Source organism: Pinus tabuliformis, chromosome 2_1, assembly GCF_031772625.1.
Source record: "Pinus tabuliformis cultivar Carrire ecotype Pingquan chromosome 2_1, CPIR1, whole genome shotgun sequence".
Taxonomy (NCBI): domain Eukaryota; kingdom Viridiplantae; phylum Streptophyta; class Pinopsida; order Pinales; family Pinaceae; genus Pinus; species Pinus tabuliformis.
Window position 1 is genome coordinate 543663231 of NC_142299.1, and position 72089 is coordinate 543735319.

Here is a 72089-nt window from a genome sequence, read left to right on the forward strand (position 1 = left end):
ATGTCCTTCTTCTTGCCTCCATGATAAGAATCTAATTTGGAATGGGATGCCCTCCTCATCCCTCTCTTTTCCTTACCCTATAAGTTGCTATGAGAATAGAGATTCGATTTAATTCATAATTTAATTCAAAGAAAAACTTAAATTGGAATTTCTTCTTGTTATTTTTAACATTTTTGTCTTAAAATTTAAGAAAATTTAATTGATATTAGATTTTAATGAAAAATATCTAAAATGAAAAGTGACTTTTTAAGAAAAAAATTTATTTTTGTTTTTTAAATGTGCCCTTTGTGTAGTAGTGACACATCAATGATTAATTATTAACAAAAAAAAAGGTTAATAGCTATAGTATTATAATAGTTTATCGTGTAAAATAATTATCAAAAGAAAGCATTAATGATAGAGAATTAATAACTATAATCCAACATACAATAGTCTACTAAAAGTCAAGTTAATGGTAATTAAATATAATATATATTGCAGTGTGGAGTTTAAGTCATTAATTATTAACTATTAATGAATATAGTTAATCACTATAGTATTATATGTTAGTAGGTTTCCTTTTAATAGCTATATTATTATAAAAATGTAATAGCTTCACGATATTGTTGTTGTTGTTCAATTATTACATTTTTTAATATCTATAGTTTATTTTTATATTACTATTGTGCTTCTATCATTTATAGCTGCATAATTAACTCTGGAAAACTAATTAATTAATTATTAACTACTTTTTATTCTTTCATTTATAATTTTATTGAGATTTTTGGTTTCATTTTCATTGGGAGATTGAAATGCTAAAACAATTGAAATCGAAATAACCAATTTAATCAGTAGAATGGCTGAAGAGTGTTTGTTGGCATTGAAAATGGGCTTAGAGTTAGCAGTGTGCAAAGCATTGCTTGTGCAAATCTTCTCAATCTCCATATAAGCAAAGCTCCCCACAATAGACACAAGAGGTAGTTTGTCACCACTTTATAAAAAACAAAAAACAATAATGTGGGAGAATTAATAGCCATAATTAAATGTACAATAGCCTATTAATAGTCAAGTTAATAATAGTTAAATGTAATAACTATTGTAGTGAGTATTTTAACCCATTAATTATTAACTATTAATGGAAGTGTTAACATATTTGTTTAATAGTAACATTTGTGTTTTAGTTGTGCCAAAAGTTATCCATGCAAAATAATTATCAAAAAAAGAAAGCATTAATGTGAGATAATTAATAATAATAATTAAAGGCACAATAGTCTATTAATATATCAAATATGATTGCTATTGCAGTATAAAGTTTAACTCATTAATTATTAACTATTAATGAAAATAGTTAATCATTATAGTATTATAGGTTAGTAGGTTTCCTTGTAATAGCTATAGTATTATAAAAATGTAGTAGTTTCAACAAATTATTTATAGTTCATTTTTCTATTCATATTTCTATTACTATTGTGTTAATATTATTTATAACTTCATAATTAACTCTGAGCATCTAATTAACTAATAACTATTAGCTATTTTTTATGCTTTGATTTATATTTTTATCATTAATATTTTATTGCAAGATTTTATTAATGAAAATAGTTAATCACTATACTATTATAGGTTAGTAGGTTTCCTTGTAATAGCTATAGTATTATAAAAATGTAATAGTTTCAACAAACTATTTATATTCTTTAATTATTATAATTATTAATAGTAATAGTTCATTTTTCTATTCATATTTCTATTACTATTGTGCTACTATCATTTATAACTTCATAATTAACTCTAACAACTATTAGCTATTTTTAATGCTTTGATTCATATCTTTATCATTAATGCTTTGTTGCCGGATCTTTTTTTTCATTTTCATTGTGCGGAGGCACTGCTAAAATGATTGAAATCTTAATAAACAATTAAAAAATTCAAGCTGGCATTGAAAAGGGGTGTAGAGTTAGTAGTGTGTAGACCTTTCCTTTGTGCAAAAATTTCACACGAAAAACTCTCCACTCCACAATAAAATATCGGCACAAGAGATAGTTTGTCGCTACTTTATAAAAAGTCGAAAGCATTGATGCAAGATAATTATTAGCTATAATTAAATGTACAATAAAATATTAATTAATAATTAAATGTAATAACTATTTCAGTGCAGAGTTTAAATCATTAATTATTAACTATTGATGAAATAGTTAATCACTATAATATTATAGGTTAATAAGTTTACCTATAATAACTATACTATTATATAAATGTAATACCGTAAGGATAATTATTAATAATTATAGTTCATTTTTCTATTACTATTGTGTTACTATCACTTATAGCTTCATAATCAACTATGTAGAGATAATTAATTAGTAGCTATTAACAGTTAACTATTCTTGACATGAGAAATCATTTACTTATGATATTTTTAATATAAAAAATATGAATAAAACTATATATTCAAATTATTAAAAATATAATTGTACATTTAAATTATTCAAAAAGTAAATATAACTCAATCCAACTTTAAGCTATATATTCAAATTATTAAAAAACTTAATTGTAACACAATCTAGCTTTAAACTTTATATTCATATTATTAAAAACTTAGTTACACAACAAGAGTGAATGGTTGTGTCGGAGTGAGGAGAAAACACATTTTCTCTGTATAATCACTTCTCTGCATTTCTACTCTATAATCACTTTTGTGCATTAACTATCACAATCCCTCATAGAAAATTTTATAGAACATTTCATGTCAATTAAACTATTGTTGAAGTTTTTGCAGAAAACTTTCACCACATAGAGAGGTTTGTGTGGAAAGATTTCACTGTGTAGACAGATGTCTATGCTTGATGTAAGAATTTGTTTATTTATGATGTTTTTTAGTTTCTAAAACATAAATAAAATTATATGTTCAAATTATTAAAACTTAATTGTTTTTTAATTTCAAAAATAAATATAAAACCATATATTCAAATGATTAGAAACTTAATTGTAACTCAATCCAACTTTAAATTATATATTCATATTATTAAGAATTAACAAGTAAATGGTTATAGGGAGTGCAAAGAAAAAACAAATTTTCACGCAATCAACTCTGTGCACTGCTACTGCAAATCTCTAAGACTATAAAAGTTGCTAAAAGCATGCTCCTTTTCTAAAATTTCATAGAAAATTTCATGTCAATTAAACTATTGTTGAAGCTTATGAGGGAACTTTGTGTTAAAAGCTTTCAATGTGTAGAAAATTTTGAGTAGAGATATTTTTAGTTTCAATCTAGAGAGTTCTCTCTGCAGTTCACTTTTACTCTTTGAAATTTTTTATGAAAAAACAATTAAATAAAAATCTCAACCTTTGATATGTGACTATTAGAAATATTTTAAAATAATTATTATATTTCTATTATTTATTTAATAATTAAATGAAAATTTTGAAAATCAATTTCTAATATAAACATACTTATTTTATAACTAATTTATAATTTATAAATAATATTAAAAATATATTAAAATACTTATTTAAATACTATTAAAAATATATTAAAATATTTTTAATCCATTTAATTTGTAATTAAATTAAAATTTTAGAAAATTATTCTCACATAAAATTTAATTATTCACAATACAGGCATATCTCCCATTCAATCTCTTAATTGGAAGGAAAAATAAACAAAAACAACAAAACACAGACAACGTTAAGAAAGCTGAAATCAGTGACGAACATGACCAAAATAATTTTATTTGTTATGCTGCAGTGGCTAAACAACCGACCACATACAACGTTAAGAAAGCTGAAATCAGTGATGAAGATGACCAAAGTTTTTGAATTGTCATGTGGCGTGACATGGGAACAATAGAAAAAGAAAAAAACATAACCAAAGTATTTTAAGTGTCATGTCGCACTCGCGATACTGGTGATGAATTTTGCCATCTCATTCATGTTAGAAATCTGCAGTTTCTAAATCTTAATGTGACTCGGTTAAAAGCATTAAAGCATTAAAGCGTTAAAAGCATTAAAGCATTAAAGCACTACAGCAGTTTCTAATCTAAAGTATTAGATCTTAAGCGTTGAATTGGTATATGATGGACGTACCAGATTAGAGTTAAATAATATATAAAGGATTGGGTCCTCTCTCTCCCACACACAAGAGTTGCATTCTTCTCCATCAAGAAGCACATAAAGGAAGTGAGGGCAAGAGGAGAGAAACCGAATTCTGAAGAAGAGGAACAGTCAGGAGTCAGATCAAAGTAGATGGCAGCCATTACATCTTCCGCTGTTAATCAAGGTATGTCATCTATCATATTAAGTTTTGTTTGTGAAATATTCGGTATTGATGATCTTTGGGCTGTTAATGGAAATTTTACATTTGGTATCAGAGCCACAATCAATAACTGAATATTTCCTATGATTGTAATTGATCTGTTCTGTGCTTTACTCATGATGTTAATCAAATCCTGAAATTGTGATTGAGCCTTCGGGAAATTGTGGGGGTTTCATGAAATGATCACGAAACAAATCCTGCGCATGCTTCACAATGCCCATCGTGGGTTAAGAGTGATTGCCCTTTGCTTATACTCTGTTTTTGAGATTAAATCCCTCTTGCTGGCTATATAGTCATGCTTTGTTGATTTGTTTTCTATTGATCGAGATTAATCTTTTTTCAAGAGCTCATATTGAGCTCATATTTCTCATCTACGACATTCCCTTTTGGCATCATCTGTACCACTGTCTCTTATCATGTCACTAAGGTGGTCAGGGACCATTGCCTTGAGCTTCTCCATTGTAATACGTTTGATAGCCCGGAGCACGCTCAATTTAATTCGACAATCATCGCCTCGAAGGAAAACTCATCCTTGGAAATGTATCATTGTTCGGTTGTCACAACCATATTGCGTGTCGCATAACCATACCGTCGGAGCCTTTAGCTTCCATACATTGCGTAAATTCTTGCTTGAACTAGAACTCTGAATTATGCTCCGCGGTGATCCTTGGGTTTCGATGCTCTTTGTATTTTCGAAAGAAAATTAAAATTTCATAGTTTCGATGCTCTTTGTATTTTCGAAAGAAAATTGAAATTTCGTATGGCTTTTTATTGTTGGGCCTTATCATGCGTAGAGAACAGTAATGTTATTGTTGGGCCTTATCATGCGTAGAGAACAATAATGTAATTATTAGTGTCAAAAGTGGACGAGACGTCAATGTAGAAGAATGCCAAAAGTAATTCAAGATTAGCATATGGCCTTGTTTACTCTATTGAGTGTAGAGTTCATGTTTTATATGATATAATGATACATTGATGATCCGGATTCTGAAAATTTTGAGGTTGCATGTCAACCATGGTGTATATTACCGTCGGATATAAAGTTTTCAACCTTTCTTTACAATTTCAGAGTTTTTAGGGTCTTTTCGTGCATCATTTACTGTTTTGGCTTTGCACGATTAAAGTTTACTGGTACAAAATAATTGTTTGAAATTTGGGCATAAAAGTAATTGCTCTATGAATGATTGTTTTGCATACATTAATGATTGTTTATGCACTTGAGATTTATGATTTTGTTAATCACCAAAGTGGTCAAAATCAGAATGTTGTTTTGCATAAGGTATGTGTTATAAGTTATTTGTGCACATGAGATTTATGATTTTGTTAATCACCAAAGTGGTCAAAATCAGAATAATCATTTAGTGCATAAGTGACATAATGATTAATGATAGAAATTGCCAGTTATAATAATACCAATTAACATTGGCGTCACTAATGATAGAACCTGAGAGCTTACCCAAAGGAAAGTCTTGTTCTATAACTAGTTGACATGATGAGGTTTAATAGATATTTTGATTAAATAAATATTGATCATCCAAAGATGTCAGTTCTATTTAATTGAACATATTTGTTACCTACTTATGTTTTGGTATTTAATTATGTTAAGTATAAGATAGTATCTACCCAAAGGAGTGCTATATTATACTATTATGTCTACATCTGAATCGCGTTAGTTATGAGCTTATAGTTATTTCATTTTTGATTTGCAGATGATCTATCTTTCGTATGTTTTGAATCAAATTTAGTTGAAGTTCCCATTAATACATGGTGGCTTGATACTGGTGCTACAACTCATGTTTCCAATAATATGCAGGGATTTCTTACGATCCGAACCATAAATCCAAATGAAGATCGTTTTCTCTTTATGGGAAACGGAATGAAATCTTCAATTGAAGGCATTGGGACTTATCGTCTAATTCTAGAAAGTGAATATGTATTAGACTTATACAGTACCCTTTATGTACCTTCATTATCTAGAAACCTTATTTTCGTAAGTAAGTTGGATAATTCTGGTTTTAGATGTATGATTGGATCTGGCTGTTTTGATTTATATAAGAATACCGATAATGTTGGTTCTGGTATTCTAATTGATGGTTTATATAAATTGAAATTGAATGACACTTATGCGAATTCCTTGTTGAATGTAGTAAATAATGTTGGATGTAAACGTAGCAGGTTGAATGAAAATTCTGCTTTCTTGTGGCATAAACGACTAGGTCATATATCCAAAGAAAGAATGATGAGATTAGTAAGTAATGAAATTTTGTCAAATTTGGACTTTAGTGATCTAGAATTATGTGTGGATTGTATTAAAGGTAAAAAAACCAAACATAATAAGAAAGGAGCCACCAGAAGCAGCCAACTTCTTGAAATAATACACACTGATATTTGCGGACCTATGGACACTCCAGCCTTTAATGGAGAAAAGTATTTCATCACTTTCATTGACGATTTTTCCCGTTATGGTTATGTCTATTTGCTTCATGAAAAATCTCAATCTGTGAATGTCCTTGAGACGCTTGTAAAGGAAGTTGAGAGGCAATTAGATAAAAAGGTGAAAATCATAAGGTCTGATAGAGGTGGTGAATATTATGGAAAATATAATGAGTCAGGCCAGTGTCCAGGTCCATTTGCAAAATTCCTCGAAAGTCATGGCATATGTGCGCAATACACAATGCCAGGTACACCACAGCAAAATGGTGTAGCAGAAAGGCGCAATAGGACGTTAATGGATATGATTAGGAGTATGATGTCAGATTCTACACTACCTAAGAATTTGTGGTCGTATGCTCTCAAAACCGCTAATTATTTGTTGAATAGGGTTCCTAGTAAAGCTGTTCAAAAGACTCCTTTTGAGTTATGGACTAACAGGAAACCTAGCTTAAGACACCTGCATGTTTGGGGTTGTCCAGCGGAAGCGAGAATTTATAATCCACATGAAAAGAAATTAGATTCTCGAACGATCAGTGGGTATTTTTTAGGATACCCTGAGAAATCTAAAGGGTACGTGTTTTACTGTCCTAATCATAGTCCAAGAATTATAGAAACTGGTAATGCAAGATTCATTGAGAATGGTGAAGTCAGTGGGAGTACTAGAAGAGAAATAGTAGAAATAAAGGAAACAAGGGTAAATGTTACATTTCCTAGAATAGCTCCTCCATCTACTATTACTCCAAATGTTGTTCCAGCTGTTGTAGAACAACATGAGGATAATGAACAACATATAAATGAAGAAGTAATTCCTGAAGGAAATGACTTACATAATACTGATATGCATGAACCACAACAAGTAGCATTAAGAAGACCTCAAAGAAATCGAAGGTCAGCTATTTCTGATGATTATGTGGTTTATATGCAAGAATCAGATTATGATATTGGAATCAATAAGGATCCAGTTTCGTTTTCACATGCTGTAGAAAGTAAAGAGTCAAAGGAATGGATTAATGCCATGAAAGAAGAAATGAAATCCATGCAACATAATGAAGTTTGGGATCTCGTTGAGTTACCACATGGCTGTAAAAGAGTCGGATGCAAATGGGTTTTTAAAACCAAACACGACTCTAGTGGTAATATCGAACGGTATAAAGCTAGACTTGTTGCTAAGGGTTACACTCAGAAAGATGGTGTTGATTACAAGGAGACATTTTCTCCTGTTTCGAAAAAGGACTCACTAAGAATAATAATGGCATTAGTAGCTCATTATGATTTGGAGTTACATCAAATGGATGTGAAAACAACCTTTCTAAATGGAGATCTTGATGAGGATGTTTATATGGATCAACCTGAGGGTTTTTCTGTAGAAGGTAAAGAACAATTGGTGTGTAAACTTAAGAAGTCAATATATGGGCTTAAACAAGCATCCCGGCAATGGTATATTAAGTTCAATACCATTATTACATCTTTTGGTTTTAAGGAAAATACGGTTGATCATTGTATATACCTAAAGATCAGTGGGAGCAAGTTTATTTTTCTGGTCCTTTATGTTGATGACATCTTTCTTGCTGCAAATAATTTAAGTATATTGCATGAGACTAAGGAATTTCTCTCAACGAACTTTGAAATGAAAGATATGGGAGAGGCATCCTATGTGATTGGAATAGAAATATTCCGTGATCGATCACAAGGAATATTGGGATTGTCTCAAAAAGGATATGTCGAAAGGATTCTAGAGAGATTTGGAATGAGTAAGTGTTCACCTGGAATAGTTCCTGTACAGAAAGGTGATAAATTCAATCTCATGCAATTTCCTAAGAATGATGTTGAACGAAAGGAAATGGAATCAATTCCATATGCATCTGTTGTAGGTAGCCTAATGTATGCTCAAACCTGTACTAGACCGGATATCAGCTTTGCGGTCGGTATGTTAGGGAGGTATCAAAGTAATCCAGGAAGGGAACATTGGCAAGCTGCAAAGAAAGTTTTGAGGTACTTACAAGGCACGAAAGATTACATGCTCATGTATAGAAGATCCAATGAATCAGAGGTGATTGGATATAGCGATTCAGATTTTGCTGGATGCATCGATACTAGAAAATCGACTTTTGGTTACCTGTTTATGTTTGCTCAAGGTGCCATATCATGGAAAAGTGCGAAACAGACTATCGTTGCTTCATCTACTATGGAGGCAGAATTTGTGGCATGTTTTGAAGCCACAATTCATGCATTATGGTTACGGAACTTTATTTCAGGACTTGCGGTTGTCGACACCATTAGCAAGCCGCTGAAAATTTATTGTGATAACTCTGCAGCAGTATTTTTCTCAAAGAACGACAAGAACTCTAAAGGGGCCAAACACATAGATCTAAAGTATCTTGTTGTGAAAGATGAGGTTCAGAAACAAAGAGTGTCAATCATGCACATCAGGACAGAACTTATGATTGCAGACCCTTTGACGAAAGGGTTACAACCAAAACAATTTAAGGAACATGTTCAAAGAATGGGTCTTGGTTGTATTAATAATAATTGATGTGTGACATTCTGAGCTCTTTGATGTGTTTCTGATATATAATTATGTGTCTCTTGTTTTAATGAAGTAGTACGTATTTTATGTAATTTTAAACAAGAAAGAGTCTTATAAAGATATTATGTTTAATCATTATGATATAAGACATTATGTGGACCATTATGCTATTTTATATAAATTATGAGTATGAATTGATGGATTGTTGGTATTGTAGTATATGGAAGGGAATGCATTGAATTAATAGTGCACAACCGCCATAACTCTCAGCAATTTATCATAGTATGATGTTCAACACTTAATATTATGAATAATCGGGTCAAGTGGGAGAATGTTAGAAATCTGCAGTTTCTAAATCTTAATGTGACCCGGTTAAAAGCATTAAAGCATTAAAGCGTTAAAAGCATTAAAGCATTAAAGCACTAAAGCAGTTTCTAATCTAAAGTATTAGATCTTAAGCGTTGAATTGGTATATGATGGACGTACCAGATTAGAGTTAAATAATATATAAAGGATTGGGTCCTCTCTCTCCCACACACAAAAGTTGCATTCTTCTCCATCAAGAAGCACATAAAGGAAGTGAGGGAAAGAGGAGAGAAACCGAATTCTGAAGAAGAGGAACAGTCAGGAGTCAGATCAAAGTAGATGGCAGCCATTACATCTTCCGCTGTTAATCAAGGTATGTCATCTATCATATTAAGTTCTGTTTGTGAAATATTCGGTATTGATGATTTTTGGGCTGTTAATGGAAATTTTACAATTCATTCCTTGGCCCTATTGGAATACCTGCAACCCTAATATTCTGCTCGATCCTGTTGACTTTGCTCTTCTCGTACTGTAATAATAATAATCTACTATGAACTATGGATTTTGCTGGACAATTATTTCTCATTGGAATTTAGAAATTTTTTATTTGTATAAATTTTTGAATTTTTGTAGGGGTGGAAATGAATTTAATACTATTAATTTTTTTTAGATAGATTATTTAAAAAATTTAAGCACTTAAAATCTTGACGGTGTTAGAACATTAATCACGATGGCGTCAATGTTGTCGCCCATTGTTTCCATGTCATTAAGTTTAATGTGAGTCGACACGAGTTAGTAAGACATCAGTTCAAGTCGGTGGAGATGATTATTGATTCTACTGCGTATGTATCTATAAATAATGATATATAGTAATGAAATAAGAAGCTCTTTCATAGAGTCTTCAGAGTTTTTGTCATGGTATCAGAGCTCAGGTTAGTTGTTGTGAGGTCGCTAAAGGTGAGCTAGGGGCATGTGAGCTCAGAGAGTTGTGGGCTCTGTGGGGTGGGCAATATTGAGGGCTCACACAAGTGGCGTGAAGAGCATGTGTTAAGGGTTGTATGAGTGTTTCAAAATTGTGATTACTTGAGATAACACCTCCTATGAGCCAAAGTTGTGGGCTCATGGATCTCTAAGCGTTATTTGAAGTGTGATAACGCCAGAGCATGGAGGATCCTAGAAGGCTGAGGGGAGCCATGGAAGAGTGTCAAGGAGCACATAACACTGTGTTGTGAAGACCTGAGGGCATGGTAGTGACTTCCAAAAGAGCTCTGAATTGTGTGGAATTGTTGAGCAATGTTCAGTTGATGTTTAGATGCTTTCCGAGTGGAAGATTATGGGTGGCCTGTCGCTGCCATAATGGCTGAGGGATTTTTTTGTGGTTCAGTCATTCTAGATTTTCCTTAGAGATTTGGTTCTGTTTAAGTAGTAGTATGAGGAGTGTGGAAAATTGAGATTGAGACAGTGTGGACATTGTGCGCGAGAGTGTGGAGGTCAAGGAAGTGAGTGGCAAGATTTGAGTGTCGACTGTCTGAGGAGGAGCCAATTGGAGATGGTGTAGATGTTGAATAAGTTTGTGTAGATTGTTACCTGTGTGGAATAGATCTATGGGCAATGCGAATGAGTCGAGTGTATTCGCATATGTGGAGTGTTCTTGAGGAGAATTGAACTGTTGGTCGAGGTAATAGGTGTAAAAGTGATCGATCTCAGCTGATCTACTGAGCATGGAGGTGCGTGGAGTTTGCAAGCTGGATCTGGAGTCTAACTTCAGTGTGTGTGGTGTGACACAGAGCTTGTGTGCATATCGCAGATGGACTAGCATGTGGGAGTTTTCCATCATGTTGATTCTGCATTCGAGACAAGGCTGAAGCTTGTGAAGAACAAGTGATCATTTATATAACCGATGAGGGTGTTGATTACAGCTTTGAGTGTGTCGTTAATGTAAGTTTAATGTGAGCTTCCCTCGAGTGTTGTCATAAGATTGGGGGACACCTATCATTATGGATGCTGCAATTCTGGAACAAGAGGAGTGTTGTCATAAGATTGGGGGACACCTATCATTGTTGATGCTGCAACTCCTGGACAAGAGATATCTATTAGGTCATTTCAGCTGATTAGAGGATGTGTGTTGCAAGGTTCAATAAGCTACTAGAGTTGGTCTTGTGCTAGTGACATGAAGAGTCGGTTTTTGATAAAAGGGAAACCAATTTATCATTTCATAGGAAATTTAAAATTTAGTCAATACATTATGGTACATGATCTAAGTGTTGCCAAGGTGAAGGAACAAGCTCCATTGGAGAAGATATGTTTAGTAGGCTATGGTGTTTCTATGGGTCTAGGAGTTGCCACAAACACAGCAAAAGGAGAAGCTGCAGAAGAATATGCATTGGATCCAGTCAGAGAGTCCATGAATAATGAAGATCTGAGTCACCCTAAAGAATTTGAATACACTAATGCAATATTAAAGCGATTAATCTTAGTTCTTCCATAGTTCTAGGTAAACATTTTAAGCTTTGGGCAATGATAATGGAAGGATTACATGGTTCAATAGATTTATGACAATTTTTTTAAGAAACATCCATAAATCCCCAAGATAAGTATAGAAGAGCAGTATCAATACTTCTCATTATATCAACTTTAGATGAAAACATTTTTCCTAATATTTTGAATGAATTTGGTGAAATACATAATGCAAAAATATTTTGGGATGTTCTTGAAATGAAGTACAGTATGGAGGGGAGTGAGAAAGCTGAAGTTGATGAAGGTGTTGTTGCTAAAGGTGATTGTGTTGAAAGCATCATAACTGGGATTAAGGATGAAAATATGTTTGTAGCTGATAATAGAGTAGCATGTGATATTAAGGAAACTCCCTATGATGCAGAGACTTATGAAGTCAAATTTGATGAGAATTATGTATCCTATAAATAGTTGTTCAATATGATGCATGAACATCTTATTGATGTGTTGTTGTTTGGTCAGAAGAGTTGCCTACCTCCATACACAAATCAAATGTAGGACAACATGTTTGTAGCAACAGAATTGACTAAAGAGGTTGAAGACATGAATCAACCAACTAAGTCAGCAAAAAAAAATGAAGGAAGCAAAGCTCTCTTTAAAGAGCATGATGACAAGAATTAGTATGGTTCTTTTTATGAATCCATTTTTGAGTGTATAGATATTGACAATCATGAAATAACAACAAAACTTGAAGAAATTGCAAGCATTAAGGACAAGTATAAGTCCCTAGAACCTGCAACAATGTTAAATACAAATAATGTTAACTTGCAATCAAGAAAGGAGAAGCTCCATCACTATCTTATGACAAGAAAGGTGAAGATGAAACTACATCAGCAACAATGTTAAATATAAAGAATGTTAAATGACAATCAAGAAAGGAGAAGCTCCATCACTATCTTATGACAAAAAATGTGAAGATGAAACTGCATCAGCAAACGAACAATCATGGACCCTTTAGCAAGAAGGAAAACATTAAATTTTTGTTGTAAGCTTAGCTGAGACTTAAGTTTTCATGATTAAGGGAAGGTGTTAGAATATTAATTAGGTTGGCGCTGCCCACTGTTCCCACGTCATCAAGTTTAATGTGAGTCAATAAGACATGAGTTCAAATCTGGCCAGGACCATTATTGATTCTGGTTGACATGCATCTTTAAATAATAATAATAATATTTATTAATGAAATAAGAAGCTCTTGCATAAAGTCTTCATAATACTTAAATTCTATTGTTTTCCAAAAACACCTTTACCCTAAGTATTAAAATCTCATACACCAATTCAGTACCTAAATAAAATTAAAATTAAAATTAATAATAAAAATAAAATTAAGTAGTAAAATATCACTCTCGTTAAAACTACGCATATTGTTAAAACTACGCATATTATTATAACAAAGTCTTTGTGCACTGTCCGCGTGCGTGAGCTGTTTGCAATGAGCGTAGTGGCGTTTTTATAAGCCCGGTGAGATTCTGTAATTTTACGCATGCGCCCGCCAGCTCCAATTTTCTACTTTTGCAAAACGTCCAAAATATTTTGCGGTTCCTTTGAGAAGAAGAAACACCCAAAATGGGTGGAAATATTTGGTCGTCGTTTGATCTACACGTGGTATGATAATCGAGTCCTTATCAACTATGGGTGTGCATTAATTATCTGTACGAGCGAACCAGGTTTTTATAACTCGTCTGTGAAACCTAAAAGTCTACGGCAGTACCTATGAGATTCCATTTTCTGTCTTTGCAAAAGGATTGCGAACCAGGTTTTTATAACTCGTCTGTGAAACCTAAAAGTCTACGGCAGTACCTATGAGATTCCATTTTCTGTCTTTGCAAAAGGATTAAAATATTTTCTCGAATTTTGCGATGAAGTATTCTCCAAACAGGGTCGTTAGGGTTGTCTAACGAGGTGGAAAAATTGTCTGGATGGTCAATAGTAGCGGGAATTCAAACAGGGTTGTCTGGATGGTCAATAGTAGCTGGAATCCAAACAAGGTTGTTTGAATTGTGTTTTTGAGAGTGAAAATGGATTCAACACCATAAAAAACGTATAGTACACCTAAAATTTTGAAATTTAAGAACTATAACTTGCATTTACAAAAATCCTCGGTGGATTTTCTTTAAATATAACCCAAATTTCCAGAACTTTCGAGACAACTCTTCGTCCACTAGGGGTTGTTGGAACTGGTCGGGAAAATATCATTTTTGTATTCTATATGGGAACCAGGTAGTCATTTTGGGTGAGTCATATTAATCTTTTTGGATTAGTTTAATTTTTATGTATTTTATATTTTGGGTGGAAATGTTTCTTTTATAATTTAGTGGGAAGGTTATTTGTAAGTATGTGCTTTTCTTAAGTCAAAGTAAAATATTTTTTAAATAAAAAATAATGTAAGTTATGATTAAAACTATATATATATATATATATGCTATGTATATTTAATTAATTATTGATATGATTTAATATAATTTCATGTAATGTAATATAATGTAATGAGAAGTAAAAAGAATATGTGCATAAGATATTTAAATTTTATTTTTTCAAAATATTCTAATACTTAATAAAATATTCAATGTAAGTTATGAATAAAATATTTTAGTATGAATTAATATATACATATATTTAAAAATATATTAATAACAAAAAACAATTTAATGTAAGTTGATAAAATGACATAATATACATGCAATATAATCTCTATAACATTCCAAAATGTAATTTAAACAATAAAAAATTACATATTGGTTTTTGCAATCTAAAATAAGTCTGCACCTAAAGAAACTTAATCCATCTAGGCTCAAGTTAAATTTGTGTTTAAGATAGGTGTATATTGGTTGAGACGTTCATTGTTCATCCGTCATAAAAGTTGAAATTTTACTTATCTCGGTCAAAAAAAATCTAAAAGTTAAAAATAAAAATTAAGTAACTATACAAAATATTTAAATAATGTCTATTCATAACAAAAATTGCACTTGAAGAAATTGGATTCTTCTAGGCTCATGTTAAATTTGTATTTAATATGGATCTATGTTGGTTTAAAGAAATTAGATCCTTTTAGGGTCATGTTAAATTCATATTTAACATGGATCTAAGTTGGTTTAATGAAATTGAGAATTTGATTAGTTTTAAAAATGGCTAAAATTATTAATATAAATTTAAACTATTGACTAATTATTATTATAAATAATTTTTTATAATTATTATTATATATTTTTGGAAATTTTTTAATTAAAATCAGTCAAAAACAATTTTTTTTTTTTATTAATTAAAATAATTTTTTAGTTTAAAATATATAAATGTCTTAATATATAAATTCGATACTCTAAAAATTTAAAAATCCAACTCAAATTTATAATTCTAAAAAATCCTCACTCGAAGATCACTCAGAATCCCTAGATGAAGCTTCCCTCCAAAAAATAAAACAGATTTCTAACCTGAATCTAATAAAATTTAAATCTAAAAATTATTTTTCAAAGGAATTGTTTTTATTGGGATTTTTTGGAAGCTTTTTTGAAGGGTTTTTCATGACAATTTTTTCTAAAATCCGGCAACAATTTATTGAAATCACAAGTTTGATGGGTAATCCTTGGGCAATCAAAGCGTCTTAGGGGTTTTTTAGGGTATTGAATCCAAATATGCAGTTAATAACCCATTTTAAATAACACAAATCAAGATTTAAGCTCAACTTTTTTCAGGGTATTGAATCCAAATATGCAGTTAAAAAACCATTTTAAATAACAAAAATCAAAATTTAACCTCAACTTTTTCTGGCAAGTTCTAGCGCCTGAAAGTCCAAAAAATCGCACTAAAAAACAACTCTGAAACAAAATCTCTAAATCCTATGAATCCCACATCCCACGCTGGCGAATATTTTCTTAAATATGAGCGTGCGTCAACTATTTGTTAGGGAATCTGAAAGTCTATTGTGCTCCTGACGAGGTTACATTAACGTCTAAAATATTTTTGGGTTCCTTTAACACGAAGTATTATCCAAAATGGTTGGGAAAACATCATTTTCGTTGAACCTACACAATATTATTATAATCAAGAATTTATTAAGTAAGCCTTATTAATTAAGTATTGGTGTGCAAGGAGTGAACTAGGTTCTCTACAGACTAATGACAGATTAACAATTAATAAATGCTTGGCTGCTACTGACCAGACAATAATTAGGTGGTTTGCCTCTGCTAACGTGAACATAACAATTTGGATTGCAAAACATAACGAATATCTGGAACAGTGTTTTCTGAACGTGGGGTTCACATCGGTAATGGGCTTTCCCGTTCCTTTCTTAACTATTTGGATTTGTTTGGACTTAATTAAATATTAGCCCACGAATTTTATCTGAACTTACAAATTTTAAATTAGAATTTGAAATCCCCTGCGACACTCATCCCTGCCATTTGTATCTTTATCATTGTGTGGGAGGGCATTGCGCCTTTCATGCGCAGATGGATGATCCGGAAAAAAAGTTCGCACTTTCCAAGGTTTCCAATTTTCATGGGATTTTCTACTTTTCCAACAGTTATGTTATTATAAGGGAGAGTTTCCAAATGGTTTGCCCCATCTAAAAAGAGATCTTGATTTGAGGCGATAGAATTTCAATTTTTTGGGGTTTGTTTCTGGTTTTTTCTTTTCCTTGTTACTGTGTTTTTTCTCCTCAGTGGATTTATTCTTTTGGTGTGGTTGTTTTGATCTCCTTAATTTATTAATTAGGGTTAGGTCCATAGTGCTGTGCATATTATTTTTATGTTTTATTTTTTTAATTTTAATTTATTATTAATTATTAATTATTAATTATTAATTATTAATTATTAAGTGAATAGTAAGAATTTTTTTTTAAATATTATAATTTTCTTAATAATATTTATAAACTAAAGAATAAAATTTATCTTTAAAATAATTATGTTTTTTTTAACTTTTTAATATAATTGATTAATTAAAAAAATGTAAGATGAATTTTATACGAAATGAGTTGATTTTCTCAATATATGATATTGATAACTCATAATATTATTGATCCATGGTATTGTTGAGCATATGGCTTGAAAGTGAAGGTAAGCGGACTAAAGGCTAAGAGAGTTTTAGAAGGCAACACTCAACAAGGGACCAACTCGTTACACTTAGGATCATTGTGGAGGAATGCCGCAATGATAAATCCAATCTCTTTTGTTGCTTTGTGGACTTTAGAAAGGCTTTTGATACGGTCCCTAGAAACAACCTATGGAATAGATTATAACAGCGAAAGGTTCCTTTCGAGTTAAGAGCTGATGCTATAAGGTTATACGAGAATGTAATTGCCAAGTTAAAGAGCAACGAGGGGTGGTCTAAAGATATTAGATGTAATATCGAAGTTAAACAAGGTTTCTCCCTCTCCCTTACCCTATTTGACATTTACATCGACAAGCTAGAAGGTTGTTTAGACGAAGCAGGTTGTGTTGGCACTATCTTAGCTGGGAAAGTCATCATCCTTCTTCTCTATGCTAACGATATTGTTCTTATCACAAGGTGCCCATTTGATCTTAATAAGCAACATAGACTTCTTAAGGATTTATGCTCTACCATGGGTATGACTGTTAACACTGACAAAACAAAAGTTATGATAATCAAATCCAAGAAGGACACTTACGCTAATTTTATGTATGACAATACTAACTTGGAGGAAGTGTCTTCTTACAAGTACCTAGGAATTGATATTCACCACAAGCTCAATTGAAACTATGGCATTGAGAAAATGATTAATGGGGGTTGGAAAACTTATTTTGGTCTTGAGAATAATTGTAAAACGACAAACCTCGTAATGTGGGATAGAAAGAAGTTCCTCTTTGAAACTTTAGTCACTCATGTTATCTTATATAGATGTGAGGTTTGGGGTTGCAACATCTCTAGAGAATCCTGGAGAAAGATTGAGCAAATCCAGAAGCGTTTTATTACGCATACCCTGAAAATTAAAAGCAATACACCCTATCCTATTCTCCTTATAGAAGTGGGTTTTCCCCTATGGAGAGCCAAACTATGACTAGGCTTTTGTTGTATAAGCACAAACTCAATAACACATGAGACCATAGACTTCCTAAACTAGCTTTAAATTCTAGCCAAAGCCACCTAAGGCTCAAACGAGGATGGTATAAAGACACCAGGGCCTGGTTTAATAACATTAAAAATATTGTTACTTCTAAGTTCAAAGAAAAAATTTGGTGTGAGTAAGATTTAGCAGCTAAAAGAAAATTAAGATATTATAAGGAGGTCATCACAGATCAAAAGTATCTTTGTTTTAACTAGCTCAAAGAAGAAAATTAATATAGCCAAGATTAGAACGAACTCTCATGAGCCCCATAGTGAAAAGGTAGTTGGGCAGTTCCTAAAACACCATGGATGGAAAGGCTCTGCCATCACTCTGAGAATATGAACATCGAGGATGAAAATGACTTCCTCTTAGAGTGCCCTGCGTACAACCACATTAGATCTCAGTTTCATAATCTTTGTTGCAATACTGACCTTCCTAGCCTTTTAGGATGTCAAAATTAGTGAGCTTGGGAGGCTTCTCTCCAAGATTTTTGAGCATAAGAATAAAATCTTAAATCAAACTAAATAATTCATTTCTTTAAGTTTGAGTGAGGAAAGTTTGGTCTGAGTGGGCATTAACCATCATCATCACCAACAAAATCTATTTATAGATTAAAAATCTTAATATTAAAGTGAAAGTGAATATCCCTCGTTTTTTAAATTATATATGTTTGAGTTATATATTAATTTTTTTTTATAGTTAATAATATTTATTTAAAATAAAATTATAATTTGATTGGCTTTTTATGTTTTATAAATTTTAATAATACGATATGTAAAATAAAATAAATTAATATTTATATATATTTTCCAATTATTAAATCTATATAACCCTAATAATTTGATAACATCATTACATTATCGCATTATTATTATAGAAAAAAATAAATAGCAAAATTATCTCAAATATCATTATTTATAAGTCTATCATATATGATTATTAAATTAGTTTTTTATAATTAATTTTAAAAATAAAACAAATTTTTTAATATATATTTTAACAAAGGTACGGTTATAATTAATGTTATTTTGTTCTTATATGAATACGGAATCATCTATTATAATATTTTTTAATAGAAATCGTTGAAAATGTTATTTTATTTTTAAACAAAATCATTCATACTGACAAATTTCTTTTAAAACTCCATGATTTGAATTTTAATAATAATGAGAGGAAACTTGAGCGCTTGTTATTGTGTTTTAATATATATTTTAAATGTTATGAAAATTAGTTGGAGTTTTATGGGATGATTATTATAATATTTTTTAATAGAAAATCGTTAAAAATGTTATTGTATTTTTAAACAAAATTATTCATACTCACCAATTTCTTTTAAAACTCCATGATTTGAATTTTAATAACTATGACAGGAAACTTGAGCGCTTGTTATTGTGTTTTAATATATTTTTTAAATGTAATGAAAATTAGTTGGTCTTTTATGGGATGAGTAATGGAATTAATGTGTTCAATGAAAATTAGTTTATTTATAATTATTTATAATTTGTTAGATGAATTTTTATGAGTTTCATAGTGAAATGGATAGTTGGGAAGTTCATGAAATATTATAGATGGAAAGGTTCTGCTATCTCTGTGAGAATACAAACATTGAGGATGAAAATCACTTCCTCTTAGAGTGCCTCACGTACAATCACATTAGATCTCAATTTCAAAATCTTTGTTGCAATACTAACCTTCCTAGCCTTTCAGGATGTGAAAATTACAGTGAGCTCGTGTGGCTTCTCTCCAAGCTTTTTGAGCATAGGAATAAAATTTTAAGTCAAACTAAATAATTCATTTCTTTAGGTTCGATAGACCAAAGTTTGGTCTCAGTGGACATTAACTACCATCAGCATCATCATCATCATTATAAATTATGGTAAATTTATGTTAATCCAAAATAATTAAGTGTAATGAGGGATGAAATTTTTTGAACTATAAAAGTTTTTGCAAGTCAAGAAATTTGATCAAGAAGAAACATATATATACACACCAAGTATCAAGTCTATTTTTAATATGGAATATATAGAGAAATATAGATATTGATGAAGTTGATATTTAAATTTGTTAGTTAAATTTGATATCTAATGATTGTATATCAAATTTTAAAAAGTTAAGGAATTATATATTTTTATTTCGCCCAAAAGTAAAATTATAAGATTTTTTTAATTACTCTACAATTTGATATAAAATTACACATGCACAACCATATAAATTAAATGGCTATTAAAAGTTTCTGGCCATCAATTCATAATAAGAATCAAAACACTTATGCCCAATTTACCATGGGGATTCTTAATTTTCAAATAAGGTTTATTATAAATGAAAAGGCTCATGAACATATCAAAACACTTACCTCATGATACATTTCTCATTGCAAAAATTAAATGAAAACTTAACTAAATTATAATTTTATTTTAAATTATTATTATTGCTTTTATTAATAAAAAAATAACATATATGCATTCTCAAAAAATATGTAACAAGATTCTTAGCCATGAAAATTTACTCCACTTTATCATGGAGATGCTTAAAATATAAATACGCTTGGTTACATTACCATGGAATAATATCATGGCTTACTAATACCACATGTCCAAAGAACCATTATTCATATGGCAAATGTTCATATATTTTATATCTAATTGATTGTGAAAATATTTATTTTGTTATTAATATTTTTTACTATGATATACAAAACAAAGTGAGTAGAGTGAGATTATTAACAACTTATATCACATTTAATTAAAACTAATTAAATATTTATATATTTAATTATAGTAGATCTTTATTTAGTAAATATTTTATTTTTATTTTAAAAAATACATGTACCAATTCTAGATTAATTGATAAGGAATTACTTATCTCCCTTATACTAAAATGCAAAATATTCCTCTTAAAAAAAAGAAAAAATAAGAGTAAAATTTTCAAAAATACTATCTCTTTAAAATTAATTAAAACCTATTGCTGCGGCTAACATAAAGTTATTATATTATTTAATAGACACAATTGAACAAATAACATGAAATGGTGGATTGAAAGAATGTTAAATATGTAAATATATATTAATTTAATGTTCACATATATGTAAAGAATTTAAATTTTTTTTATTTTCTAAAAGTTTAACAATTTTATCTATAATATTTTTAATTTTTATTAATGTGGTTTTTTTTGTTTTCTAAATTATGTGTGTTTTGAAATGATTGCAGGTTTAATCTTTGTCAAAATTATAATCCAAACATATCTAAGCCATCAAAATCACTAAAACAAGTTATCTTCACATCAAATAATACCTTAAAAATACAATCCATCACCATCGATTCCACTTCCAATAAACAATTTTATTTAAAAATAATAATTTATTTTTTTAAATATACGAAATTTATGATAATAATATATATTTTTTAAAATAAATCCTACATCACTGTTTTAGAGTGTGCCTATACCGAAAACCATATTCACAACAATGAGCTATAATATAATTAGAGAACACTATTTTACATCAATATTTTCAAGTGTATAATTATAATTAGACTACGTACGTTGAAAGGTGTTTTCTTGATGCCAATACCGAAAACTATATTTACGATAATATGTTATAATGTAGGTAATCGTGTTATATTCCATTGACATAAAATTATTTCACCAATTTAATGTTTGTGATTGAATACTATAAGATGAAGTCTAAGTTATTCATAATGCTATTATAATATATTTAATTTGCATTTCATGTATATTTATTATACGATTTATATAGAAAAATAACTATGATATAAAATTTTGTTTATAAGAGTTTTATGATTACGGGTAGTTATTATTTAATTAATAGTAATTGATATTTTATAAAATAAAATAAATGATAAAAGTTTCTTTTCTTACACGATAGTAATAATTAAAAAAATAATAAAGGTTATTTTTTATTATGAGTTGGTGATGAAAAATGGAAAGGGAAAAAAATATATTGAATCATTTTTATTATGAGTTAGTAAGGGCAAAATAGGGAAAAAATGAATATTTAATATCTTTATATTAAGAAAAAGTAAATAAAGTGAATATTGGTATATTTGAGAGTGAAGATTTTATTCGATATATATAGAAAGATATCGTTTTGAAGAGGAGTGAGATGAGTATGAGAAGTAATTTAGGGTTTGTTTTTTTCCACATTGTTTTGGTGATGCCATCATAGGCCTGGAGATCATTATGATCAAAGTAGGTAGGCTAGGATTATGTTTTCTTAGGAATAAGATATGTTGTTTACAATTTTGTCAACAATTCAAAATGGTAGTGTACAAGGAAGTGGTGAAAAAAATTCAGAGATCAAAGTCATTTGTTAGAATGAAGTTATTATTGTAAATTCAATTTCTGCAAGTTCTATTGTAAACAATGTTAGTATGACCATTTAATTATATGAAAACACCTAGGTAAGCCTGTGATTTTGGAAAAGGATTTCATCCTAGGAAGTTTTTTAACATCCTTGAATTATGTGTATTTGTAAACATGCCTAATTAGCATATCTTTTGTTCCATTTTGAACACCAAAGATAGGGTGGAATTCATTAACAAGGTTTTAGGTGAGTTCTAGTGTTTATCGAGTTTCATGTAAAAGTTTGTTTAGGAATAATTTTAATGCACGGTCCCTCGCAATCAGAACACATTGGATAACTTATATTATCATAAACACACCTAGTATCATACTAGATCATATTGTGTCGTAGAATTGTGTAATGTTTTGAGGGTTAGTCTAAATATGTATTTCCGCTTCTAAGGGTTGATTTAATTGTAATACTTTGATGTAAAAATATTTTAGTACATAGTCTCTTGCAATCAGAATCCATGGCTAATATATTTTAAGGTGAAAAAATTATTAATCGCCTCTAGAGTCAAAATATATTTTAGGGTGAAAAAATTATTAAATGCCTCTAGAGTCAAATAATAAATTTTTATGGTAAAATTAAATAAGACCCCTAACCTAGAAATTTAATTAATTTTGGGTAAAAAATAATTATAGAGAAATTAATTTCTCTTCAAGTGGAAAGTAATAAAAAAAATTGTGGGTAAAAAAAAAAAAGTCAATTTTTGGAAGTCCTCCACCAAGGGAAAAATGGATATTTTAAGAAAATTTGAGCCTTTGAACCTTGGTGGTTAAGTCAAAGTCAACTATGAGGAAATTAATCCAAAATATTAATTTTTGGTAAAAATGGTTTTTAAGAGGAATTCAAATTTTCCCTCAAAATAAAAATTTGACTTTGGAGATTAAAACATGATCAAGTTATTTTCAATGGTTGAGATTATTTTGACGAGGATCAAGCCAACTAGCCATTATTTTCCACATGGAGGGCTTTTCGCTATATAAGGAATTCGTTTAGCTTCTATTTCCCATATTTGGATGTGGTGATTTTGTAATGATGTACTAAGCTACTGCTCTCCTGGAAACATTTTTTTATCATAATAGAAAGATTTTGTGGTTTAGTTTATGGTGTTCTTCTATCTGTTGATATGTGGTATGTGTTAGATATGTGTTTATCATATAATGTGTTGAATATATTTTAACTATTATTTCATTTGTTAGTTATAAGAACATTCTATTGGCACTAGTTATTGTAGGTGATTTGATTCAGTATATGATATGACATTTTATCTTTAGAGTTTATAGAGATTTACAGGTACACAACCCCTTGGGCTCCAAGTTCGTAGATTTTGGGGAAGAGATGACATTGTTTGGGCTCTAAGTTTTCATTACGGTGAATTATTTTGTAGAAGGGTTTTGGTTGATCTATTTTTCGAAATTATTCATTCATAATTTTTATTCAAAATTTCTCAAAAAAAATTTATTCGATCTTGGGCTAAAAATATTTAACATGCTAATGAGAGCTAAGAATTTTATTTTGTAAATATTGTACAGTTTTAAATATCTATAAATTATTTCTAACCCTTGTTTTAATTTTGTAGCACTTGGTGTTTTTGGGGTTTTAAAATTTTTGTATATATTTGGGTTCCTGAATTCTTTCATTCATTTTTACAGGTGAATCTTCAAATTCTCAAGGAAAAGCGTTGGAGTTTTTAGGTAGATCTAGGCCTTGGAAGGCAAGATCTAGCTTACGATCTTCATCTATGGTCAATGTCCAGCTAGGAAAGGAAGATGTTGGCCATAATGAAGCAAATTTTGGGGTTTTTGTGGATATTTATTTGTTTCCAAGGGTTAGAGATTTTTTTTTAAGGATTCTAAGGCCTAAGCATCCCCTCTTCCAGCTTATTTATGGCCTTTTCTCCTCATATAGTTAAGTCACTAGCCATTTTAGGGTTTGTCGTGAGCCTTAGAGGCTCGTTTCTTTGAGTCACAGGCCTAACTAGGCCTTAATCCCTAGTCATTTCCCTTGATTTTCCTTACCTTGGCCTTCAAAGGGTCTCTAGACCTCTTGGTTCCTTTCAAGTAGCCTCCTTTCATTCTTGTCATCCCTTGAAGGACCTTCTTACCCCTATTGTAGGCCTTCCTATGCCTTAACACTTAGCCGCAACCGGTTTTCTTCACTGTCGTGAGCTTCATATGGGTCCATCCCCTGGTGGATGCCTCTACTAGGCTCATCCCTAGGTGTCACAAGCCCTAGAGGCCTCTCTCCCTCAATTGTATAATTTTTTTTCTTATTGTTAACCTTCTTCTAGCCCTGGCCTTCCCTTCTAGCCCTCATTTCAAAAATTCTTCAGTCATTGAGTTAGTCTGCATTAATGTCATTTTGTCTCTAACATCTTGTTTTGCAACGATTTTGAAGCTAAATTGTTGGTTGCAAGTAGTCAAGTTCATTGGAAGCCAAGCTAGTCATCTACAAGGCCATTAAGCCTAGTGATTTTCCCTCTAATCCCTCATTTTCATCACTATTTTCATCTTGAATTCCGAAGCATTTTATAAGAACAATGTATTCAAAGTATAAACAAATATAAATCAAGCCAAATTTCACTAATAATTCACTTAAGGCATTAAGGTATTAAGAATTAAACTTGAGGTGAAATTAATTGGATATAAGTGAAGTTCTTTGAACTGAGGGTACAATTCTAGATTTGATATGTTTTCTTCAACCATCTAAAATCACTTACCACAGTGGTAAAATAACATAACAATGGTATAAGGGCAAGCTAATAGTCATATTTTATCATTGATTCATCATTTACACCCATTGGGCTTCCATTTATTGGCATATTTTATCATTTCTTGAAGGTTGTTGGCCAATATTAAAGTTTGATATATGTTGCATAAGGTCTGATATATTCATAGCATTAGTGTCAAAAGCGGTTTACAGTCATCTAATTTCAATTGACATTTGTTCCTAGCATATTTGGCATCTTAAGAAAGTGTTATCTAGTGAAATTGTGTATTTTGCTTGGTGCCACAATCATTATCTCTTGGCTGCTCCATCTTGCATCTCATTTCATCTTTCATCTCTTGCATCCATTGCACATTACATACATTACCTTCTTGCACTAAAGCATATCATTATTTTCATTCTCATTGATAAACGTAAGTGCTATAAAAGACTAAATTGAATTGGTGGTTGTTAGATAAGATTGGCTTATTGATCTAAAGAGCATAATTGTGGATTAATGTTGTATTTCTCTCATTGATAGCTAATATTGTTATTTGCAGAAAACTTTTACTTTTCATTGTTATCATATTTTTCTAAAGAGGTGGATAATTGGTTACATTGTTTCTTATGGATCTATTTTGGTGATAAACATAGTAACATTTTATATTGCAAGTAAGCTTCACATCTAAGTTTATAGTCTTGCAAATCTAATCACTCTTAAATCACTTAATTTGTCATCATAATCGTGATAAGAGTAATCTTAAATTAATTTTGAGAATTTGTTAATTGTGTTTACATATCATCATCTAATTGGCATCAATATTGAAAGAAGCATTAAATTTATTGGATCATTTCATGAAAAATTGTCTTTTGAAATCTTAGAAACATTTTAGCGCCATCTATCCTATTCATTGAGCCCTTTCTTGTGGTGAAGGTTTTTCATTATAAATTTGTAGGTACTTCATTCTTTTAGATTGAATATCATAGTGATTTATCTGTAAGTACTTAAGGCACTTAACAAGCTCGCGTAAGGATAATCACTCATATTTTTCATTTCCACTCTAGGATTAGCGTTGCACTAATTAACTTACCTCCAACCATAACCTTGGTTGATCGAAATATAAGACCACCTTTCTCATCTAGATTGTGAAGCCTAGCCCCTATTTTATGGTTAACATAGTGACCTTGTAGTCATTAGGGCCAAAGTTAGAACTTCAGGGGAGGTATCATTAATATAGCATTTTCTATCTTCCAATGCTAGAGGCATCGGGTTGTTAGAATGATAGGGGAGGCATCGGTAATATATAATTTTATACCTTCCCCTCGGTTTCTCTCTCACAACCTACAATAGAGACTAGATTCAAAATATTTGAGACGAAGGATTCACATAGTTAGGCATTTAATTTAAAATAAACCAAGTTCTTTCATTTCGCTTGGTCTTTTAGGTGCTGCATTTTCATATAGGATAGTGAAGCATCCTTAAGAAACAACTATTCATCTGGTGACTTCGTAGATAATTCATATTAAGAAAGTATTTTCACTCCATTAAGTCACTGGTCTTTCAATGTAATCTAATAAAATCATTAAACTTTCTAAATTAACTAAGTTTCTAGGCCATTAAGTTGTGTCTCCCGGACTTATCGGTCGTTGACGAGCCTCTCATCTTCACATCTCATAGTTAATAACCCCCATAGCCTATTGTTGGGATATAGATAGAATGGAGAGGGTGTTATGAAACCAGCCCAAGAAAAGATAGAAAAGATAGATCAACGCCTTAGAATTCAGCCTCTTCGAGGGGGCAACCTCCTTTACATTACATAAATGAACAATTCTTGGATTATTGAAATGACAAAACCTCCTTTCTATGTATAGGAGTCTAAGGAGTCACAATATAACCTAGTTGACCTAACAATAATAATATAAAGCCACAAAAATAACAATAGAGGGATTCTATGGGGTACAGTAATAACAATATGGGGATAATAGGGGCACAACAATATTAATAAGGGATGAAACTACAATAGTAATGGGGTAATCACTAGTATTATAGGGACCCAACATGCCCCTCTCCTTCAAAAAAGTGTTGTCCTCAACACTTGAGTAGTTCTGGATGCTTCTGTATAAAATTCTCATCCTCCCATGTGGAATCTTCTGCAGATAAGTTCTTCCACTTTATAAGATACTCCGAAATTGATTGATTTCGTAGCTGTCGAGTTCTTGTTTCTGTGACTGCTTGTGGTTCCAATATAATTTTTCCTTCCTCATCAAGTTCTAGAAATATTGTTTGAAGTGGGAGCTTGTCACCTATAACCTTCTTTAAACATGAAACATGGAAAACTGGGTGCAATCGAGAAGCTACAGGAAGCTCTAACTTGTATGCCATAGTAACAATCTTTTGCAACACCTTGTATGGACCATAATTTACTTTGGTGATAATTTATTATCCTTCTTAGCTTTCTTGAGGGACATTTGCTTATATGGTTGTAGCCGTAGGAACACCCAATAACCTACATCAAAACTTCTTTCGCTGTGATGTTGATCTGCCTCTTGTTTCATTCTATTCTGTGCCAACATGAGGTTATCCTTTAAGAGTTGGAGGACTTGTTGTTGATGTTCTATGTGATCTTCCACAGCTTGAACCTTAGAATTTTCTCTTAAATATGATGTGATGGATGATGGCTGATATCCATAAAGTGCCATAAATGGGGTCATTTTTGTTGTTGTATGGAAGGAAGTGTTATACCACCATTCAACCAGAGGCAACCATTTGACCCATTGTGTCTGTTTATCAGATACAAAGCAACAAAGATATCCATCCAAACATTTGTTTACTATCCCAGTTTTCCCATTAGATTGAGGATGATAAGATGATCTATGAGCTAAAAAAGTACCAAGACAAGAAAATAATTCCGTCCAAAAATTTCCAGTGAAAATGGGATCTCTGTCACTTATAATAATCTTTTGGTTTCCATGTAGCTTTTGAATTGTTTCCATAAATGCAATAGAAACTGTACTGGTTTTAAATGGATGTGATAATGCACAAAAGTGTGCATAGTTGGTAAGTTTGTCAACTACCACCATGATGACACTCTTTCCCTCATACTTGGGTAAACCTGTGATAAAATCCATTGAAACCTCCTCCCAATGTTGGCTTGGAATGGATAAAGGTTGTAATAGACCCGATGTCTTAATTGTTTGAACTTTATTTTGTTGGCAAACCAAACATTTTGCCACAAATTTTTGAATATCCGATTTAAGGCCATCCCGGAAAAATTCCTTCTTAACCCTGTGGTAAGTTTTTAAAAATCCTGAGTGCCCTCCTAAGCCCGGAGAAGTATGAAATTCCATAAGAATATTTTGTTTTAGTTGGGAATTCTTATAGAGGTATAAGCGATCTTTGTACCATAAAGAATTATTTTTCCGACAAAATGTATCAGACGCACTGGAATCTTGTTGTAACTTTCGAATAAGTGCCCACACTTCTTCATCATTCTTCCATTCTTCCCTTGATTCGTTTATCCAATCTGGTTGGATAATAGAAATGGCACACAACAATGCTTCCACATCATCATCCTTCCTTGAGAGTGCATCTGCCACCACATTTTGCTTCCCTTTTTTGTAGATTATTTCAAAGTCATAACCCAACATCTTTATGACCCACTTTTGTTGCTCTTCAAAGGAAAATCTTTGTTCTAAAAAGTATTTAAGGCTATCATGATCCATTTTTACCTTGAAGTGTCTTCCCATTAGGTAGGCTCGCCATTTCTTAAGTGCATGGAGTATTGCCAACATTTCCTTCTCATAAATAGCTTTGTGTAAAAACTTTCCCCTGATTCGACGACTTTCAAAAGCAATGGGTCTTTCATCTTGCATTAAAACAACACCAATTCCATTTCCTGAAGCATCATATTCCATAATAAAGTTTTTTGTGAAGTTCGGTGTAGCTAAGACCGGTGTTTGGCACATTGCCTCTTTAAGATGTTTGAAGGCCTTTGTTGCTTCTGGAGTCCATGAAAATGCCTCTTTCTTCAATAATGTTGTTGGAGGTGCTGCTATTCTCCCATAATTCTTAACAAACTTGCGATAATACCCTGTCAACCCAAGATATCCTGCAGATGCTTTATGGATGTGGGCATTTTCCATTCGTTAATGGCTTTAATTTTTCTAGGGTCTAACTTAACTCCTTCATGAGATGCAATATGATCCAGATATTCCACCTCTTGTACTCCAAAGAAACATTTGGATCTTTTTGCATATAATTGATTCTCCTCCAATAATTGTAGCACCCTGTCAACATGTTCAACATGGTCCTTCGAAGACTTGTTGTAGATTAGTATATCATCAAAATATACTAACACAAATTTTCTAAGGAATGGTTTGAAAATGGAATTCATCAAACCTTGAAATGTTGAAGGTGCATTGTAAGGCCAACAGGCATCACCAAAAATTCATAATGACTCTCATGAGTTCTAAATGTTGTTTTTAGAATGTCTTTAGTCTTCATTCTGATTTGATGATATCCTGAACGAAGATCCAACTTGGTGAATTAAAGTGATCCATGCAATTCTTACAATAATTCATCAATGACGGGAATGGGAAACTTATCTTTAATAGTGGGCTTGTTGAGTTCCCTATAATCTGGACACATGCACCATGATCCATCCTTCTAGTGCACTAATACTATTGGAGCAGAGAAAGAACTTTGACTCGGTTGAATTATACCAGCCTCTAGCATTTCTGCAACCATACGTTTAATTTCACTCTTTTGGGCATAGGGATATCTATATAGCCTGATGTTTGGAGGAACACTTCCTGGAATCAAATGAATAGCATGACCATGATCACGAATAGGTGGGAGACCTTTGGGAGTCTCAAATACCTTGGAATTATTGTCCAAGACTTTTTGGAGATATGGAGAAATAGATGATTGCAATGTGGAAACATCTAGTGAACATAATTGTGCAATTACACCCCTTTGTTCCTTTTTTAGAAGCTTTGTCATACCATTAGAGCTAATTACCTTTCCTGGTTTCCCTACAATACCCCTTAATTCCACTTCCTTTCATTCCATGGAAAATTTCATGAAAAGTTCTTGAAAATTAAAAGCTATCGTACCTAAGGATTGTAGCCATTGGACTCCTAGTACAACATCAGCACCTCCCATTGGAATGGAAAGCATTGGGCTAGTCAATACATATTCTCTCATTGATAACTTGATATTATGGCACTTTCCAGAGAAATTTATTGTTCCTCCATTGCAACCATCACTTGACACTCTGGTGTTGGATATAAGAAGCAATTCAATTCTTTTGCTACCTTACAATGAGTAAAATTGTGGGTAATTCTTGAATCAATCAACACTATTACCTTTTTCTAATTGATTTGTCCTTCTATCTTGATGGTTTGAGGAGTGGTAATTCCCGCCAATGCATTACAATATATGGTCGGATTCATTTCTTCTTTATCTAGGCTTTGTTCCTAGAGTATATCCTCTTCTTTTGACCTTTCTTGCTCCTTTTATTCCTCTTCTTTTCAATCTATGTAGAATAATTTCTTCTCAACACACTTATGACCTTTAGTGTATTTGCTCTCACAACTGTAACAAAGCCCTTTTGCTATTTTTTCTTCCAATTGTTGTGGTGTCAAACTTATAGGTTGTGGAAGACTAGGGGCAACAACACTTCCATCTTTATAGTTGTGAGTGGTATGCATCCTGGTTGCCATAATTTCGCTTTCATTTTTCTTGATAACCTGAATTCCTTCTCTAATGTATCAGGTTCCCAAAGGTGAACATCATGTTGGATATTATCCTTTAAAGTTCCTATGAACACATCAATCCTATGCTCCTCTAGAATTTTTTACCCTTATGTTCAATTTTTGGAACTCCTCAATGTGCTCCATTATTGAACCCTTTTGTTTGAGACTTATCAATTGGCTAAAAGAAGTGTTGTTTTTTTTATCCTCATAATGTGCTATCAATTCTTCCATAAAAATTGCCCAAGTGATAATTTGTTTATGAGAGAAAAGCCATTGATATCATACAAACTAATTTGGTTGCAAATATAAAGTTGCAATACGTACCTTTTGTGTGTTTTGCACATTATTGAGATCGAAAAATTGCTTCATTTGTAATATCCATGTTGCGGGATCCTTGCCATGAAACTTCCTCATATCGATTTTTGGAATATGGTGGGTCTTCAATCCCAAATTAGAGTCTAAGAAATCATGATTAACATTTCTTTTGTTCGCATCATGAGTTCCCTTTACTACCTTTTCACCATTAGTAATTATTTGTTGTAGAAAATTTGTCAAATTTGTCTTCAAATCTGGCATGTCTGTCTTCAAATCCGCCATGTCTCTCTTCAAATCTATGTTCAAGTCATCCATCTTAGCTTCCACGCCCTTCATCTTAGGTTCCACGCAATTTATCTTAACTTCTGTTAGATTTTGTGAGAGTGACATTTGTTGCACTTGTTCTTGTAATTTTGATATATCGTGTAGCATTTCTTCCTCTTCTTCATGATTCATGCTAGAGCTTTAAGGTTTCTTACTAGGTGTTTGCATTTTCTTTCCTCGGGGCATCGGTTTCCGATAATAATGCTCTACTATGGCCTTCGAATTCCTTCAAAATAAATTTTCAAACCAATATTAAGCAAAAATTTTAAAAAATCTACACGCCTTTTTTCACTTTGTAGGAGCTCGATAGTGTCTCTGATGTATCTTTGTACTTTCCTATCATCCAGTTATGAAATTGCGACCTGCAGTAGCCCTTTGTGTCCTCCTTCCAATTCCACCAGTTTGATCAAAATTGGATTCTCCAAGTAAGAGTTATGCGAAATCTCCCATAGTGACTTGATTATAGACTAGTTCAGTAGAGCGAACTTGTACGATGTGCCACGAGCCACTGTTTCGACCTTTGGCTCTGAAAAATATCTACAATAAACTAAAATCTGTCCTCTTTCTGTAACGTCTTACGAAATTTCAATCTGATGCTCAGAGTGAAAGTTATGATGATTTTCCCCAGGTCACCTGTTTGGAATGTAATTAAGGAGTCTACAAAAAGATCAACTTCCTCAAATCATATCTCCGCAAATATAGCACGAAAAACTCCAAAATTTAGACCCGAGGTTTAGCACGATGTCTTCTCAAGTGGGGTTTTTTTTTTAGCTTCTGAAACATCGCAAAAAAAAATTATAGTGAAAATTCCATGATGACCTATTTGGAGCAGCGAAACCATAGAATCTAAAGTTCTGATACCAAATGTTATGAAACCAGCTTAGGAAAAGATAGAAAAGATAGATCAATGCCTTATAATTCACCTCTTTGAGGGGGAAACCTCCTTTACATTACATAAATGAACAATTCTTGGATGATTCAAATGACAAAACCTCCTTTCTATATATAGGAGTCTAAGGAGTCACAATATAACCCACCCGAACTAACAATAATAATATAAAGCCACAAAAATAACAATAGAGGGATTCTATGGGGCACAGCAATAACAATAAGGGGATAATAGGGGCACAAAAATATTAATAAGGGCTGCAACTACAATAGTAATGGGGTAATCACTAGTATTATAGGGACCCAATAGAGGGTGGGAATTATAGTTACATAACCCGCCTTGATCACTGTCACATATTTCGTGTATAATTTGAGCGAAAACAATTTGGCGTCATTGAAGGGACAATTTTATTCAATGCCACATTTTTTGGTCTTGTGACATCTTAATAATCTCCTCATCACCTTATTCACCATCTATATTTTTATCCACATCTGTAGCACCTGGAATTTTGGGTTAGTTTCTTGTTTGGGTGGCGATTCCACTGATTCATCCTCTTACAAGAGCTTATACTAGAATAACTCATATCAGTTGGTTATCCCTACTCTCAGAGCTTGGTTAAACAAATTAAATTCTAGTAAGAATTTAATTTTTCTCAAACAAGAATCCATCCCTGATATCTACATGATTTTCCCTAACCTAGGGATGGAGCTTTTCTCTTCCTAGTTCTTGAATAATTTTTTGTTTTTTTTTTTTTCCTTTTGGATTTTAGAGTTAGATTCATGTTCAAGTGATGATTCCACTTCTTTCATTTTTCGCAAGAATTTCTTCTAGAATATCCCTTCTTGTAAACTTCTTATTTTTCTTGAACAAGGATATCTCACTAACATCCATTAGTTCAGTTTTCCCTTAATAAATTCATAATGAATGACTTGTTTTCCCCCTATTTTTATTAACATTCAAGGCTATCCTCATGATATTCCATATTGAGTCGTTGATAATCTGGCTTCTTTCAATGGTAATAATGAAATTTCTACTAGAGATCATCTCATAAAGTTTACTTAGTGTATGACAATGTTTTATGGTTTTGCATATAATCATGAAGACATCAAGGTGTGAATTTTGGTCCTTTCTTTGGACGGTGATGCTAAAAATTGGTTTTATAATTTTCCTAACTATTCTTTTGATTCTATACAAGCAATCGTCAATGATTTTAAAAACAGATATGGAGATAAAAAATATTCACCTTTTTCTAATTACCATATAAAGAAATATGAAAGTGGTGTTGTAAAAGGCCCAACTATCGTATAAAGGTTTCAAGAGAATGTGCCACGTTAATCTTTGTCATATTTCAGACCTTGTGAGCATTTTCATAATGAATCCACTTATGTTGTTGCATGAAGAATCCTTGATAGTGGAAAAGAAAGGAAAAAGGATCAAGTTAATATTGATGATGAAAAGGAAAATGATAAGAATCTTATAAAGGAATTAACTCAAATGATTAAAGACATGTAATTTAGTGAAGCATAGTTGATGAAAACCATGGAAGTTAATCAGGAGAGATTAATAATAGATCACGCCAAGGAAATGAAATCTATGCACACCAAATTGTTATTCATAGAATAGAATGATGATGAGCTAAAAATCATGGAAATTAATCACTCCAATCATATGGCCACCATGAAAAATCATTTGATCACCATAGAAACAAATAATAAGAAAGAAATTATCTCTATTCAAGAGAGTCATAATCGAGTGATAAAGGACATGGAATTTGTTCTTGAGAACAAGTTATTAGTCATAGAAAAACTAAATGCTAAAGAAATAAAATTCATGATGACCACCATCGAGGAAAGTCATGTCAAATTAATAAATGATATGGAAGATGGTCATATATGTCTTCAAGATAAGTTGTTGACCATGGAGGATAACCATTCCAAGGAAATCAATGCCATAACAATTGAATAGATCATTCTTCAAAGTAAACTGCAAAGATGGAAAAATCACAGGTTTATGAACTCCGGCTCAGATGGAGGATCTAGGGGACAAGCATAAATAACTCTCATTGGAACAAAAGACTACTTGACCACTAAAGAAATTCCCATCTCATTGTAGGGAGGTCACTTGCCCCATTGAAAGGGGGTTAGTTGGCAACAACATAGCTGGAAAGAAGACTGAGGAAAATCAATCTATTGAGGTCAATCATAGTACTTGATAGACTTATGTGTCACCTTTAACAAAATAGATTTAGAATAATATTTAGCATACCTCACATTCTTCAAATTTTTGACGTGAGTATTTTCAAGATCGAGACAGAAAATCTACATTAGTCACATTATTAGCATCACAGTATGTCACTAGAAAAAAATTAAAAGAAGAAGATATGAAGTAAGAGGTATGATGCATCTGATGTTTGAGAGAATCTCGATATTTAGATAAGTCAAATTCCTATTATTTTCATAATTCAGCATGGCACATCATAAAATCAACCCATGGATCTGCCCAAAAGTCGACAGATGCTCAGTATGCACTTGGTTGAAGACATGTCATGCCATAGGGTATCTTTGTATAGTATCTCTAACCCCGCTCTCTTATATTTAAATTTCATTTTTTTCATTAGTTAGCTTTCTTTCATGCATTTAAGTTATGTCTTTATATTTCATATGTTTGAATAGTTTTTGATGTTCCAACAGATGTTCTATATTTTCATTATGTATATATGATGATTTTGATTTTGAGCGGATATCTATTTGATGCACTTTTGTTTTATTTGATACATGATTTTGGATTCTCACATTCCTTCAGTGAATAAATTTGTCCCCATGTGGAGCCAAATGTTGTCCGTAATTTTGTAACGGTCTGAGAAAGCAATGTACAAGGAAGTGGAGAAAAGATTTCAGAGATCAAAGTCATCTCCCCACATGAAGTTATCATTTTAAACCCAATTTATGCAAGGTCTATTGTAAGGGATGTTAGTATGACCATTTTTTAGCTTTTATTTCCCATATTTGGAGGTGGTCATTTTGTAATGATGCACTGATCTACTGCTATGATGGAAATTTTTTTAATCATAATAATAAGACTTTGGGGTTTAGTTCATGGAATTCTTCTATCTTCTGATCTATGGTATGTGTGAGCTATGTGTTTATCCTATATTGTGTTGAATATATTTTAACTATTATTTTATTTGTCACTGATAAGAACATTCTATTGCTACAAGTTATCCTAGGTGATCTGATTCACTATAAGATCTAACAATTTCTCTTAAGAATTTATAGATATTTACAGGTTAGCTAGCCCTTGGGCTCTAAGTTCACAGACTGTGGGGAAGAGCCGACCTTGTTTTGGCTCTAAGCTTTGATTGTGGTGAATTATTTTATAGGAGGGTTTTGGTTTGTCTGTCTTTTGAAATTATTCATACATAATTTTTATTTCAAAAAATTTCCAAAAAAAAAAAATTATCTTGTGATAAAAATATTTAACATGCTAATGAGAGCTAAGAATTTTATTTTGTAAATAGTGTACATTTTTAAATATTTGTAAATTATTTCTAACCATTGTCTTAATTTTGTAGCACTTAGGGTTTTTGGGATTTTAAAATTTTTGTATATATTTGGGGTTTTGGAATTATTTCATTCATTTGTGTAGGTGAATCTTCTAATTCTCAAGAAAAATAGTTGGGGTTTTGAGGAAAATCTAGGACTGCGAATGTAAGATCTAGCCTCCAATCTTCATCTAAGCTCAACGTCCAACCATGAAAGGAATACTTTGGACCTAAGGATGCAAATTTTGTAATTTATGTGGATAATTTTGTGTTTGTAGGGGTTCGAGAAATTTTTAGAGGCCTCTATGGATTAGTTGTCCCATCTTCCAACCTAGCCCTGGCCTTTCCTCCTTCTCTAGGTAAGTCACTAGTGATTTTAGGGATTTCCATGAGACTTAGAGGATCTTTTCCCTAGTCTACAGGCCTAACTAAGCCTTGATCCCTAGTCACTTCTATTAATTTTCCTTGTCATGGGTTCCAAAGGGCCTCTATCCCTCTCGACCCCCTTCAAAGAGCCTCCTTTCCTTGTTTTCATCCCTTGAAGGGACTTCTTATCCCTGCTTCAGACCTTCCTAAGCCCTATCCCTTGGCTACAAACCCTTTTCCTCTCTTTCATGAGCCGTACATGGTTCCATCCCCTAGAGGCTTCTTCTAATAGGCCCATATCTAGGTGTTGCATGTACTAGAGGCCTTTCTCCCTTCATCGTAGCCCTTTTTGGCCTATCATTTCCCTTATTCTACCCTAGACCTCCCCTCTTAGCCCTCATTTTAGCTATTCTTTAGTCATTGAGTTAGTGTGCATTGGAATTTTGTCTCTAACATCATCTTTTGCAGAGTTTTTGAAGTTAAATTGTTGGTTGCATGTAGTCAAGTTCATTGGAATCCAAATGAGTCATCTATAAGGTCATTAGGCCTAGTAGTTTTCCCTCTAATCACTCATTGTTAACACTATTTTTATCTTGAACTCTGAAGGATTTTGTGACAACAATGTATTAAGGGCATAAAAACATATAAATCAAGCCTAAATTCAATTTTCACTTAAGGCATTAAGAATTAATCTTGAGGTTAATTTTTATGGACTATGGGTAAAATTATATATCTGATATGTTTGCTACAACCATCTAAAATCACTTACAAGAGTGATATAAAGGCAAGTTAGCGGTCATATTTTATCATTGATTCATAAATTGCACTCACTGGGCTTGCATTTCTTGGCATATCTTGTCATTTCTTGAAGGTTTTTGATTAATATTGAAGTCTAGCATATGCTACATAAGGTCTGATATAAGCATAGCAGTGGTGTCAAAAGTGGTTGGTACTCATCTAATTTCATTTGGAATTGGTTCCTAGCATATTTGGCATCTTAAGCAAGTGTTGTCTAGTAAATTTGTGTATTTTCTTGTTGTTGCAATCATTATCTCTTGGCTTCTCCAACTTGCGTCTTGCATCTCTTTCATCCATTGCACATTGCATACATTTCATTATTTTACTCAAGTACATCATTGTTTTCATTCTCATTAACAAACATAAGTTCTCTAAAAGACTAAACTAAGTTGGTGGTTGTTAGATAAGACTGGCTTACTTATCTATAGAGTATCATTGTGGATTAATTCTCTCTTTCTCTCATTGATAGGTAGTATTGTTATTTGGAGAAAAAATTTCTTTTCATTGCTATCATATTGGTATAACGAAGTGCATAATTGGTTACATTGTTTCTTGTGGATCTCTTCTAGTGATAAGCCTACGAACATTGTGTATTGCAAGTGAGATTCACATCTAAGTTTATAATATTGCAAATCTAATCACTCTTAATGCACTTAATTAGTCATCATAATCATGATAAGAGTAATCTTGAAGTAATTTTTAGAATTTGCTAATTGTGTTTAAAGATCATCATCTAATTGGAATCATTGTTGAATAAAACATTGAATTTATTGGATCATTTCATGAGCAATTGTCTTTTGAAATCTTAGCAACAATTTGGTGCCATCTATCTTTTTCATTGAGAACTTTCTTTTGGTGAATATTTGTCATTATACATTGTTAATTACTTCATTATCTTAAATTGAATATCATCGTAATTTATCTCTAAGTACTTAAGACAATTAAAAATATCACCTATGGATAATCACTCATATTTTGCACTTACATTCTAGGATTAGCCTTTCTCTAATTAACTCACCTCCAAGCATAACCTTGGTTGATAGAAATATAGGGCCACCTTTCTCATCCATATTTCGAAGCCTATACCCTCTTTTGTGGTTAACATGGTGACCTTTCAGTTGTCAGAGCCACAATCTCTACAACGCGAGAGGCCTTAGATGGTTAGAACTATATGGGAGGTATTAGTAATATATCCTTTTCTTTATTCCCCTAGGTTTATCTCTCACAAACTATATTAGGGACTTGCTTCAAAATGGTTGAGAGGAAGGGTTCACCTAGTTAGGAATATAATTAAAAATAAACCAAGATCTTGTCGCTTTCACTTAGTCTTTTAGGTGTTGCATTTTCATATAGCATAGTGGAGAATCCTTAAGGAATAACTATTCATCTGGTGACTTGGTAGATGATTCATATTAAGCAAGTATTTTGACTCCATTAAGGAACTGGTATTTCAAAGTAATCTAATCAAATCATTAAACTTGCTAAATTGACCAAGTTTCTAGGTCATTCAGTCGTGTCTCATGGACTTGTTGGTTTCCGATAGTTATTTCATCTTCACATCTCATAGGGACTACCCCCCATAGCATGTTATTGGAAGACAACTAGAACTAAGTGGGTGGGGATTAGAGTGACAACCACCTCCTTGATCGTCATCGCATCTTTCTTGTATAATATGAGTGACAAGATGACACGACTTTTATCCCTTTTACTTTTAGGACTACAATGCCTCTCCACTTCCTTTATTAGATTCATGGGCTTTCACTTCTTTCTATCTGGTGTTCATGAATGAATTGGGAGATCCATGATAAGGGATTGGATCTGGCTTCCTCAAATCCTTGGTCCCTTTTATGATTTTTGCTAGTGGTTTGAAGGGTGATCAAGAAGTTTTGTGGGGGTCCTCAAGGCTAGAATGTATTGTGTCTCAAAATTTTTTGCTTACACTACCTACATATATGAGCCAATTTGATTGTAAAAATTCCATTCTTTTGTCTTGTCATACCGATATATTCCCAGTGGGATTTTGGATGGTTTTTAGGCTTATATGTCCAAATCCATAAGTTTTTTCACTCCTCTGTAGGGGTATCAAGCCCTATATGGAGGAGGGTTTCCATATTTACGTATGACCCCTAAGTGGGAACTTGCTCCTTTTATGGGTGTCTAGATATTATCGTGTGGTGGATGTAAAACAAAATACACATTTGTGGATTAGCATCTTTGTGTATTTTTAGTGACTATTACATGAAGGGAAGTAGTCAAATGATCTCTCCCTATTACATGTATATGGTGTCTTAATAAAATACACCATTGTTATGCTTGCATGGTTGTGTGGTGGAACGACAGGTAGCGAGAAACCAAACATCCTAGTCTCTTACAAGGAAGTTTTTTGTTCCAGAAACCCTAGTGGATTTATCTCCTACAACGACATGGTGCAAGTGAAGGCCCCCATCTAATCAAATCAATTCCAAAAAAACCTTAGACCCTACATTGTAGAACAAATGGAATAAGCAACACGCATGGAATTCAATCATTCAGAGGTAAACTCTCTTTTTTGTGATCTCATATCTAGGGATATTACATGTATATTTAATGGTTTTTGGCCTATATCTGATGTATTACATTAGTGGTTTTTTTCTACTTGGACCCCCAACTGTGATATCTAATTTATGTTCTAAGGGATTTTCCGTCGTCTACTTTGATAAACAAAATGATCTGGAGTATGTCTTAAATGAGGGGCCATGGTTTTGGGGTAGAGTTTGTATCTTCATTACCCCATGGTTCCTAGATTTTGATGCTACATACATGGTGGTTTTAAAAATGATATTATGGTTGAGACTACCTAATATTACTCTTCCTTTTTGACACCATTAGGTCTTAGACGACATTTTAAATACTCTTGGAAAATTCAAAAGGAGGGATATTGAGAGAACAAGAAAATATATCTTTACCTTTGCCAAAATTTGTGTAGATATTGACCTTAGAAAAGGTTTACCTAACAGAATTTAACTTAAAAAAATAAAAAATCATTGTATTATATGTCAATTTTGTTTTCAAATGAGACACTTTCATAATACATTCCCATAGGAAAAAAAGATACCAAAAAAGAAAAAGAGGCAGGCCCAAAAAGAAAAGGGATGGCAGGTATCTGACCCTCCCCTTTATGAAGAAGAAGAAGAATATACATGGAGAACCATCCAATTACAGATTTATATTCGCAAAATGGTAAATGACCAAATGGGGTTGATGTGGATTAGTCAAGATTCACAAACATAATTTAGAAAGGTATTGAATTAATAAAGATCCAAGCATCATAGCATGAGAAATGAGAAGCTCAAAATGAAAAGGGAATGGAGGGTATAAAGATAACTCTTGTCTTTGAAATCCCATACTCAGAAAAGGAAGTGCCTATGTAGACAACTGAAAATGAATAGGAAATGGTAATAGTTGGTCCCAAAACCTAGGGTATTGGAAAAGGTTCAAATAAAGAAAGGTAAAAGGAAGAAGTTAAGATATTTTTATCACACTTAAGTTCGATATATTTTCTGTAATTTTTACATGTTTCATTTTTATTTCTAATTATCCAAAAGGATTCTATGTCCAAATTATTTCAGAATACACAAAATGTAATTTTTTTCCTTGTTTGAAGTTGAATAAATTTATGATTTTGCAAGGAAAAAATAAGAAAAATAAATAATATGTATTTATTCTCATAAATTATTAATGGAGTTTAAAAATTGAATATTTTCTAATTAATTGACTATGAACAAAAAGGGATTGGGATCTATTTATAGTTGATATCAAATTATATAAACTTAGTATTGGGGATATGTCACATAACATTACATGATAACCAAAAAAAAGAAATAAACAAAAAATAATAACTAGATATGTATATATGTGCATGATAACATATATATATATATGTGTGTGTGTGTGTGTGTGTGTGTGTGTGTGTATGTATGTATGTATGTATGTATGTATGCATGTATATGTGTATGCTGTAGGAATTTACAGGGTAAGTTCCTCAGAAAGAACACCAAAAGGACACCGCTCACAACCAGATCACAGATTAATACACCAATATTTTTGACATGGTTAAAACCCTCAAAGAGGGAAACAGTCCACGGCCTGAGCCAACGTGGCCACTTCAGGCAATTTATTAATCAAAGAATGAAAATTTACATAAGCTTCTCTCATGCATAGATTACCCTACAAATGACCCTCCATGCGCTTTAAGTAGAATTCATGGAACAATCGGGTGTCAAGCCACGGATCAAGTGTCGGTAATACCGAGGAGAGAATGAACCGTCGGATCACTACATATCGTGACCGTCGGATTGTAAGTTACAAAATGTACAACGGTAAAGAAACACACTTTACCTAACTCTATACTAGACCAAGTTGTACTTAACTATTTCCTATGTGTCGGAATATCCTAACATCCCCCCTTAAGAACAACTTGGGATAGGATTGAAGGATTTACAAATATGACACAATAGGAGAAGGAAGGAGGCACTAGAGCCTATCCCCCCTTAGTGACAACTTCCTGAACTCCAACCATAAATCGAATTTTAGTGAACTTCGCCTCTATGAGAGCCTTTGTGAAGATGTCTGCAACTTGATCATCTGTTGAACAATATTGCACTTCAAGAACATGGTCGTGAATGAGATTTCTGATGAATTGCATGTGCAGTTCAATGTGTTTGCTGCGCTGATGTTGGACTAGATCTTTGCATAGCTGAATGGCACTTTGATTATCACACCAAATTGTAGTCAGATGCTGCTGCTGAAGGCCAAACTCTGACAAGATTTGACGAAGCCACAAGGCTTCCTTACTAGCTTCTACAACACCACGATACTCTACTTCTGTTGATGAAAGAGAAATGGCGGCTTGTTTCTTACAAGCCCATGTAATAGGTCCTGAACCAAGAGTGAACACATAACCGGCAGTAGACTTCCGATCATCAGGGTCACCATCCCAATCAGAATCAGTGAAACCAACCAATAGAGGAGCTGAAAGTAAGTGTTCCAATGGATATATCTCGAAAAATTAGGCTGGTTTAAAAAAAAAGGCTCTAAAAAAGGCTTCTGGATGAAGAAGTTATGACTTTTTGAAAAAAAGTTGTTGAAGTTGCCGACGAAGTGCGGGAATGTGCGGAAATGAAAAAGTCCGCCCCCACAAAATGGAGACTTGAACCCAAGACCTCTACTCTCTTAAAATAGCTTTGAACCAATTGATCTATACAAAAAATTTGAGAGAGAGAGAGAGAGAGAGAGAGAGGGGGGGGGGGGGGGGCTTGGGTTGCGTGCTTGCTTTGAGAAAACTCTTTTTCCCTACAAAACAAAAAACACAAAACCCAACACGGACATGCAAAGAAAACGAACCTTATGGCTCGAAGTTAGCTTTACCCAAAAAACTAAATATTTTCAAAAATTGAACCTTGTGGCTCAAAGTTAGCTTTAGCCGAAAAACTAAATATTTTTCTCAATGTTTCTGATTTTCCGAGATCACACTAAGTTGCAGGGAAAAGAGCATACGCATGAGAAAAATCCTTCCTTTCTGTTTCTGATTTTCTCAGATCGCACAGAGTCGCAGGGCAAAGAGCATACGCAGAAATGAAAGGTATAGATCCAGTTAAAAAAAAAAACTAAATAAACTGAAACCGAAATAAGTAGAAAGAAAATAACAGTAAACTGCAAATAAGACTGTATACCTCCAGATCTTAAAAATGGCACAGCTATGGCTACCGGAAACCTTTTCGCGTGAAACGAAATAGGTTCCTCACTGGAACAGATGCTTCGAACACAAAATAGTAGTCCTCTCGGCCCGAAAGCAGTAAGAAATAGCAGATCTAGGAAACGGCAATCAGATGCAGTTCTACCGGCTTCAGATTTGGATCACCAACGGACGCGGCCCTCAAATAGCTCTGATACCATGTAGGAATTTACAGGATAAGTTCCTCAGAAAGAACACCAAAAGGACACCGCTCACAACCAGATCACAGATCAATACACCAGTATTTTTGACGTGGTTAAAACCCTCAAAGAGGGAAACAGTCCACGACCTGAGCCAACGCGGCCACTTCAGGCAATTTATTAATCAAAGAATGAAAATTTACATAAGCTTCTCTCATGCACGGATTACCCTACAAATGACCCTCCATGCGCTTTAAATAGAATTCATGGACCAATCGGGTGTCAAGCCACGGATCAAGTGTCGGTAATACCGAGGAGAGAATGAACCGTCGAATCACTACATATCGTGACCGTCGGATTGTAAGTTACAAAATGTACAACGGTAAAGAAACACACTTTACCTAAGTCTATACTAGACCAAGTTGTACTTAACTATTTCCTATGTGTCGGAATATCCTAACATATATATATATATATATATATATATATATATATGTATGTATGTATGTATGTATGTATGTATGTATGTATGTATGTATATATATGTATTCATGTATATGTGTATGTATGTATATATCTCTCTCTCTCTCTCTCTATATATATATATATATATATATATATATATATATATATATATATATATATATATTTGTACATATATCTGTACATATGTACCTGACAACTTCTAAAAAATTAAACAATATATATACATTTTAATATTAGATCTAAGTATCTCTGATGGGGATGATAGATAATGTGATGGAGGTGGTAGGGGGTATGACTATTGTTGCAACATGAAATTCTAATGCTAGTCGTGGCTTGTTAGTGATTAGAAAATTATCATCGATGACTTTTTAATCCAGAAAAATTAAATTCATTGGATGCGTCTGGAAATAGTCTCATTACGTAGATTTCTTCATTCTGAATCGAACACAATTTGAATAGGCTAAAACCGACTCCGGATGAAGGAGTTATTGTAAAATAAAAATTGCCCAATGTCCTTAGAAAAGGAGGCAATTTCATTCATCTTCAAACTATATTGAAAATATTGATTTTTGGCATAGGCTCATGGGTCAATCCATGGTTGACACATGGCAGGTTGGGATTGGGCCACGTAGCCCTGTTTGATTGATAAAAAAGGAAATCGGGCAATGATATTGCATCGCAATTTTTTCAAAGGGATGACTTAACCACAGGCATGAATGGTTTGCTATAAGCGATTGCCACTTTATCGCATCGCACAGATCCATGGGAGAAGGAAAAGTGACCCGAGGTCTTAAGAGGTGCGATGGGCTGATTGCAATGAGCACATTATAGCGATCGAATCAGCAAAGGGAATCAATGGTCAAAATTTGATCACTGATCGACGATTGGGGAAGCTTAAGGGCTGTGGGGCATGGAACCGACGATATGATGACCACCGATATGCCGAAATGCCGATGGGCTAATACGCTGATATGTGATAGCACTGATTAGAGCAATAGAAGATCAAATATTGGATCCCAGAAAAGCCAAAAGGGAGCATTGGGCCTTTATACCATGCAACATTGCAATTTGCGGCGTATGCATGGACCCGAAATATTATAGTTGCGGGTTGATAATTTTTTGAGATCTGGCTTAGTCTGTTCAGTTGGGTTTTCAATGTATTTCCGATTTTTTTTATGTATTGCCATACATCGTTTTTTATGGTTAAAATGTGCCTATTTTCGGATTTTAGTTCCGAAGAGAGGGTTGGCCTGTGCCCATCGCACCTTTCATTTGCAAGTCGTTTCTATTCCAAACATCATTCTTCCCCGCCTAGGAAAATGATGAAAACGTAGACTGGGAGGCAAAAGGATGGACAGAGGGTTAAAGAGGCCTGAGAACCACAGGGACAGAGAGGAATAGCCAGAGGAATGGCCAGAGAAGCACGGCCATAGAGGAATAGCTAGAGGCACAGCCAGAGAGGCATGACAAGAGAGGAATAGCCGGAGGCACGACCAAAGAAGCACGGCCAGAGGAAGGTGAAGAGATGGTAGAGGAAGGAATTTTGGGAACCAAAGAGGCTTTGGTAACCATCCACAAGAGCTGGAAGCATTATTCTTGGTGGACTCGGGAAGTTCGAGCCATCTTAGGGGATAAATCCCATTGTTGTACAACCAACAAGAGGGAGTTCACGAATGGTAATGATCCCAAAGAGCCCAAGGGACAAAGAGCCCGAGAGCAAAAGAACCGAGGGATAGAGAGCTCAGAGCCCAAGAGGGACAGAGAGCCACAATCCCACAGAGAAGTGGGAGGTGGAGCGAAAGAGGCCAAGAGACCCACAGAGATCTTGAGATCTAGAGAGTCAGGGCCAATCTGAATTTGAGCGTGCTATTAGCTTCAGCATTTGAGGAAATGGAGAATTCTGATGGAGTCAGTGTTTGAAGAAGCTCAAGACAGCCAGGAGCATTGATTGAAGGAATCAAGTCCAAGGGATTTTGGATCTGTTTTCAACAACAACCATGGATATAGATGGAATTCTAAGCCCATTGGTTCAGTCAATAACCATTGGAGTTGAGTGTGGAACTTGTAAGAGAATTTAAGCCATAATCCCGAAGAGCCAAGTCAAATTGACAAGAGCTCACGGAGACGTAGCCCATGAGAGTTGGGTTAACTCCCAATTAATATTGTTGTTATGTGTGTTTGCTTATTTGCATTATTTTCTGTTATATGTTTTATATCAGTTTAATCAAATCAAATTAAAAGCACTTAAACAGTTAAAGAAAAAAAAATATGTACACATGTGTCAAGTACTTGATTCCGCAATTGTCAACATAAGCTAGATCTTGAATATTATTTAAGCTTTGTAGTGGGAGAGGTTCTTGTAAGCATGACAAGAAGCCTAGATCCCCATTTCAGATCAGGTGGTATCAGAGCAGGATGCTTGATTGACAGAGCAATCTATTTTCTTCCATGACTTGAAAGTTGTTTTAAACAGTAGAAAGAATTTGACTATTTGATTGTTTGTAAACTAACTATTGTTTGAGTTTGCAAAGGTGAAGGGAAAGCTATTGATAACCTAAGTCCATGAGAGGTCAAGATGGAATAAGAGTTGAAGTCATTCTCGTTACCCCAAAAGGACCTCAAGACAATCCTTGAAGCACAAGAGTTTTGTTGCAAAAGGCTGCTTGAATAAGAGTTTGACTCTGAAGTCATTTAATTCAGAAATTTGTCAATAGATTCTGAATTTTGTTGAAGTGATTTTGTTCATTTTGATAATGACAACTCCTACAAGTGAGTCCCCAAAATCTTCCTCATTTACAAGAGTCTTTTATAATTACATGAAGCAAGACTTATTCATCATGATGGATATGGTCAGAGAAATGAGTATTGAACTTCGAGAGCAGTTGAATTCCATGAAGGAAGAGAAGTAGTCGCTTTCTAACAAATTACAGGAAATGGAGAGACAACTTCATATTGCAAATATGAACTTGGAAAGGATGCATGAGTTGGAGACACAGCTCCTTGTTGCCAAAGAAGCCTTAGTCAAGTATCAGCTTAAAGAAGAGGTAAATAATTCTAGTTTTGCTTCAATTTCCTCCGAGAATGATTATGTTGGTTCTTTTGAAAAACATACAAGAGGCATAGGGTCCAATTTAATGTCAAAACTGGGCTATGAAGGAAATGGATTGGGCAAGCATGCAAAGGGTATGATTGAGCCAATAATGATTGAGGAAAGGCCTAAGTATTTAGGTCTTGGCTATGGACAACATTATACAGAAAGTTCCAAAGTATCCATGAAGGCAATTGAAACAGTTCCTAGAAGGAGTTTCATTTCAGGTCTTCTACCTCAGGAGTGTATAGATTGTATTTTTTAGGAATGCAATAGTTCGAAACATACTTTGCAAGATGAAACTGTTCATAAGAATGTACTTGAACCAGAGAGTTGTGGAAGCTTAGAAACTATTGAAGAGATTGATGGTGTTCCAAAGGGAGTCACTTCTTCATTTGATTCACCTCCTCATGAAGATAATGAAGGTGAAAGAGAAAGGTATAAATCTGATTTTAATCATATTACTTTTGATGATGTAAAGCATGGTAAATTTCCACATAGGCATTGGAAAAGAATTGCATGTTCCTTTTGTCGTTTGGATAACCATAATGTTTCTAGATGTTGGAAGAGAATGGCCACATACAGGAAACTTTTAAAAGAAATAAGGCAAGAAGCCCAAGGTCCACTAGACAAGGCAAATCATGTTGTCAAGAAGATGCATATGTGTTGCAATTATTGCCATAAGAAAGGAAATATTGCTGAAAGGTGTTGGACTCTGAATCCAACAATGCTTCCATGAAATTTGAAGAAAGTGGAAAGAAAGGATGGAAAGGAAGTTTCCACAACTGATGTGTTTCATGATGATTCACATATTGATGTTGATGTGCAGACAAAGGAAGCACCTTTGAAATGGATTGGTAAGAAATGGTTAGAGTTCTTATCCAAATAAGGTTGCATGTCTTTTGAATTGATACATTTCTTTGCTAATGGAATGCAAGTTGCAGGATGGAAAAGTTGAGTATGCAGACTCACTTTATTGCAGCAAAATTATATTCATCTCATCTTTGAAATTACAATGTACTTAAGAGAAAGTAGAAGGATGAAATGCATGCATGAGAATGATATGCATGATGACGGGGATGTTAATGATTTCCTTGTATTTGAACATGTATGTGTGATTAACTTGAAGGGTTGATTACTTTGTTTAAACATGCATGTAATGTAATATTGACTTGGAAAAGTTGATTTTGTCTCCAAGATTGTAAAAGGGAGATAATGATGGAGTGTGTCATCTTTATAAAAGAATTGTTAAAGTTATTTTGTACATGCTTGACTTGAAGGGTTAATTGTTGACAGGGCATGTTTTTGTCAGCTTGTGATTTAGTCGATTATTTGTAAACAAGATGCGAAGACATGATGATGATTCACATGATGTGAAATTTGTTTGTTTTCGATGAAGCAAGAAATTATGTCATCAAGTTGTTTTCTTGTATTTTGACAAGATGTCAGAATTTGTAGCAACATTCAACATTATTGTTAAAAACATGAGATTACATCATGTTTGTTCAACCAACCTTGGATCAGTGATGAAGGAATATAGTTCTTAAGAGGAGGACAAGCACATCCAGGAAGGAAAGTGCTGATTATCTTCGAGTTTTGGTTCAGAGGCACTAGCTATGCAAGGCAAGTGTATGGAGGTTGAAAGAAGAGGGTGATGTTACTCTCATCTACTGTACAGATCAATATATCAGTCTTTTGCGGTCCAAAAGATTACCAATGGGGCGGCGTGATCAGAAAATGATCATCGATGACTTTTTAATCCTCAAAAATGAAAGCCATTGGATGCTTCTGGGAATAGTTACATTGCATAGGTTTCTTCATTTTGAATCTAACACAATTTGAACGGGCTAAAATGGACTCCGGACGAAGGAGTTTTTGTAAAATGAAAATTGCCCAATGTCCTTAGAAAAGGAGGCAATTTCATTAATCTTCAAACTATATTGAAAATGTTGATTTTTGGTATAGGCTCACGGGCCAACCCACGGTTGACACATGGCAAGTTGGGATTGGGCCACATGGCCCTGTTGATTGATCAAAAAGGAAATCGGGCAATGATATCACATTGCAATGTTTCCAAAGGGAGGACTTAACCGCATGCATGAAGGCTTTCTGACAAGCGATTGCCACTTTATTGCATTGCATAAATCCATGGGAGAAGGACCAGTGACCTGAGGCCTTAAGATGTGCGATGGGCTAATTTCGATGAGTGCATTACAACCGTCGGATCGGAAAAGGGAATCAATGGTCAAGATCTTATTGTTGATTGGCGATCAGGGAAGCTTAAGGGTAGCGGGCCATGAAACTGATGATATGCTGATCGCTGATATGCGATAACACCAGTCGGAGCGATCGGAGATTGGATCGGAGAAAAGCCAAAAGGGAGCATTAGGCCTTTAGACTGTGCAACATTGCGATTTACGACGTGTTAGCACCTAAATCTGCCTCAGGCTGAAGGAAGGCAAAAATTATGGTAACCACAAAGCACGCTCAGTCTAGTAGCTAGCCCTACCAGAACAGGAGAAGGTTCTCTCCGAGTCACACTCAGTGAATGGATATGCAAAATGGTTTGAGATGAATTGCAATGTGATATTTACCTTAGGCTAGTAAGTGAAAAAGGACTTTGGGAAAGATTCTCGAAGTGACTGAACTTCTGAGATGTATATGGGACAGGCGCTTAGCAAAGAACAGAGAATTGAGAATGAAGGCACAGATTATTCTGTGAGGCAAGGTAGGCGGGAAGCGTAGCAATTTTAACTTAAGGTGACGTGGAATGGAAATATCGCCGAAGATAGTGAAAAGGGCAGGGTCACATGAATCCTTTTCAACAGAAGAATAACACTGCGCATGAAATTTTCCCACAGGCAGAGAAATAAAAATTGAATTCTACCTGATCTCACTTAGAAAATTTCACTGAAATGAAACATGAAATGAATTATGAAAAATAAAAAGATACATATGGAACATAATAACACATTTGCTACACTCACAACCACAAGATTATCATGAAACAGAGCTGCTGCCTTTCATTAGCTCTCTGTCAAAAATACATAGTGCAGAAACAGAGTTTCTTTCCCACAGTCTCTCAGAAGTTACAAGCCAACCATTCCCTTGAAAATAAAATTTAAACAATATATAGAAATGTGTGGAGAAGAGATGGAATTCCTAGGGGTTGGGAAGTTACTCAAATCATTTTGAAATGGAGATGGAGATCCAACCATCAGCTATAGGTGCAGCACTCTCAAGCATGACATTTGGTTGTGGTGACCCTTTGCATTCTTTGCCACTTGGATAGATGCCCACCTGGAGAGAAAACTCTTTAAAAGCCACCTTTGGTGCCAAAAAACTGAAGATTGGATGACCGGGCCCACTTGGAGAAGTCACGACCTGAAATTTTGCGAAACGGGAGCAAACTGGGAAAAATTTCCTCTGTGCTCCACGCGCTTTTCTCTGTGAATCGCACTACTTTGGGGCTTGGTTTGCGGCACTTGTAGGTGTCCCAAATGTGCCCAAGTGGACTTGTTGGAAAGCTTGGCCTGTCTACTTTCTAACTCCACTGGAATTTCTAAATTTGAAGCTCATTTGCCCATCCAAAACTTCATTCTCCCAAGACTGCTTTCTATGTGTCCATTTTTGAGTGTTTTTTGACCTTTAGGAGACCCAAAACTTGTCAAAATTTCTTGCCCGAACACCAGTAGACGTATTTTTCAATGTTGAATCCAAATATGCAAACCTTTTCTTGATTGGAGTGCTATAATTTTAGCGTCGCGCAGGGTGCGCGGCGCACAGGGAGAAAATCCCTGTTTTTTGCCCAAAAAAATTTCCTTGTGACCAAAAATTTGCCCAAATTTTTTGAGATTTGGGCTGGAAGTTCTCTATGGGGTGCCTTGCTGAGCCAAGGAAGCCTCAGCCAAGATTCTGAGCCTATCTTTCTCTTTTGCCCTTTTTGTCCTTCTTGTGGCCTTCCTCAATTTTGCTTTCAAACCCCTTATTCGGGCTCTCAAACTCAAGTTTTGTGCCCTATAATGAGGAGCCATGTGTCTCAACAGTGTATTTTCTTCATCGGCCTTGTTCAACATGTTGTCCAGGTGCATGTTAACTCTCTCAAGCATAGAATCACGATCATCAATAACCTGTTGTTCCAACGAAGTGAATTCAATCCTCCTCCGCTGGGTAGTTAGACGATCCTCACGGATGTTCTGCAGCTCTTTGATCACATGCTGGTCTTCAAGCTGTTTTTTTGTTTGCTCCAAATACCTGATGTTGAATTTAGCCATCTCCAACTTGAGTGTGAAGGATTGAATCTCTGTCTCTTGCTCCTGGAAGATCTCTTTCATCTGTGCACTTTGCAGACGTGTATCTGTATCATCACGAAGGAGAATGAGTCCGGTATTTCGTTCACCTGGTGGCACACCTGAAGGCCCCTCCTCATGCTTGGGTTTCTTGCCCTTGTCCTATACCTGTATTGCCGATGTAGGAAGCGAGGCCCCTTCCACCCAGGTTAGAGATAACACTCGCTTTGCTGTTGTAAACAAAGGCCTGGTGCCTTTCGGATAGCCTCTTTCATATGTGATGGAAAATGGCACCACCGTGGTCTCATGGCGCTCATGCTAATGAGAAGGACCACCTATCTCATGATTTGCCTCTACTACTACCTGTGGAGCGCTGAAGAAGTCACGGGAGATGAAGTCCTCCCAAGCAATGCCCTGCAATCCCAACTGATGGTCCACCAAAATCTGGATAAGAGCAAAGTGATAAACATTATTGAGCTGCTGCCGAGGGGTCTTGTGCTGCATGAACTTTCTCATCCTCTCTATGTTCCTGCAAATGAAAAATGGGAGGTTCATCATATGCACCCTGGTAAAGTGCATGAGCAACCTGATGTGATAGGCATAAAGGCGAGAAAACCTCCCCTCACAACTGAAGTATTTCATGATCAATCTCATGAGCAGAGCATAATCATCTCTCAGAAATCTGAATGGGAAAACTCTCGTGAGCTTACTCAAACAACTGGCCTTAATGTAAGGCTCATAAAGTTCCCTCTCCACCTTCATCTTCATGTGCCACTTTTCTCCAACATTTCGGGTGTCAATGTGAAAGTGGCCCCTGCCAGGATAGACTGTCCTCCATGTAGGTGAAGTGAAAAAAGACGGGCCAACTCTTGATGAATTCTGACATTTTCCACCCTCTGACAAAATTTGAAATATGCTAAGTGTTGGAAACAAGACATAGCGAGAGGGCATGCCTGCAACTCAGTGAGGGTGTTTGGTTCATCCCTGACATGTCTGCCACTCCTAGGTCTCTGGGGAGCCTGTTCTCCTGAAGCTGTATCACTGTGAGTTTCCCCCTCGTAATCTGATGAAACTTCTGATGCCATTTCTGCTGCTTGTACCCTAAATTTCTTTGCTGCCCTCTGAACCCACTGAACTGGTAGATGCTCTGCAAATCTCTTGTTTTCCCGCCTCCACCGAGATTTTGAAGTAGTTTGCAAGGTTTTTTATCCTCCTGGTCCTGTGCATCGTGCGCCAAACCCAGTGCGCCGCGCCTGTGGTGATTTTACACTGCGGGTTGGCTGTCAGTGCGTCGCGCCCTTTGTGTGCACCGCGGGACCTGGTGTATGCGCCGCGCTCTCTACAATCGCCTCACAACTCACTGAAACCCTCATGAATTTGCTCCTTTACCTCTGTAATTTCTTTTCAAGCTTGCCAAAGCACAAATGCTTTTTGTTTTGGGCTAAAACATGTATATATAGGCTTTGGGAGAGTTGGGTTTAATTTTTTATTCTTTGAAACCCTCTTTCTAATATTTGAGTTGTGCACTTTCTATTGACTTTAAAACACTCTGCTTTTCCATTTTTTCTTCGAAATTGTGGCTCTCTTGATGAAATTTTTCAACATTTCTTTACGAGGACTACGTGACTAGGCCTCTGGCTTTGAAATCCATGACCGCATCTAAAAATGTCAACTGTCGATTTTTGGAAAATTTTGTCATAGTTGACCTTGTTTCACTGTTCTTCAAAACAGATTTTTGAAGAAGAGTCGATGTCTCTTGCGGTGATGATGAAGCTTTCTACACTATAGGTGTATAAGGTCTCCCTCTGGCCTACATGGGTTGTTCCGGACATGTTTTCAAAGACCAAACTGATGAATTTCTAGACCCAAACCATAAAAAATGACTCTATCCTGTAATAGGACCAGACCTTGACTATCATGAATTTAATTAATTTTGGACTAAGACCTGAACGAGCAGAGGCTAGACCTGAGGGAAAATGAGTAGCATGACTTTCTCCATTAGATCATGACATGTCCCTAGAAAAATGCAGCTGAGTGGATGAAGTGGGACACCTAAAATTGAAATGCACAAAGAGCTTTGATCTCTGACGGAGGGCTCACCAGACCGACTCTAACATTGGCTCCAATGGGGGATGGTAGCTCCTTGGAGGTGCCAAGAATAGCAGATCTCTGGAGGAGCTAGACAGTGCCTCTTGGTCCATTGGGCTATGGAGTCATCATTCTGATAAACAGCGCAAGACTTTGACTTATTTACAAAACTGGAGTAACCAAGAAATTGACTCAAACTTGACAATTGGAATAACTCAAAAACTGACTGTACATACTGAAACCAAACTGAAATAAAAATGGTATTTACAATGACAGTGGAAACGTTAATAGATCAACAATGATACCGCTTGAGCAGTCGACCATTGATCGGCCCTCCAGGACAGTCTTCCCCGTTCATTTCCTTCAGAAGAAAGGCATTTTGACCTCTATATGCTGCGATTTTGAAAGGACCCTTCCAAAAGTTTTCGAACTTTCCGTGCTTTTCTTTCTCTTCATTCCTTGCATCCCACTTCAGCACCACGTCATCCAACAGAAATTTGTCCGCTTTAGCTTTTCTGTCATAGATTTTCTTTATCTTCTCTTGCAACTAGGATGTGTTTTGGAAAACTTCTTCTCTTGTTTGCTGCAAGTGGATCATTTGATTCAGCCTTCTCTGCATGGGATCTTCCTCACTGCCGGCCTCCTGAAGAAGTTTTACCACTCGGGTAGCAAGGGAAGCAGGAAATACCGTGTCCACTCCGTAAACCAGCTCAAATGGTGACATACCAATAGATTTTTTCTGACTGATTCGATCTGCCCAAATTGCATGAACCAGCCTTTTGTTCTAGCTCTTCTTGTTAATTTCCAGTAGCTTCTTGATGATGTTGACCAAAGATTTATTTGAAGATTCCACCAATCCATTGCCTTGCGGATGATAGGTAGTTGAATGACCCAAAATTATATGATATCTATGACAAAATTCTACCATCCTTTTCAATTTAAAAGCTGCTGCATTATCAGTGATTATTTTGTTTGGACAACCAAAGTGAGACAAGATGTTATTTTCAAGAAATGAGATTATTATCGTGTCCATCGCTTGTCTGGTAGGTGCTGCCTCAATCCATTTTGTGAAGTAGTCCGTGGCTGTAAGGATCCATCTATGCTGTCCGGAAGAGGCAGGATGAATTTCCCCAATGAAATCCAACCCCCACTGCTAGAATGGAGCACTCACTTCGATAGGCTTAAGTGGCAAAGGCTGTAATTTCTGTTTTCCTTCGAAAATTTGACACTTATGACAACGCTTTACCATCTTATGCACATCAGCAAACAAAGTAGGCTAGTAGTACCCTGCTCTCAAAATTTTGTTAGCTGTTGATTTCCAAAAAATATGACCACCACACTCTCTTCCGTGGAAATATTCCATGGCTTTCTTTGCCTCCTCTTCCACCAGACAGTTTAACAAAATGCCACCGGGATCTTTCCAATACAACGCAGAATTCAAGATACAAAACTTGGCAGCCTTCAATTTGAGTGTTCTCGCTTTGTTTCTAGCCATGTCGGGCGGTGGTGATAGATTTTTCAGCACATATATTATATCAGAATACCATGGGGACAAAGCAAACATTTCGGATACCTGAACTGAATTTCCTTCCTCATTCTCATCGGACATGGTAGTGATCAGATTTATGTCCAATGCATGCAAATTTGATTCAGCCATTTGTTTCGCCAATCCCTGTCCTTTGACCAGCTTTGTAGGCTTTATCTCCACATCGTTTTATAGCGAGGCTATGATCCATTTGCCTCTTCTCCCTTTTGGATCAGTCTGCACCAAAACATCTTTTACAGCAGTATTAGGAACATAGGCCAGAATGTGAGAGTGTAGAATGTATACCCGGAAATCCTTCAATGCTTTCACCAGTGCTAGAGCTTGCTTCTCAATGATGTTGTACTTGAACGCTGCATCTCCTATAGCTCTTTTGAAGAATGAAATAGGTCTTTCATGATCATCCCTCTTCTGCAATAGTACTGTTGCCATAGTGTGTTCAGAAGCGAATGAAAACAATATGAAATCTTGAGTATAATCCGGGCTGACTAGAACTGGAGCTGAAGAGAGGGCCAATTTGACCAAGTTGAAAGATTTTACAGCCTCATCCATCCATTTCACGTGACTGTCCTTCTTAAGCATGTTGGTCATTTCTTTCAAGTGTTCTTTGGGCACAAAGCGACGTAGAAAATTCATCTTACCATTAAATGATTGTATCTCCTTTTTGTTCCTAGGTAGATCGATTTGTTGAATTGCTTGGACACGTGCTGGGTCTATGTGGATGCCATCTTTTGAAATGATATGCCCAAGTAATTTGCCTTCCTCTATGGTGAACAAGCTCTTCTTAGGATTCATCAATAAACCATATTTCCTGCATTTTTGAAAGACAATCTTTAGGTGATGCATGTGCTCTTCATCTGATTTTGAAAACATTGTCAAGTCATCCAAGTACACCACCAAAAACACATCCTTCTCATTTGCAAATGCCAAGTCCATTGCATGCTGAAATGTGGCACCTGCATTCTTCAAACTGAATCGCATTTTGGCATAGTGAAATGTTCCCCATGGAGTGGTGAACGTTGTTTTGTCTCTGTCATCTTCATGGATAGAAATTTGGTTATATCTGGAATAACCATCGAGCAGTGACATACGAGATGCCCCTACTACTCGCTGAAGTATATGGTCCATCTTGGGAAGCGGATAGTTGTCCTTCAATGAGACCTTGTTTAGATTTTTGAAATCAATGTATAGGCGGATCTCACCGGTCTTCTTTTGTACAGGTACTAAGTTAGATGTCCAATCTGAAAATCTAATAGGCACAATAATACCTGACTTGTACAACCTATTTACCTCTTTTTCGATGGATGGCAGCAACTTTGGATTGATCCTTCTCAACTTTTGTCAAAATGGTTTCTAATTGGGCTTGATAGGTATGGTGTGCTGAATGATGTTCGTATCATAGGTCTTTAAATCTAAATAATCCCAGGCAAACACATCTGCAAATGAAGCCATAAAACTGATATATTTGTCTTTGATTTTTGACGGTAATGCTTTGGACAATTTCACCAATTTTGGATTTGCAGCTATATCAATGATGACTTCTTCCACACCCTTTTCCGTTGGCTGCAATGTCGGCTTGCGGGCTACATCATCCTGATCGAAAAGTTCTTCTAGGGGTATCAAGCCTTTAGGAATGATGTTGTTCTTTAGATGCAATACATCCATTTGATTGATATGTATTTCTTCTGTACCATTCCCTTTGTTCTCATCATTTTCCACATCGATTAAGGTTTCTTTGAACTTGCCTTTGTTGAGCAGAAAATCCTTAATCTCCTCATCATTTTGGAACACTTGCCAATGTCGTTAATAGTTTGGAATGGTTGGACGGTGCTTGACATGGATTTCAAACTTATTGCTGGAGTTCATGGGGATCTTCAAGCTGCTCGCTGCCTTGGCAAGGGCATTAACAATACTATTTTGTATTCATGGCACACATGTCAAGGTGTATTCGGAAAATAGCTTCAAGATGTCCAAAACTGCATTACGATAGGCTCGCATCCTAGGATGTTTTTCTTGGTACTCACCTCTGACCTGTTTTATCACCAACTTGGAGTCACCATATATTGAAATCCTCTTTGCATTCAGCTTCCTAATAATTTTCAGGCCAGCAATTAGAGCTTCATATTCAGTCTCATTATTGGAACATTCGAAGGCTAGCTTGTAGGAGAAAACCCTCACGCTTCTAGGTACTTTGTTTAGGGCGGAGAAAGGACTACGTACCCAAATACCACTACCAGCTCCATCATTCCCTACTGCTCCATCAAAATCCATGGTCCATAAGCCTTCTTCTTCTTCTTGCAAGTGCTGAAAATCTTTGTGCTTTCCATTGTTAGTTTGTTGTCCATCATTTGTTTGTTGTCCATCATTTCCAACTGATTGCCCAATCTTTTGTTGCTTTTCTTGTCTTTCTTTCTTCAAAATCTCTCTAAAATTTTCTGTTATCTCTGGAATGTCATCTTCTTCTACTATCTGACTGTCTATTTCATTTAAACTATCTGAAAACAAAATGAAAGACTCTTAATCTGTATGTAGATAGTTTACAGGATGATTGATCGATTTCTCGTTGCTTGTGATCATATACTTCATCTTTTGTTCCCTATATAGTTTCCTCATTTGTCCAAACACCGGGATTGTTGCATAGGAGAAATCCAGCTGTAGTGTCCCCTTCAATTTTGCCACCCAAGACCTGGAAAGAAGCATGCCAAACCTTGGAGGAATGTCTGCTACCACTACATCCATCAGAACATTTTTCATAAGAAGCTGATATAAACTCACAACTAAGTCTTTGATGAGCCCTATGCACCTTACTCTGCTAGAATCGAAAGAATAAAGATCATGATATTGCCGGGTGATGTCTAGACCAAGCTTATCCATGATAGACTTGGGCATGCGATTGTGAGAGGCTCCGGAATCGAACATGGCATTGTGTAGCACAAATTCGTGCAAGCGTAAACTGATATAGAAGGGTGGCACTTCACTCTCGGGAGGCTCACCATTTGTTGCTGGCCTGAAAATCATTTCACGCTGATCATCTTCCACGTTTACAATGTCAGACATTGGGTCTAAGTTCAACAATTTGGAAATATGTCCTCTATAGCTATTGTTCTTCATGATTTCAGTCAAAGGGATTGATACCTTTAGCTTAGAAATCTCATTCTCTAGGCTGAAAGTGGGAGTTCTTTCTACCTCTTTGACTGAGATCTCTTTCCTTTCCTTGTCCTTTGAGGTGGCCGGTTTTTGTGATTGTTCTGCTGATTTTGATTTGCTGCTCTCCGGAACAACCACCTCCTTTCCCTTTCTTTGCGCAGCTGATATATCTTTCTTTATTGTTTCATCCTCGTTCTTTTTCTGAATTGGTTTAGTAGGTACATCTTTGTTTCGGAGGGAATATCGTTGTTGTTGTGTGGAAAAAGCATTCATATACCCCCTTTGATATTCTTTTGACTCTTCTTCCAACACTGTTTCATTAGCTAGGATAAAATTGGTCTCTTGGTGTGTAGCTGAATTCACTGCACATTCTTCTTCTTTGGTGATGTAAGTAGGCATCTCATCTGAATTAAAAAGGTGGTTTTCCTCGCCTATTGCATTCCCTTCCTCATCTGATTCCGGTCCATGTACAAAATTCTGCTGCAAAGGTGTTTGTATCGGCTATTGTGATGTCTGCTCTTGAGTCCACTGATCTCTTTGTCTTATCTTATATTGTGGCTATTGTTGGCCACGAAAGTTAGGATTCCTAACTTGTGGCTCTAGCTTGTCAAGTTTTACTCTCTCAAGCATCTATTTTACCATTTTGAGCAGCTGATCCATTGAAGAAGATTCTTCTTTCACCGTGGTTTTCTTCTCCGTTTTCACTCTTGCTCTTTTAGACAGCAGGTTAACCTCAACGTTGACTGCAATTTTCGGCATATCTTCCATTGTAGCCGGTTCTCTCTCTCTTAATTGGTACGCCATGTCAGCATTGAAACCATCTAGAAACTTCATCATTTCTAGTCCCGCAGGTGGCTTTAGATGGTCTGGGATGTCGTTGTAGACTGCATTAAATCTAACACAATAATCTTGGACCGACTCACCTGCATTCCTTTTGATTTGCTCATACTCGGCCAGAATTTGAAGGGGATTCTTTTTGACTTCCCACTTGATCAAAAATTGTCTTTGCAGCTGTCAAGCCTCTGAACCATTTCCTCACATCACCTGCAAATGTTTGTACAAAGAGCCTCATTGCCACGTTCTCTGCATCAATCTCATGAAGTTCATAGAAATCTGCCATTTTATCCACATGTTGTTGAGTTGTAATATTGTTAGGAGTGCCATCAAAAAACAGAATTTTACTTTGATAATCGTTAGGCATGTCATCTAGGACTTGGGGTAGAACAAGGGGAGCAAAACGGGTAGCCATTATTCTAAGTGGATTTGGCCTTGGAGGTGTTGGAGGAGTGTGCACAGTCTGCAAGGGGCTTGCACTTGGTGTTTAGGGCTGTGTGGCAATGTAATTATCAATTAATCTATTAGCTCTTTCTATCTCAAGGTCTACAAGAAATTTCGGATCGGGGACGGTGTAATCAACAGCCCTTTCAGATTTATATTCAAAAAAAGATATCTCAAATCGTTTGTCAAACTCAAGCTCTTCAAGGTATTCAAAAATGTAGGGACATGAAGGGGATTTGAATACGGGAGTGAAGGTGCTTTCTTGACGAAGGAGTCTTGGGATCAAATTGGGATTTTCGTAAATGTGAGGAGGATCCGAGTTCGGATTCACTCTAGTATATCGTCTTGAAGCTAGCGTGCCATTGAGAGTAATTACGGGACACAACCAACTTACTCAGCCTTTCCAATCCTAAGCCCGTCATCCGGGAGCCTAGAATTCTTATGAAACAAGGGGATTTGATTTTCAACTTATTCCCCAGTATGGTCGCCGCTATGTTAGCACCTAAATCTGCCTCAGGCTGAAGGAAGGAAAAAATTAGGGTAACCACAAACCACGCTCAGTCTGGTAGCTAGCCCTACCAGAATAGGAGAGGGCTCTGTCCGAGTCACACCGAGCGAATGGATATGAAAAATGGTCTGAGATGACTTGCAATGCGATATTTACCTTAGGCTAGTAAGTGAAAAAGGATTTTGGAAAATATTTTCGAAGTGATTGAACTTCTGAGATGTATATGGGACAGGCGCTTAGTAAAGAACAAAGAATTGAGAATGAAGGCACAGATTATTCCGTGAGGCAAGGTAGGCGGGAAGCGCAACAATTTTAACTTAAGGTGACACGGAATGGAAAGATCGCCAAAGATAGTGAAAAGGGCATGATCGCCTGAATCCTTTTCAACATAAGAATAACACTGCACATGAAATTTTCCCACAAGGAGAGCAATATAAATTGAAATCTACCTAATCTCACTTAGAAAATTTCACTGAAATGAAACATGAAATGAATTATGAAACATAACAAGATACGTATGGAACATAAGAACACATTTGATACACTCACAACCACAAGAATCTCATGAAACAGAGCCACTGCCTTTCATTAATTCTCTGTCAAAAATACATAATGCAGAAATAGAGTTTCTTTCCCACAGTCTCTTAGAAGTTACAAGCCAGCCAACCCCTTGCAAATAAAATGTATACAATATATAGAATGTGTGGAGAAGAGATGGAATTCCCAGGGGTTGGGAAGTTACTCAAATCATTTCGAAATGGAGATGGAGAACCAACCATTAGCTATAGGTGCAACGCTCTCAAGCATGACATTTGGCTGTGGTGACCTTTTGCATTCTTCGCCACTTGGATAGCTGCCCACCTGGAGAGAAAACTCTTTAAAATCTGTTTTTGGTGCCAAAAAACTGAAGAGTGGATGACCGGGCCCACTTGGAGAAATCGCGACCCAAAATTTCGCGAAATGGGTGCAAACTGGGCAAAATTTCCTCTGTGGGCGGCGCGTTTTTCTCTGTGCGGAGTGCTACTTTGGGGCCTATTTTGGGGCACTTACAGGTGTCCAAACTGTGCCCAAGTGGGCTTTTTGGAAAGCTTGGCCTGTCTACCTTCTAACCCCACTAGAATTTCTGAATTTGAAGCTCATTTTCCCCTCCAAAACTTAATTCTCCCAAGACTGCTTTTTGTGTGTCCAAAAAGTGGCAGAGAGGCAATTTTTGAGTGTTTTTTGACCTTTAGGAGACCCAAAACTTGTCAAAGTTTCTTGCTCGGATACCAGTAGATGTGTTTTTCGATGTTGAATCCAAATATGCAAACCTTTCTCGATTGGAGTGCTAGAATTTTAGCGCAGCGTAGGGTGCGCGGAGCACAGGGAGAAAATCCTTGTTTTTCGCCCAAAAAATTTCCTTGTGACCAAAATTTGCCCAAAGTTTTTGAGATTTGGGCTGGAAGTTCTCTATGGGGTGCCTTGATGAGCCAAGGAAGCCTCAACCAAGATTCTGAGCCTATATTGCTATTTTTCCCTTTTTTAACTTCTTGTGGCCTTCGTCAATTTTGCTTTCAAACTCCTTATTCGGGCTCTCAAACTCAAGTTCCGTGCCCTATAATGACGAGCCATGTGTCTCAGCAGTGTATTGTCTTCGTTGGCCTTGTTCAACATGTTTTCTAGGTGCACGTTAACTCTCTCAAGCACAGACTCACGATCATCAATAACTTGTTGTTCCAATGAAGTGAATTCAATCCTCCTCTGCTGGGCAGTTAGGCGATCCTCACGGATGTTCTACAACTCCATGATCACATGCTGGTCTTCAAGCTGTTTGTTCCTTTTCTCCAAATGCCTGATGTTCCATTTGGCCATCTCCAACTTGAGTGTCAAGGATCGAATCTCTATCTCTTGCTCCTGGAAGATCTCTTTTAGCTGTGCACTTTGCGGACGTGTATCTATATCATCACGAAGGAGAATGAGTCTGGTCTTTCATTCACCTGGTGGCACACCTGAAGGCCCCTCCTCATGCTTGGTCTTCTTGCCCTTGTCCTGTACTTGTATTGCCGATGTAGGAAGTGAGGCCCCTTCCACCCTGGGTGGAGATAACACTTGCTTTGCTGCTGCAAACAAAGGCCTGGTGCCTTTCGGATAGCCTCTCTGATATGTGATGGAAAATGGCACCACCGTGGTCTCATGGCGCTCATGCTGATGAGAAGGACCATCTATCTCATGCTTTTCCTCTACTACTACCTGTGGAGCATTGAAGAAGTCACGGGAGATGAAGTCCTCCCAAGCAATGCCTTGCAATCCCAACTGATGGTCCACCAAAATCTGGATATAAGCAAAGTGATAAACACTATTGAGCTACTACCGATGGGTCTTGTGCTGCATGAACTTTCCCATCCTCTCCATGTTCCCGTAAATGAAAAATGGGAGGTTCATCATACGCACCCTGGTAAAGTGCATGAGCAACCTGATGTGATAGGCATAAAGGCGAGAAAACCTCCCCTCACAACTGAAGTATTTCAAGATCAATCTCATGAGCGAAGCATAATCATCTCTCAGAAATCAGAATGGGAAAACTCTCATGAGCTGACTCAAACAACTAGCCTTAATGTAAGGCTCATAAAGTTGCCTCTCCACCTTCATCTTCTTGTGCCACTTTCCTCCAACATTTGGTATGCTTGTTGTCACTGATATGGTTTCGGGTGTTAATGCGAAAGTGACCCCTGCCAGGATAGACTGTCCTCCATGTAGGTGAAGTGCAAAAGACGGGCCAACTCATGATGAATTCTGACATTTGCCACCCTCTGACAAAATTTGAAACATGCTAAGTGCTGGAAACAAGACATAGCGAAAGGGCATGCCTGCAACTCAGTGAGGGTGTTTGGTTCATCCCTGACATGTCTGCCACTCCTACGTCTCCGGGGAGCTTGTTCTCCTGAAGCTGTATCACTGTGAGTTTCCCCCTAGTAATCTGATGAAACTTCTGATGCCATTTCCGCTGCTTGTACCCTGAATTTCTTTTCTGCCCTCTGAACCCACTGAATTAGTAGATGCTCTACAAATCTTTTGTTTTCCCGCCTCCACCGAGATTTTGAAGTAGTTTGCAAGGTTTTTTATCCTCCTGGCCCTGTGCGTCGTACGCCAAACCCAGTGCGTCGTGCGCCTTATATGCGCCGTGCCTGTGGTGATTTTACACTGCGGGTTGGTTGCCAGTCCATCGCACCCTCTGTGTGTGTCGCGCGACCTGGTGTATGCGTCGTGCTCTCTGCAATCGCCTCCCAACTCACTCAAACCCTCATGAATTTGCTCCTTTACCTCTGTAATTTCTTTCCAAGCTTCCTAAAGCACACATGATTTTTGTTTTGGGCTAAAACATGTATATATAGGCTTTGGGAGAGTTGGGTTTAATTTTTTCTTCTTTGAAACCCTCTTTCTAATGTTTGAGTTGTGCACTTTTTATTGACTTTAAAACACTCTGCTTTTCCATTTTTTCTTCGAAATTGTGGCTCTATTGATGAAATGTTTTGGCATTTCTTTGCGAGGACTGTGTGACTGGGCCTTTGGCTTTGAAATCCATGACTGCATTTGAAAATGTCAACTGTCGATTTTTTGGGAAATTTTGTCATAGTTGACCTTCTTTGACTGTTCTTCGAAACAGAGTTTTGAAGAAGAGTCGATGTCCCTTGCGGTGATGATGAAGCTTTCTGCATTGTAGGTGTATAAGGTCTCCCTCTGGCCTACATGGCTTGTTCTAGACATGTTTTTAGAGACCAAACTGATGAATTTCTAGACCCAAACCATAAAAAATGACTCTGTCCTGTAACAGGACCAGACCTTGACTATCATGAATTTGATTGATTTTGGACTAAGACCTGAACCAGCAGAGGCTAGACTTGAGGGAAAATGAGTAGCATGACTTTCTCTGTTAGATCATGACATGTCCCTAGTGAAATGCAGCTGAGTGGATGAAGCGGGACACCTAAAATTGAAATGCACAAAGAGCTTTGATCTCTGACGGAGGGCTGACCAGACCGACTCTAACGCGACGGATGCTCAGACCCGAAATATTATAGATGCGGGTTGATAATTTTTTTAGATCTGGCTTAGTCTATTCAGTCGGGTTTTCAATGTATTTCTATGTTTTTTATGTGTACCCTTAGAGACACTTATTTTCAATCCTTGCCAAAGAGAGAGAGCTTCTGCTTGATTGTTCATGGAATTTCCGATTCCCCATGCAAACATTAATTCAATATTTCTTCGAGGTTTACAGCACCCCTCTCGCTCTAACCTTTGTAGGGTTACCTTTCGAAGATCCATCAAAATAAAGATGGACCTGACCAATATTTCTTTGCTAATCAACAAATTCCTCCTCGATCAGTATTATACAAAAGGGATTGATGACATGATATTTTGAGCTTGGGGCTTAGAGATTGGAAGTGAAGATTTTGAACCACTAATTTTCATTATTAGTTAATTTTTTCAGGTCTAGAACTTCAAATCCCCTAGATGATATAACCTTGAACAGAATCGTCATACATTTAATTGTTGTAGTTTTTGGATTACAACATTTATCTTGAAATATTGCTTGGTTTAGATAAAGCCAAATCGACCAGCAAAGGTATTTGGGAATTGCCATCCAACAAAGCTTTAAGAGAGAATTTGAGGAGCAGGGAAATTTGAGCTTCCAATGTATAAAAATCTCATTCCAATCCTCAACTATGGGGAGAGAGTGAAACAAGGGCATTAAGGCGAACTTCCAGGTATCCAAAGAAGAAGGGCATTGACAAAAAAAATGTTTGATAGATTCCTCCACTTTACCACATAAGACACAATGAGAGGGACCATGAATGTTCCTTTCCTTAAGTTTTTTGCCATAAGGATTTTCTTGTGCACCATTTCCCAACAAAAGATATTGACCTTAGGGAGCCCATCACTATTCCAAATCTTCCCCTAGATATTGGAGGGAGGGGGGGAGGAAGGATTCTTAATTAGAAGAGCGTAACCATATTTGACTGTATATTTTTTAGTCTTGCCTCCCATCCATACACGACTGTCCAATTTGCTTGTAATGATAGGAGCAAACCCTTTTAGACGATTGATCATGGAATGCCAATGCTTCAGCAGATGGATGGGCAGGTCCAAAGACAACCACCCACACCAGAGTCTATGATCGTCCCAACAGGATATGTTTGCTAGATGAAAATAACCATGCTCTTCCATCCAATTAGAGAAATCCACAAACCTAGGACAAGAGATGAAGTGAAACGGAAGCGTATGATCTTTCCAAAGGTGAATGTGTTTCCCATTACCTGGATGCTAACTAAGATGTTCCAACTTGAAAGATAAAGAAGCTTTACACAGTCTCCAAATTTTGAGCCTTTGCCTTCCCATAGTTCTCCTTCCGGTGTAATACAATGATTTTTATGGAAATATTTTATTGTAAAGGCCTTTTTCCACCACTCGTTGGATTCCGAGAGGATTCTCAAAACCAGTTTTTCCCCAAGAGCCAGGTTCATAAGTTCAAGGTCCTTGATTGCTAAAGAGCTCTTTAGTTGTCTTACCAAATTCCAATTGACAAGGTGCAATTTATGGCCTTTACTTGTGCCCCCTTGCTATATAAACTTCTGAATTAGCCTGCTAATTTGTTGATTTAAATTTTTTGGTGCTAAAATACCAGCTCCTAGGTACATCGAGAGAGAGAAGAGAACATATTTTATGAGAATAAATCTCCCCACCAAGTTGAGGCACCTTCCTTCCCAGGAATGCACTCTTTTCCTTATTTTTTGGATTACAATCTCCCAATATTCCCCAACTGTTGGCTTAAAGGCGATGGGAATCCCAATGTAGGAGAAGGAGACCTGATTAACATCCACTAGAAAACCCATCAAGTGAGCAATTGCCATCAAAGTCACCTCTGGACAGTTCCAACCAATCAATTGATATTTTAATTTATTTATCAATTCCCCAGATAAGAGGAGATACAATTTCAAAATATTTTTGAATCTTAAGGAAATCGCTAAGAAGGCACCTCCAAGCAAGAGGGTGTTGTTAGCAAATTGAGAGTGATTTATTTCACACACATTCCTTACAATCCATAGACGAGGGAGAGATATGACCACCCTCTTAGACTTGAGGTTATGACTCGGTGCTTCAACCATGATTATATATAAAAGAGGCAATAGAGGAAAACCTTGTCGAAGGCCTCTAGAGGCAACAAAGAAGGGTGACGGGCATCCATTAATCAAGGGAGCGATCCCAGGAGAACCAATACAAGAAATAATCCATAAAATGAATTAATTTCTAAAACCTCATTTTTCCATGACAAGAAAAATAAAGGAGTAGTTTACCCAATCAAACGCATTTGCGGTACCATTTTGATAACCATTCCAACTTCTCCCGCCTCTTTGCTAGAATGAATTGCCTCTTAAACTAGAATGATATTATCGATAATATTCTGATGTTGCATGAAGCCACATTGATTCTCAGAAATGAAGGAAGGGAGAAGAGTCTTAATCCTGTTGGCAATGATTTTCATCATAATTTTATAGGAAGAGTTACACAATGAGATAGGGCGAAATCTTGAAAAGGTAGAGGGGTTGCCTTCCTTTGGAATCAGGGCAAGGAAGGATGAATTAGTTCTTCCTTTGATCTTTCTTTTTACTCTTTGATGGTTCAACATTATGATAAGATCCTTTTTTATAATGTTCCATAATATTCGATAAAAACAGATAGATAAGCCATCTTGACTTGGTGCCTTCTTGGGTTCCAAGGACTAAATCACATTTCAAACTTATTGTTCCATTTATTCACCTATAAGAGTCTGATTGGCAAATGAGGAGATTACTTGTGGCATTGCCTGTAGAAAATCATTGGCACTGTCTAAAGGAATATTATCTTTATGTAGGAGATCTTTCAAAAAGTTAAAAGCCTCAATTTTTATTTCTGCAAAGGTGTTGGCCTTCTGCCTTTGTTCAAGCTTTATCTACCTTATTCAATTCTGATTCTCCCAAGCCATGGCCTGATTGTGAAAGAAGGAATTATTGGAGTCCCCCGCTTTTAACCAAAGACTACGAGATTTTAACCTCCGCGGATTTTCCTCTTTCCAAATTAGATTAAAGATATGTGTGGAGAGGTCCTTTTACTTTTGGATATGTTTTTCTTCTATGTTTGCTTCCTCCATCATCTTATATTGCTCATCGAGTTCTTGAACTTTGTCTCTCCTTTTTTTCCCCGGGGGTTGGTAATTCTCTTTCAACCACTTCCTCAACTCTTTTTTCATATTTTTGAGCTTAGATTCCTAGACATAACTGGGGAAGCCCTAAACTAGAGACAACCAAGTCCGCTTTACTAGTTCCCCAACCTCTTCAGAGAGGCACCAGTTTGCATTGAATTTTAAAGGAAATTGTCTGAGATTTTTAGTATTCTCCAAGGTTATCATGATGGGTCGATGGTCTAAGTCTCCTTGTGCTTCAATAATCAAAGATAAATCCAAGCCTTTGAGAAGCCAATTGCTATGTATCAAGAAATAGTCCAGGCATGTTGTAATAAAATGATCACTTGACCATTTTTTGGACCATGTATATTTCCCAAACTTGGGCTTGGTATCTATCATATCCCATCACTCTATTGTTTCCTCCATTCTATATCCCTCCTCGTTTCTCTTCCATATTTAGTACTGTGCTGAAGTCAGCTCCAATCGCACTATTGGAATGATGGTTTCTCTCATTTAGAGCTTCTAATGAGTCCCATAATTTGACCTTTTCACTGTATAGAACTAGGCCATAAATATTTATGAAGGGGATTCTTTCTCCTGTATCTCTTTTCTCCAAGAGAGCCATCACCTAGGATTTCATCTTTATTTCTTCAACCTGGGTGAAATTACTTTTTGACCAAAAGATATCGAGCCCTCCTGAGGCTCCCCTTGAAGACTAGATGGACCCAGAGCAATCTTTCCATAAATTTTTAGCTTCTCTTCAAACCTCCTCTTTCTCTAAATTTGTTTCTTGTAGAAACACCACCATTGGAGATTCTTGTTTGATTATGTCTCTTACTGCTAGGATTTTAGCAGGGTTTCCTAGCCCCTTATATTTTAGGATATTACTTTCATTACTTATGAATGAAAGGGGAGAATTCACCATAGTTTCCTTCTTTGTTTACCCTTTCCTCCTTGAGAATTTCTAAAACGATTGTTTGCTTTCAGGGTTTTTGTTTATTTCAACTTCTTTTTCTCACTGTTCCCTCTTGTTTGGACTTCCTTCTCCCTTTGAGGGATATATTTCCTAATTGATACATTCATCTACCCTGGATAAATTTTGAATCTTATTCTGGGTAATAACTCTTTCTATATCCTTATGCATACTTCCAGGGGTGATACTGAAATGGCTAGGGGCTGGAGCAATCTTCGGAGGGGTAGCTTCACACCCAACTTCCTTTGGAATACTCTTTGCTACTATTTCACCTTCTTCGACTACCAAAACCTCCTCCACACTTGTCCTTTCGATTTGTTGGAGGGGAGTTTCCAATTCATCATCACTTAATACTTTGAAGGGATTTAAGGAGGAAGAAGCTGTGATGTTGGCTACAATTCCTCGAGGCTTTGGAATTGTTTCTTTTCCTTTCAGAGCTCTTTTTGGTTTCTTCTATTTCTCCTCCTAAGCAACGAGAGCCTCCAAACTTTTGTATTTCCCAGCTTTGGTGCAATCTCTAGAAAAGTGGCCATAATCATGGCACTTTCTACATTTGAAAGGTATTTGTTCATAGTCCAAAATTTGTCTATGCTTCCATTGGCCCAGATTTAGATTTATTTCCACTGGCAGACCCTTTTCCAAATCTACTTCTACACATATTTTGGCACATGCGAATTGGAAGCCTTTAGGTCCAGTCCAAGAATTTCCCCGCCCCATTGCCAATAGCTTCAAGGCAATCATCCTTCCAGCGAGAGATTGAAAGTCACAGAAGTTTGACCCACACTGGAATAACAGTGGGAATGTCCTCATCTGGATTGAAGTCCAAAGCCCATTTATTCAACCTCTGGAGCCGAAGAAGTATGACCCGTTTCGAAATACTACATCTCTGTCCTCTTTTATTTCAAACAGGAAAATGAAGAACCCATTACCCATCATTGAGAGAGAAATCTCTCCCTTCATCATTGGCTTCCGCGATTTCCCTATCCAAACATCCATAAACCTTGGAGAAGGCCACATACATGTGAATTTACCTATAAGTTCTCTCTTGGCATAAGCCAAGGAAGTTCGATGTGCTCCATCCGACAAAGAAACATTCTTAATCTCATCGCTTCGCTTAACAAATTTGGACGCAGCAACAACCGATCACACATGCTTGGGGAGGGAAGCCACCAAGGATTAGAAGGTGACATCGACAGAGGAATCAAGTAAGGGTGGAGAGGGGGCCACCCACTCCTCGAGGACCATTGAAGCAAACGATGAAAACACTAGCAAAGGGAACATCAGAGCTCAAAATGCTTTTCTTTAAAAATCACATCTATTATTCATATTATGTGATCTATAATAAAAAGTATCTATTACTCATGTACTGTTTCTCATTTATTTCCAAAAGTGAAGATACTTATTCATCATATAAAATTTAATTACATAATCAATTAATTCCAATTCTAATTAAAAATTAAAAATAAAAAATTTAAATTTAATTATTCTTAAATTTATTTTTAATAATTTATTATATTTAATTTTAAAAAAAATGAAAATAAAAGAAGAGATTTATAATTTTATATTTTTAAATTTATTTTTAATAATTTATTATATTTAATTTTAAAAAAAATGAAAATAAAAGAAGAGATTTATAATTTTATATCAAAACTGTAATAAATATTTCTTCTATATTTTTTCCCTTTTTAAATTAACATTTATGATTTAATCATCTAAATCGTTTCTCCTTATGGGAGGATGACTTTTGTTTATACCTCTTCTTTGTAAAATGACATAGCATTTGAAATGAATAACATACTATTGAATTTGCTACACCCTTTCACATAAAAAGAAATTGATTGGTTGTTTGGGCTACAAATTCAAGTTTTAGTTGAATGATTGAATTTCCATTAATTTTATTTGTTGGAACTATAAATAGAGGTCTCTTATTAGCCATTTTCGAAGGCTGCGTACATCCAATATGCCCAACCGAGGGCTTGTTAATTTTCCGCCATTACATGTTCATAATGAAAATAATTCTGAATGTTCGAATGGGTACTTAGTCATGATGCTCTCTGGTAAAAAGAATGGAATATTACAAAACAGGTTGAAATACGTTACATTGACATTTGAAACGGTGCTGGAATGATTAGAGAGCACATTTCATAATTATTACCGATTTATTTTTGGTAGGGATCTAGTATTTTAAAAGGAATCAATCAAAATTTTTAATGCTAAATTTATTTTAGATAGATTTTAATGAATTTGCAATGGTTTGCTTTTTATATTATAATAATAATAATTTTTCTTGTAAATTTCCTTTGATTGGATTGAAAGAAATTTAACATTGTCCAGATTATTTTCACATATTTTATTTTTTAATTAAAAAAAGTTTATACCCACATAATATCATGAAACTTATTTTTAACTTAATGGAAGTAACTTATTACTGTCGTCAGTTTAAATTTTAGAACTGTCTTTTCCAAACCATAAATTTACTTTCAAGATTGTTATTTAACTTGAACCAAAGAATGTCCTTTCATTCATTATTTTTTTTTTTCCTTTATAACCCTCATTATAAATTTCCAAGGTTCTTGAACACTCTTTGATAAAACATACACCAGTATTAACATATGTGAATATGTGAACATAGTAGTTTAACACATCCATAACATTTTGAATTAAATACTCATGAATTTTACTGAATTCTTTAAAGTTGTTCTACACTTGTAACCTCTTTGATAAATCATACACTAGTATTAACATATGTGAACATAGTAGTTTGACACATCCATAACATTTTGACTTAAATGCTCAAGAATTTTACTCAGATTTCATTCTTTAACTTCCCAATAATAATTCTTTTCTATTTTCTAATCATAACGAGTCAACATGAAATTACTCAGATTTCATTCTTTAACTTACTAATAATAATTCTTTTCTATTTTATAACCATAACAAGTCAACATAAAATTCAAGACATCTAGCTACTTATCTGAAGCTTCCTAGAAATGTGTTAAAAGGTTCCACATTCCTCCCATTAACCATGAAATAAATCTATTAGTTGGTTTTATCAACAAGCTTCAACTCCTGAACCCTTTAGCAACATCCTACTAATATTCTAGGTTCAAAAACTAGTATTCTCTCCGACTGGTTTTATTCTCCTAAGCAACTCTCTTTGTCTCCCACAACTCTTAGTACAACTTTCAGCTCCTGAATCCTTTAGCAACATCCTACTAATCTTCTAAGTTAAAAAACTAGTCTTAGTCTTTCTCTCCCACTCGTTTTATTCTCCTAAGCAACTCTCCTTGTCTCCCACAACTCTTAGTACTTGTTCCACCTCATGACACCTCAATCTGACCAGTCTCAATTTTTAGATAGGGAATTTGTTGCAGCTGCAAACTGGACAAATCTTGCTCTAGATAGTTTGATTAAACATTTAGAAAGAAATCACCAATATGCAGCTAGGGAAAACAAAAAACTCCAAGAAAAAATTGACAAGGTCCTTCAAAAGGTAGAATTTACCAGAGATCAATTATTAGATGGAATAAAGACTCTTGGATCAAATGACTTGCATATTGCTAAAACAATTGATGTTTTAGAAAAAGGGATTAATGATAATTCCAAATGGATTGGCAAAGTACATTTAGTAGCAAATAAGACTCAGGATATGATGACTAGCTTAAGAACTTCACTTGAAGTAGTAAAGAAACAAGTTTGGGTTGTTTCTACTTCTATTGAAAGTTTAAAAAAGAAAAACACTCCTAATCCTACCTTTAAAGCTACTACTTATTTCTCAGATCCTAAAGATCAATTGCCATTCCATATTTCTCCTACTACTCTCCAATAAAAAATCAAGATCCCGCTGATATTGTTTTCCCTAAACCAAAAACTACTTTCGCTTATGCTCCTTGGCTAATCTTGGTATGTTTTCTAGTCTAAACTTCTCAACCTCTGAGCATAAAATGACAGTTTCTGAATGGTTGAAATCAGGATACCATCCTGATAAGCCATCGAGCTCCAATATAACACTCAATAAGTTTGAAGCAGCTCCTTCTGCTCCTCCTACTCTAGAAGATCTAGAATTTCTTGTAAATAATTTTTCTCGTCCTGATAAAGAAAGTTTTCGGATGCCAACCAAAATTCCTGGTCTAGTCTCATTTTCTGATCCAGAAGAACCCCAAGATACAAATGTACATAAAGTTACTGATAGAAGCTCTTGGAATTCTTCTTGGTCACCTGCTCCTGATAAGTGTGATGTTATGAAATCAAAATATCATAAAGATTGGTCTACTTCTTCCACATATTCATGGAATATTGATAATTGTTCTGAAGCAGAAATTCTGTCTACACTGAGTTCCATGTTGGTATGCTATCACACTTATTTAGCAGATGATATTTCTCCAAT